At 41.0% G+C, this 72,089-nt stretch overlaps 1 protein-coding gene across 1 annotated transcript; it reads right to left on the minus strand.

The window, feature by feature from the left end:
* Positions 1 to 249: 249 nt before the first annotated feature.
* COL1A2 (collagen type I alpha 2 chain) lies at positions 250 to 40,490 on the minus strand. The gene is made up of 52 exons (XM_005228784.4): positions 40,240 to 40,490; positions 38,238 to 38,248; positions 37,596 to 37,613; positions 36,880 to 36,915; positions 35,144 to 35,227; positions 33,726 to 33,782; positions 31,569 to 31,613; positions 31,411 to 31,464; positions 31,060 to 31,113; positions 30,619 to 30,672; positions 30,042 to 30,095; positions 29,710 to 29,763; positions 28,321 to 28,365; positions 28,028 to 28,081; positions 27,877 to 27,921; positions 25,882 to 25,935; positions 24,481 to 24,579; positions 24,353 to 24,397; positions 24,147 to 24,245; positions 23,545 to 23,598; positions 23,337 to 23,444; positions 22,419 to 22,472; positions 22,159 to 22,257; positions 21,236 to 21,289; positions 20,750 to 20,848; positions 19,905 to 19,958; positions 19,206 to 19,259; positions 19,030 to 19,083; positions 18,876 to 18,929; positions 18,016 to 18,060; positions 15,980 to 16,078; positions 15,182 to 15,289; positions 13,783 to 13,836; positions 13,166 to 13,219; positions 12,541 to 12,594; positions 12,378 to 12,431; positions 12,167 to 12,274; positions 11,126 to 11,179; positions 10,980 to 11,033; positions 9,171 to 9,332; positions 7,652 to 7,759; positions 7,136 to 7,243; positions 5,690 to 5,743; positions 5,478 to 5,585; positions 5,247 to 5,300; positions 4,792 to 4,899; positions 4,084 to 4,137; positions 3,845 to 3,952; positions 3,183 to 3,429; positions 2,569 to 2,759; positions 1,230 to 1,472; positions 250 to 665 (listed from the first exon to the last, which is right to left on the minus strand). The coding sequence occupies exons 1-52, from the start codon at positions 40,307 to 40,309 to the stop codon at positions 519 to 521; spliced, it is 4,092 nt and encodes a 1,363-aa protein (XP_005228841.1). The 5' UTR covers positions 40,310 to 40,490; the 3' UTR covers positions 250 to 518.
* Positions 40,491 to 72,089: the final 31,599 nt, after the last annotated feature.

The following is a 72,089-nucleotide window of genomic DNA, read 5'->3' on the forward strand; positions in this document are numbered from 1 at the left end:
TCAAAGAAACAGAGAAGTGATTTAAATGCTACTAGCACCATCGAAGTTCAAGTATTGGAGATATACTCTGTAATAAAGCAATTAGCACCACTGTATTTTGAGTGGAACTGAAAGTACCTCAGATCACATGGCAAAGTACCTACAAAAGATGTGGATCACACTTGATTTAGTGTATGAGGTAGTTTAAACCTTTGGAAGTTGTGGTTTTAAACTTCCTCTGTGGAAGATATTCAAAGACCACAAGTGGTGCAAACTTTCATGATTTTTTATTTTGTTTTTTTTTCTTTACAAAGGTTGACATTTCCCAAAGCAAGGTGTTAAATCTTGAAAGACTTCCAAGTCCTTTTGGGGCTGTATTAAATTTCATTGCACAATGCTCCAATCAATTCTTCTCCTTCTCTTTCGCCCAGAGTTTAAGCAAGTAGATGAACAGAAGAAATGGAAGGAGTCAGCTTTCATTATAAAAAGAAATGACAAGAGAATAATTTGGGAGAGGCTTTAAGTTAATTTTAGTTCATTCATTTGAAACAGACTGGGCCAATGTCCAAAGCGAATTCTTGGTTAGCGCCGCCAATATCCAAAGGTGCAATGTCAAGGATGGGCAAGCGAGATGGCTTATTTGTTCTGTATTCAATGATCGTTTTGCCCCATTCATTGTTCTTTCTCTGCAAGAAAAGATTCATTACAATTATCGCATTGTTCATAGTATTGAGAATTGTTTCACCTGAACAAATAATTTCTGAAGGAATTTCATACTAATTTTGCTGCCATTGTTTGCAAATCAGATACACATATCCAGCTATTTAGATTCCTGATACAGAGAAAATATTTACTTTAATCTTCTGAAGTCTTATGTGTGATGCTCTACATAAACCATCATATTATTCACACTGATGTTAAATCCTCAGTTTTTCAGGACTTAAAGATCCTGGCCTTCCTACAGCTTTGTAATATTTTCTCATCAACCTTCAGCTTACATGGAATTTGGATTTGGTCCCTCTGAAAAGCTTTTCCTTTTTTGCAACACTGCAGGGTACAAGGTAGAATTTGTTTGTAAACTAGTCCTTCCCACTTGCTAAAGATCTGGTATAGCTGGTTTTGTAGGCTATTTATCTTCACTGGGTGAAATTTTGCTGGTCTAAATAATTCTGAATCAAAGCACAACTCTGTCCCTAATCATGTGCCTAAGCATGGGTAATCATGGTGTCCATGGTTTCTGCGTTACTTACAGAGCATCCATCCTCAAGAACACTGAAAGTGAATCTGCTGTTGCCTTCAGCTCGTAGTTCAACATCGTTGGATCCCTGCAGTATAACAGCCTTTTTAAGGTTGCCGGTTTCCTCATCCAAATAGGCAATGCTGTTCTTGCAGTGGTAGGTGATGTTCTGGGAGGCATGGTTGGCCAGCAGACGCATGAAGGCAAGCTGGGTGGCCATATCCTTTGAGGTCACTCCTTCATGATTGTATTCAAACTGAAAAACAGAAAGGAACCCACTCAGTTGTATTGCTGGGGAAAGGTGGATGCTTGTAATGGAAGTATGTGATACTTGCTCTAGGAACATTAAAGAAAAATAATCACACAAGTCTGCGATCACTTGTCTTGCAACTCCAGAGCTAAAGAGCATCAAATAAAACTAGTAGGGGGTAGATTGAAAACCAGACATGAGTGGATATAGTTAAATTGTAAAACTCTGTTCCAAGATAGGGTGTTAACAGTTTAGGTGGATTCAAAGACAAGATCACACAAGTTCAAGATAGAGAAAACTATTGTTTCCGTAGATGAATTGAAACAATACCTGTCTCAAGAAAACCCTGAACTTTTTTTGAGTGTGACAGAATAGTGTCTGTGGATATTACAAATGCTTACTTCATTCTTACGCTCTTTTACAGCATCTACTTTTAGCCACTGTATGTGGCTAAGAAACAGGACCCTAGACTGTTCTGACCCAGTGTGATCAATCTTATCTTCTTTTATTAAAGATCTTGGACACTGTAATTTCATTGTAAGATCAATTCAATTTCATTTAAGAATTATGTAACTAGATCTCCTTAGCTGTACAAAACTTCATTTATTTACAGTTGGCTGGTACAGTGTCTAATGTGCAAGGAGACATAGTTCTTGTTTTTACTTACACTGGCAATTCTGAACATTACATCTGTGATGGGTAACAAATATCTTTCTGGGAACAGTGTTACATGTAAAAAAATCTCAATTAAAAGAATAAGCAAAGATGTTTTTCTTAACTTTTTCAGACAGTTTCTAGATTGTCTTTATGCTAACGTACCATATTCTAGCCCATGCTTCCCTTAGCAATAGCGTTTAGTCGTGCTGAATTGATCACTTGCAGACACCAAGAAAAGTTAGAACACTAAGAAATCCTTTTAGCAAACTGTGATCCAAACCAGAACTGCAGCATTGTTCTCTTGAGATAAAAAGTAGTTCCCTTTTTCATACTTATTCTCTAAAAGAGTTTAATTTCTGTGTTTGTGTGCTGAGAGCTGGTGAAGTGGGAATTCTTCATACAGTACTGTAGGAAACAATCATCCTCCCATACATCACTTACTTACCTGGGTGCCACCATTGATAGTTTCACCAAACCATACGTGCTTCTTGTCCTTGGGATTCTTGTTCACATACCAGTTCTTGGCAGGAATATTGTCAGGGTTGGCACTGATGCAAGTCTCACCAGTGGCAAAGTCACAGTATACTCTAATGGCATCTGCAGAGCAGCCTTGGTTAGGATCAATCCAGTAGAAGCCTGCCATTGAGGAAAGAAATGCAAACAATAGTTCACTCAGCCTAACATTTGCATTCAGTTTATATTCACTTGTTTAATATAAAAACTCAGAGAGAGTTCGTAAGTATCACAACTAGGTACAATATTAAGGTGATAACAGGATAAATACATATTTTAGATTGTTAACATATAAGAAAGTGTATTTGAAAGCTAGGGTTAAATATTTTTGTATTATTTTGAAAAATTATTGCAATAATTGTTCAACAATAGCTATTAAAGAGCTTTTCAGAATGTCCATGTATCTACTTTCAGTGGAGGCAGAGAGAACATCTTCATTGGTCATTTAGTGTTTTCACTGGGTGGCCAAAGATACCATTCAAAGAAAGCTCATACGCTGGAAGTACTCCCTGAGCCAGAAATGACAAATGTCTCACACTAACATACCGCTGCTCCATTCTGGGTGGCTGAGTCTTAGGTCACGGCAGGTGCGAGCTGGGTTCTTTTTGGAGCCTTCTGGGGTCAGCAGGGTCTCAATTTGGTTGTTCAATGTTTTCAAAGTGGCATCAACTTCATAATCCTTGGGTCTGAGAGAAGGCTGATCAGCCCGGTAGTATTCTGCATCATAGCCAACTTCATATCCACCACCATTGGGACCAGGGGGACCAGGGGGACCAGGAGGACCAGGAGGACCCTTAAGGTTTTCGAAAGTAAAAGACAAGAAGCATTTGTTAGACATATGATTCTCTCGGTTAAATGCTTCCACACATGCATAGTCTGCTTAAGTCCTAGTACCCTTAGCTTGAATCTGTGGCTGCACATACGGACTTGTCCTGTGGTGACTACTATGGGCTCAAGCAGAAGATGCACAGTGTAGGACTACCACATCTTCTTTGTGTGTTTGCTGTCTGGCTATAGGGAATGAACAAGGACTTCAAGTTTAGGCCTACTGGGCAAATGTTTAATGTTAAGTAACAACAGACATTTGGAAGTCTCTATGTTTTTTAATAAATAAACCCTCATCTTTTCACAAACTGCTAGGCTTTTGAAGTTACTTTCTTGTAACTATAAAATATATGTGTTAAATCAACAGAAAATGTTATACTCACAGCAGGGCCTTGGCTACCGTGAGAGCCACGCACACCAGCAGGGCCAATAGGTCCAGGGAGACCATTTCGACCATCTTTACCAGGAGGACCAGAAGGACCAGGTGGACCCTAAAAAGAAATTCAAACTGTTTAATGACAGTAGAAAATACTAGAAATAGTTTCATGTAAATGGGAGTGTACATATATATTGCACAAAGGGAATGCGAGAGTTACTTGAATATGCTATTAAATTCACATACCCTTGGGCCAGCAGGGCCATTGTTACCAGGAGGACCTTGATCACCATGTTGGCCCTGTTGGGAAAGATACACACATAGTCATTTAAAACATGCAGTGGCACACATTTGTATTTGCATAGTTCAAGAGGGAACTATAGTCATGGGCTCAGAGAATGGGAACCTAGCGCTAATGGCATTTATTAGTGCAGCTGGGGTATAAAATGCCTGTTCTGGGGGTGAAGAGAGAGAGCATAAAGAGGTATTTAAGGGCATAACCTATAAAAATCTGTATTATTTCTTCAGATGTTCGGAGAAGGCTTTAAAATAAAGTCATAGTTCCTAAAGGGCATAGAATTTAAGGGGGAGAAAAATCTATAAATTACTTCTGCTTCTCTATAATACAAAGGATTTAACATTTCTGGCCAGAATAAGAAATAATATCATAACAAAGGCAGAGCTTTTTGAATCTATTCCAGCCAAATGACGTCAAAGTTTCAGGGCAACCAATGGTACTCACAGTTCTAAAGCCAATTTATCAATGGCAATATCAAAACTTGCCAATTTATGTGAAAAGCGTTGACTGTTAGAGAATCTTATGGACTTTGAAAGATGATGCAGAGTGGAGTAAGTAGTATCAACCTGCTGAGTTATGCATATGTAATTCCACACTAGGGTGACCTTATTTCCTTTTTCTCTTCACAGTTAAAATCCTGGAAATCATTTACTTACAGCAAGACCAGGAAGACCCTGCAATCCATTGTGTCCCTTCAAGCCAGGCAGACCTCTATGCCCCTTATCACCAGGTTCACCCTTCTCACCACGTGGACCTTGTGGGCCCTAGGAAGGGATATAGGTGTCAGAGGAATAAAAGAGAAGGTTACCAGTATGTACAACCATCAAAGCAAAAATTAGGCACGAACACATTCTGCATTGTGCCATAGATTTCCCCTGATACATATATGTACATCCTGTTAACACACCCAGGAAGTGTGTCAATCCCAAAAGCTTCAGGATCAGCCCATTAAGAGAGAATGCTGATTGAGATTCTAGGTCTACAAATGTTTACGGCTCCCTGAGTGCTACTTTTTGGGCTCATATCTTGAGCATAGCCATGAGTCCTTATTAATAAAGCACGTTTTCTCTTCTTGCATCAGTGCAGTAATGTATTTAGAAGTGAGACTTACAGCAAGACCTCTTGGACCAAAAGCACCAGCAGGACCGACAGCACCAACAGGACCCTGAAATAGGAACAGAAGCAGCATGTCACTGCTGTATACTATACTGAATAAAGGTTCCGTGCTCAACACATTTCAGCAGAAAGCAAAATAATTATCCAGTGCACATACTGTAGAGGTTTGATGCATACAAATGTTAGTCCTGTGTCAATCAGAACACCTGAGGTCTTGTCAACTTACAGGATCACCACGGTTTCCAGGCTTTCCAGAGGGACCAACTTGGCCGTGAGGACCAGGAGCACCCAGGGCACCACTGGGACCAGGGCTACCAGGAGCACCACGCTCACCCTGGCAACAAAGGAAGGCAAAAGAAGAGACAGTGTGTTACTTCTGTCTTACACATACTGGAATATTTCTTCCATGACTATGAAATAAAAGAAAAGAACAGTTACCTTGAAACCAGGAGCACCATCACGGCCTGGAGGACCATCGTTTCCAGGATTGCCCTGTTAAAATACCATGACAAAATGTTAAATTCCATCAACCTTCATCTCCCATGGAACTGTTAGTCTAATTGCTCCCAATGAGAATAAGAAGATGCTAGGATGGGATAGCATGAAGGTAACAAATTGTTCCTTATAGATGCCACTCTCAAATCCCTTAAATATATTAATGTTCTCAGAAAAAGAGGATGGTCTTCAAATATTTTAGATTTTCCAAGTTCAGTATAGAAAATAACTACCGAGTTCTGCTATATTTCTCACAACGGTGGTCTTCATCTAGCTTGCACTCTCGTAAAACTGAGATCTACTTTTTAGATGAAAAATGCTAGGGGTGAGAAAAGAACTTGGAACAGTAGTCACAGCTAAATTACTTTGTTGTGGTACTTCAAGATTAAATGGCTTCCTTTGTGAATGTATAGCCACTGTATGGACAACCTTCTTCAAGATAAACTACTAACTTGGATGGTTAAATTTGATGGGTAAGTTTATTTGCTGCTCTGTGAAGAGCTGCGCACAGTGCCCTGGCCTCCAAGTAATCACCCATGAGGCAGGGCATTAGAGGGAGCAATTTGTTCCACTGGAGTGTTCCCACATTCCCCCTTCTGCACAGGACTCAGGTCCTGCATTGTGTCTTAACCTATGTCAATCTCTCCAGCAGTACCTGCCAACACAGGCCAGAGTTTGTTCTGTCATGCTTTTTGCCTACAAACCTTAGGTTTTGTGGTGAGGGAATGCACATTGGGAAACATTAGGTAGCTCAGCCACAATGTTGAAGTGTATCTGTTCTGTTAGGACTCCAAAACAGCGTTGAGTGTTGCACAAGTCCAATAACTGAATTCCAGTATTTTATGTAATGTGCTTCATATGCCTTCTGAGTGGACCTTAAGTTAAAAAACACTTTTATCTTTAATATCATGAATCATTAGATCCTTTAAATAAAAGGGACTGCACAATTTTTATCCTTCCCTGAAAGACATGTATATTGCATCTCACACGATTAAGAAAATTTGCTGATAACAAGCTTTCCTGATAGCTCTTCTATAGCCAAAACCTTATCCCCTGGGATGTACTACTTTTCACAGCTCCAACAATGAAGTAATCTTTTCCCTACTCTGTCTTTCTTGGCAATTAAGTAAAAAGTCAAAAGATTCTGTCAGTGACTCCAGAATCTAATTGCCAGATACAATCTGTGCCCTGAAGAATTTGTCACCTAGTTGGGGATGGGGAGGGAAATCCATGTCTATTAGAATCCTCCTGTAATTTTTCTTGAAGACACCAGAAGTTACAGGTTTGCTAGCAGAACAGTCTCCAGTTGCATCCATTTTTTCTGTGTATTTGTCTTTGGCTCAGAATAAAAGAAAAGCAATCTTCAAGAGGAAATAAGACATAGCTTACATCACGACCAGCTTCACCAGGAGCACCATTTGGACCAGGAGAACCCACAGGACCAGAGGGACCACGGGCACCAGGAGGACCAGAAACACCCAGGGGACCAGGTTCACCCTAATACAGGAACAGTGGTAACAAAATGTGACATTATAATACAACACAAACCAGTCTTGCAGAACTTCTGACATACAACTAAGAGAAACATTTCTGTGCAATCAATTCTGGAAATGAAAAAGAACCAGGACACAAGAAACATATCTAACTATACCATATATTATCTTAATTCTGTATTTTCTACCTCTTCTACCAGAAAACTCTGATGCCATTCTAAAATATGCTCATCTGCAGACAGAAGTTTGTCTGCAGCAAACAATAATTTCTTCTGCTGCTCTGTTAGGTCCAGATCCTCTGCAGCAGCAACAGCAGAATCTACTTCTCCTTTTCCCTGTTTCCTGTAAGAGGAGACCTCAACTCTTTTTTTACATGTACCTGTTAAAAGCAGTTAACTAGTCATATACTCACTGTTGCTCCAGAGATGCCTGGAAGACCACGTTCTCCCCGAGAGCCAGGCAGACCAAGGATACCAGGGGCACCAAGAATACCCTGAGGACCTGGGCTACCAGGTGGACCCTATGATATGAAAGGAATATTATTTATATTAATAGAGAAAAATCAGTAAATATGGCCCTCCATATTTCTCATTTGTTTTGCTCTGTAACAGTATGAACTGCTTTCCAAGGATCTCAATGTGTGTCAGTGCTAGCTCCTGCATAGAAGAAGGCACAACCAAGCCACAAGGCTTTAAACTCCAAAGCTATAGGTCTGTGAGAATGTAATGCTCATTATAGTCCCCTCACTACTGTTTTCCAGTGAAAATGCTGTTTCTGACAACACCAGACACATGCTTTTTCCTTTCCCATTCACTAACAGTCAGTGATGCACGAAAACTGGAGAGTATCCGGTAAGAGAAGACGACTAGGTGAGGGGATTCCATAGTGAAGAGAGTGATCATCTGAGACCGATCATGAGACAGTCTTAGAAGACATCTAGGTGGTATCTGACCTCTCCAAGCAACCCTTAAGAGTTCTCTACTGATCATTTGAAAAGTAAAAAGTTTGTTTAATTAAGTGACTTTTCCATTTTCTTGAAATTTGAGCATATATGGTGCTAAACTTGGCATTAGTAATCAACCTGACAGATTACCCTAAATTATTACCCTAACTTACAGTCACGCCTACTAGTTAAATGTTTTTCATAACTGAAATTAAATGAGAACATAACAATTAGAAAATGTATTGCTTTATACTGGACATTGAAGGGCAAATTTTCAATTATCACCTACAAAATTTTAACATACACGTCTGACAGTGACACTGAAGTTTTCCTTCTTAGCTGCAACTTCTGCAGATCACAGAAGAAATTTCTGTAATTTTTTTATTGAGAAACAATAGGGTGGTAATTCACACAGGTGTACTTCCATAAGACCAAAATGTGTCTGACTTTTAAAAAGTCAGTGATTTTGGATGTGGAAGCTTAAAGATCCTTAAAATTGATTTATTTATTTATGTCATTCTAAGCCAATCTAGGATCAGACAACTTTAACCTTGTGAACCCCGCAAATTAAGAGTTTCTGATGCAGTAAATGAATTGAGCTTGTTCTAAATGGATGTTCATGTGTTCCTCCTTTTTCCACCCATGATGCTCAATTTCAGAGCAGGAGACCCTGATTCCCTTTCTCAGGCTAAGCAGCAATTTCTTCTGTAGTTAGCCTTGTTGCTTTCATTTGATCTACTTGCAGAGACATATGCAACTCACCACAAGAGTAAAGAGAAAAACCTGACCCTGAGATCAGGTTCATTTTTTATGGCATGCTTGTCAAACATGTCTGCAGTTTCTTGGGTGTCAGTGGAGCTTCTACTTAAAAGCTTTACTAAACTTGTGGATAAAAGAGAAAAGCCCTTCACAAATCCCAAAAATATCTTAGAAGCCCTAACATTTACATGAAGAGAAACATTTTTAATGAGATGTGATAGTAACTTACAGCAGCACCAGCCTCTCCAGATGGACCTTTCTCACCAGCAAAACCAGGTGGGCCAGCAATACCTTGTTCACCAGTACGGCCAACTGGACCAACATCACCACGTAGACCTCTAGGACCATCTTTGCCAGCTGGGCCAGGAGGACCAGGGGGACCAGTGATGCCCTAGGATTGAGTATGAATATGATAACGTTACAATATAGACCCATTAACTGGGGAGAACAGAGGTAAGTATAATTTTATGTCCCTGTACTAAAATTGTGCTTTGCAATAAACAGGTTATCAACTATTCTAAAGCAGCGACTTGTACTGGTTTTGTTAGCAATGGATATCAGAAGAATGTTAGCTGGAATCAGAAGACTTACTGAACAGAGAGATTTATTTCTTTTACTCAGTGCAGGTGAAAGTGGCAAAATTTGGCAGGAACATACCAATTTGGAGCTGGAGACACTAATTGCAACTATAGCATCTGTGGTGAAAGTCTATTAAATAGTGATTGGTTACTGCTTATGAAGAAGTTTTTGATCATATATTTAATTCGGAATTGTTTAACTTGGACAGTGAGCTTAAGGAGCTCAAGGACAACTATAAATCGCTTTTAATGAATCCAACAGGTGGTGCTTGTTCTGCGCCCCCTGAACAGGCAGGATGTGAGCAGGACCATCCCGACAATAAAAATTGTGTGCAGCTGTGTCATGACAGTAACTCAACCATGCTCGGATGTCTGGCCAATGTCCCTGGCACGTGTGGACCTTATGGATCATAAGACAGTGCACATCTGCACTTGGCACAACTTCAGAGCTTGCATACACTAGGTATGTAAGCCAGTTTTGTTTTCGCTGCGTATAAAGGTGGGCAAGCTCTGGGACTGGGTCAGAAGCCTCACCTACAGGTGGACCCACTACGCAGGAACTTCCCAGTTACCAAAAGACTCCTGGCACTGGCTGCAGTGGGGCTTCCCAGCCCAAGTATGGGTCTGGATGATATTATTAAGGTGGCAGTTGGTGATGTATCCTTTTCTTAATCACTATAACGCTTTGCAGTAATGATTTTATGCATCGCTCCTATTGCTCTTTTATTGTATTGTGCATAATAACTAGTATTAATCCCTCTTCTCATATTGCATGCTATTTTCCTTTATTATGTTGTAAGATCATGATCTAGATTCATTTTTGTATTTTATTTGGAGTCCATTTTTCTTGGTATCCAGTCAGTCAGCAAAACAACACCTATGAGAAAAAAACCTCCTCCAATTCAACAGGTTTATTTGCTTTGGATACTGGGATTTACAATTTATTTAAATGCAGGGTATTAAGGAAAGAAGTGCCTTTTGGTAAAGGTTGGAAACACCTCTGAATAGAAAAAATGCAAATGTCAATTTGACATGAGAATTTTTGGCTGGAAAATAAAGCAGCAGGGATTCACATTCTTAAACACAATGAGAGGTTGCCCTGCTTGAGACAGGAGGTTGAACTGCCAATACTTTAGAGGACACAAGATAACCTTAGTATTCTTTTTCAGATAGGACATGACCTTATTCCACTCAAACAAAAGCAAAATAATGGTTTGGCATCTCAAGATGGAGAGGGATACTTGATGGATTGTAAAAAATCCCACAAATTAAATGCCTAAATCCCACTCCGGGAGTTTAAACATTTAAGAGTCTTTTTCTTATCTCATCCAGTCCTATAAGGATCTGAGGTGATTGCAGTGCAATTAGAATTTGTGTCAATGTAACAAAAATGAGGATTATCCCTAACCAATGCAATTTCTGACTTATCTCCCATTACAATTTCTTCATTAGTTACTTACAGCAGGGCCAGGAGGACCAACTCTTCCAGCAGCACCAGGGAAACCAGTCATGCCCTAAAAACAAAAGTGAAAAGGAAGACTCGTTTAAAGGAAACAATGACTTAATGAAAAGCAACGATATTAGTGCCAAAAGCCTGAAGACTTACAGGAGGACCAGCATCACCACGAGGGCCAGCAGGACCAGCAGCACCAGCAGGACCCTATGTATAAAGAATTGAAAAAGACAGATGAATCAAGCAAAAACTGTTAATGTTCCCTAGTTAAAGTAAGGGCTCTGTCTCACTCATGAAAGCTGAGGGCAATTTTGCTTTTCACTTTAACAGGAGGAGGACTGGGCACAAAATCACAATTCCTGTCTTGGTACTAGGGTAGTAAACACTCACAGAAATTTTAAATCAGTATCATAAGGACTGGTAAGAGCTGCATAAGGCATTTATGATTCAAAAGAATTTGCCTTGCAAACATTAAGTGCATTTAGGCAAATCTGTAAGTCAAAACGTGAAAGACATAGGAAGGCAAAGAACAGCATGTCCTCTGTTAGCACTGTATGACTAATACAACCACATAGTGCAAGGGCCTGGTATTTCTCTATTAGAATCATACAGTAAGAACCCCAAGCCATGTCATCCTGCAACACTTTACAGTACTTGAAACAGCAGGGCCTGACTTTCTGCATCATTTCAGCCAGCTCCCCAATAACAGGCTACACACATGAAGTAATATACACCTTTGGGCTATAAAGGTGTTAGCACATGAAAAGCCTGTGTGCAAGTGGGTGGACAGACAAATTTGCACATAAGCTTCTGGATGACTGGGTCTGAAATCAGACTGTGACAGCACATCCTGTCTTAGAGAGGAAGATATCAACATCCTCAGCTCAGAACTTACCCATAATCACCCCCTAAATGGTCCAAGATAGACTGACTTTGCTGATCTTCAGAGCAAGTTGAAAATTAATTTTTTTTCTCTTCCTTTCAGTTCCAGACTCATGATCTGAGCCCATACAAATAGATTGATAAAGTGTATAAAATGTGTGAAAATCAGTATGGTGACTCTCCTCACAGCCTAGTTTGAAATTATGTTTCTTTTTTTAATTACCTTTTCAAAATTCAAGGCTTTCAGGCTAGCATATTGCTTGCATAGTACAGTTAAGAACCATGTATTTTACAAAGACACAGTTCACTTACTGGTGGTCCAGAAGCACCAATTGGGCCGATAGCACCTGTTGGTCCAACTTCACCCTTAGGTCCTTTAGGCCCACGCTCGCCTTTAGCACCAGGCTGACCAGCTGCACCCTACAGGCAGAAAAACACAGAGAATGAGGAGTTGGAAAAGCATGTAAAGGAAATAAGAGGAATGGCATGGCATCAGTAACAGGAAAGCGCAAACAATACTCACAGGAGGTCCAGCAAATCCACTAGGACCTACGGGACCAGGCTCACCACGTTCACCCTAAAGAGAGGACAAAGAAGAGAAAACTGGTTGGAATGGGCTTTAAAAAGAACCTTTTTTTGAACATCCCATCTTTAGCACAGGAACAGTGGTAGGAATTGCTACTTACAGGGATGCCACGGGCACCAGCAGGACCAGCAGGACCAGCAGGACCTCCTTCACCCTAAAACAGATGGTAGAAAACATTATGACACTGAGGGAAAGGCCTCACAGAACTGGGGTGATCATGTGGTACAGATGCATGTAGTAGGTCTCCCCAAGCCTCTGATGGAGAGGGTGTTACTGAAAACGCTTCTGTTCTGACCTGCCCTGTATCAATAACTTCTAATGATACTCAGACAGGATAAAGAATCATTCTGAGCTAATGTGTGGTATGTTAATCACGGTATCAAAACCTCTTCTCATAGTGTGAGGAGGATTGTGGCATTTAGCCTCAGCTGGGAAGAATTCAGACAAAGCCTAAATCAGAATCTTCTCCCCATATAACCCACTGCCATGCAGATGTGCATCCCCTCCTTGCCCTTTTACTAAAAGGTTTGGGGTGCTATGGCAAACTTCACTGAACAGTTCTACAGTCCCAATAACCCTTGCCTCTCAAATCTGAAACACTTGCAGAACTCATGCACACTAGAAAGATGGAATTGCTTTTTATGGAACTCCTTATCTTACATATTCGTGTGTGGGTAAACTGTATAAACAAGCAAGACAATTTTTCATTCAAAGAGTAGACTTACCCGATCACCAGCACCACCAGCAGGGCCAGGAGCACCAATAGCACCAGGGAGACCCTACAGGTCAAGAGACAGGACACCATTTCTAACAAAATGTAAGCAGGAGTGACTACTTTTAGTATTTTTTCTTTCCTTCTGAAGACAGGTGTGTGACTTTCTTCTGGCTGTTTTCAATATAAAGGACACGTGATTTTATAAAATAAAATCAGCTATTTTTCTTCCAAAGTATGAATACAAGGATGGGCAGACAAAATCTCAAATTAATGATAACTTTGTGTGGCTTTGCAGGCTGAATTTAGAATTAGAATCAGCTGTCTGGGATGAGCTGGTGAAATTAGAGGATAATGTCACAATGAACAACTGTCTATCAAATACAAGGTTCTCTGCTGATGTCATTGCTCTGCTTGCGTGTATGAGAAGTCATCACTTTACTCTCTCCCCCCAGAAATTCAAAGATCCCTGGACAGGAGGTAACAGAATCACATTGATTTGTATCAAAAGCGAGCAGATATAAGCCGAAATGCCATGCAGTGGGAAACGTGAGTCCTGAACATCCTTTTTAGTCACTTAAGTTTGGAGGTGTTGCAAGATAGACTCAAGTAGAACCAAAAGATACTTACACGAGCACCATCTCTTCCAGTTGCACCAGTATCACCTCTCAGACCTGGGGCACCCTAGAATACACAGAGGGGAAAAAAGCATTATATTGGTAATGAGCACAATAGTTTGTATGAAAGAAGTCTTGAACAGTTCACTGAGTATCCATCTATCCATCTATACAAGATGCTTATGCTAGTTTTTGGGGGGAATGGACTTTGATTATTTTTTCATCCTTGTTGCTATGCATGTACTGATTTGCAAAGCAAGAATTTGCAGACAAAGGGGACTGACATGCTTTTCAGAATTATGAGCCTGCCTCTTTCATGGGAAACCTACTTAGTTTCCCCCAGGTGGCAAGAATTTTGAATGGAATTAAATATTCAAAACCAAGTTAATGCATATTCCAAATAATGAATGTAAATTCCCCCTCAAAATCCCTTCTCTTTTAGTGAAGAAATAAACATATGTAAAAATTCTTTTGGGTATTCATGTTATGCTTTCTATTTGAAGTGGGAAAACAACTGTTAAAAACATTAATGTGATATGAGTGGTCACATAAAATACCTTATGTTTCGTGTAACAAAAAGTTGTACACAAATAATCAATAGTGTCAAGAAATCAAACCAGCACTCTGTTCTACCTCTTTTTTAAACACATGCTGCTTTGCTGCTCCTCTGCATTAATCCACATGTCAGTACATAGTGTTTTATAAAACTTGCCAGCAATTTTCATCTTAATTTCCTTACAACTCCATTTATGCTAAATGACTATGGATTTTTTCAGTCAAAACAAATAAAGCAGTTCTAGAAATGGCAGTTGAGAGTTTATTAAATAATGAACAGAAGGGAATATGAAATGAGATGTACATAACAAGATAAAAATAAATGCTACAGGTAATGATAAGGATAAAGCAGAGCTAGCAACAGGACCAGCAACCAGACTTCACAGCTCTATATAAGGACATGCACTGGCCAAAATGTTCTCTGATTTTATAGAAAACTGATATAAACACAAAATTTTTTTAACTGATTTACATATATCATAGTCACGGCACTCTGAGCAGTCAAGAATTTGATCAGAGACTCAGTCTTTTGAGATCAGTAGGCCCATTCCTGCTATGAAGCCTGTACTCAAGGACAGATTTAGTATTTCTTCAGTAAAGATAAGCTCATCATTAACCAATCCTGTGAAGAACTAACTGTCCCTTAAACCAATTCCAAATGCTGAGCAAAAATCAAAATACAACCTTAGAGAAAACTGTCAGTCTGTTAGACCAACAAAATCTCTACGTATTAAGTAATACAGTTTTACTGTAAATAAGAGTCACATTGGGGTAACCTGCAGGTTTATTTAAGTAAATGAAATTCAAGCATCTCCCAAACCTGTGCATGCACTAACAAAGTAGGTTGCCCAGCTTACCTTTTCACCCTTGCCTCCCGGAACACCAGCAACACCTCTCTCTCCTGGAATTCCACCAGGGCCAGCAGGACCAGGACCACCAGCAGCACCAACATTGCCAGGCTCACCCTAGCAGCAACAGCATATCATTTAAGAGAAAGTCAAATCATTCACAGAATTTGGAACAAAATTCTGTCGTCACTACTTTGTCCACCATTCTGCTTGCTTGTAAACAGCATGAGTTGTAGCATTTTGTCTTAAATTATTGTTCTTATTTTACTTTTACAGCTAGTGAAGATGCCAGACATCAACACTTTCTCTGATTGTGTGGGCTCCTGAGGTTTTAGAGTGTCCCATATTCCAAGCTAAACTTCTGTAGAAAGACTACTCATGAAAATCTTGAAAAGTGTGACCGCTTATTCCTGCGCCGATGTTTTGGGGAAAATATTGCTTACTAGACACAAGAACTTCATGTGTATAAGTAGAGGTGAGTACAAATAGAAGTCAGCATTAATTCTGGCCGAAATCTTGGACCCTATCTCAAAACTGAATAATAGTACGCCCAGCTGACAAGCTGCATTCAAACTGAGTCCAAACGGGAGTTTCCCTCCTATCATCTATAGTGCTAAACATAAATGCCTTTAATATTAGTGTGGACTAGCTAGGATGGAGCTTTACCACTTGAAAAAATGACCCAAGGCTATGGTGTATAGGTAACTACCTATTACCTGTAATCACTTATGCTCTTAGGAACGAAGGTTTTGAATTGCCTTCATCAGGAATTCAACAGCAAGGCAATGGCAGCTGAAAAAGGCATACCTTGTTACCATCAGGGCCCGGTGGACCAGATGGACCACGGCTTCCAATGGGACCAGCAGGACCAACAGCACCACTTTCACCAGGAGGACCACGTTCACCCTGCAGGAGACAGTCCAATTTGAGTTTTTCCTTGAATTGTTCTGTAGCTTAGAGGTTTAAAAGCACTGACTAGTAGCAACAACAATGTGATGCATTTTTATCTGAACAAACCATTAAGAGCTGCACTAGAACTGCGCAGATATTAACTAAACTGGCCACATGAATTGGCTCTAGCTTTTGATACAAATGTAGCAAAATTAAGTACTGAAGTCTTGCATCATGGTAACAGCTGACAGTACAGGTACTTCTTGAACACAGATTTGGCTACTGTGCTCATTCTGGTAACAGTCTTGCATTCTACTGTCAAAAGGAGCTTCTGATAGAAATTTGAGGACAGAGAATGGATTCTAGTGAAATTTGAGCCGTACTAACTTGCAAAGAATTATTTTTGCAGTGGCAAGTGCCTGGTGAATACTGGACAATAAAAGTGACAGCTAAAGCACAGTAACGTGACCTGTACATTGTAACAGGTATACAGATAAATTCTGAAACAGAAGTCATCTGGAAACATGGAATTAGAAACATAGAAACTGGGCTTAAATGCACAGTAGATCTATCAAAGATGGAAATACTAGTTTTACTAAATTGCAGTGTGATCAAGCTGGAACCTCAGTGAATAATCTGAGGCAGAGGAGGAAGAAAGGTATTTATGAAATATGCAGATATCACAAAGGTGGAAGCTCTTGTCAACAGGAAGAAGAGTTGGCATACTACACAGGAAGAAGAGAATAACCTGCTGGATAGCTGTCACAGTAGAAGTGCAACAAAATTCAAGAATGCAAAGGACCATGCCATTTATTTAGGCAACAAAAATGAGCATTTGTGCTGTAAATGGGAGTTTCACCTGGTGAAAGTGACAGAAAGGGAAAGGTGATAGCCAATAGTCACAAAATGATGTGAACATGAAAAAGGCAAATGTGGTCTGGCATAAGCAGTGAGGTATTTTTAGGAAACATTAATTTTGTAGTACAAAGCATCAGCAAGACCCAGTTTGGAATACTGAATGAAATACACTCTGACTGGGTACAAGATGCTGAAGGCAAACTAGAGCAGAGACAGGTAACTGCTACTACAATGACACAGGGAACTCAGCTTGGATATATTGGCAAAACGAAAGTTTAAAGAGGACATGGTTACTAATACAGCCTCAGGTAACTAAATATAGGGAGGAAAAGCACTGTTTAAACTGATTGATATGACTGCTAAGAGTGAATGGGAATATTTGTCATGAATACATTTAGCCTGGAAGTCAGAAGAAAAGAGGAAGCAACAGAAGCAGTTTAAATATCAACCTCTTTATAGGTCAATTTGGAAAGCAAATAATTAACCGAGCATTTCATAAACTACTCACTGCTCTGCATAAATGGGACCTTCCTGCCATGCAGGAAGGCCTCCACACAAAGCTCTTTACAGACGTTTATTCACAGTGCAGGAATAAAGGGAAGCGGGGGGCAGTATCTTCCAATGACTATTCCAGGCTCTGGATTCAGCCCACCATTTGTTCCAAGACATTACATGGGAGGCAGGAGCTGGCTAGCAAGGGATACTATCACTGAAATGGTCAGGCTAAGAAGGTCTGTGCACAGGCACTGGAGGTGAAAATTCTCATATGCCCGAAGCCTCAGTGTAATGCTGCAGGACCAGTCTTCTGCCACCCGCAATCTCATTGTGAGGTTCATTAATACAGGAAATCGTTACCTGGGTAATATTCATATTGCTTATCTAGAAGTTTACTAACACTGACAACTATTGTGTTCTATAATCATACAACCTGACACCTGCATAGAGCAGAGAAAATTCTCCCTCCTTCCTGGGAGTCTACTGCAATACACTATTCTGTAACTGAGAAGGGCCGCTTGTCTTCAGAAACATAGCTACTATTATTACTGAACACATTATTAAAACAATCTGTGTTAGATGTCAAATGAGTTACTCACTCTTGGGCCAGCAGGACCAGGGACGCCAAACTCGCCATGAAGACCCTAGAATAGAGTAGATGCATTGGTAAAGTTTATTTCTGAAGCAAAATTATTAGCTTAAGTTTTGTTTCTTAGCAGTAAATAGAAAGGCTTCTCGAACTGCAGCAGCATATTGAAAAATCTTCAGACTAAAACCAGTCTTTAAAATACACAGAAATAAACCCTTTTCATATAGCTGCACAGTATCTCAAAGCACACCTGAGAGAATTTCTCATCTGAAGAAAGAGTTAGCTATTAAATTCCAAGCTCATTTTTCAGGTACATACAACGTAAACTCTTTTACAGAGACACAGAGAAATGTAAATATACATGTTAAAGGTGGTTTTGACACACAGGATGCACAATTGGCAGATTACATCACACGCTGTAACTGAGCAGAACCTAGAGCCCGAATTACCACTGAGCTACCTCAGTTGTACGCCCTTGTAAATTCACTGAAAGCAACTGAGGTGCAGCAAAAGCATATAATTGGAGTAATGCAGGTTAGATTGAACCTTGAAGATTTCAAAAGAAATTCAAAGTAAAATATTTTTCATGTACTGTCTTGTCTTTTGGGTGAGGGGGCATGCATTATTGCTGCTTAAGGCCTGAAAAGCAAAAGGACTGGCTTTGCTCAGTTTCAAACCAAAACTTTGAAACAAGAACTATGTTGCAAGTTCCAATGGACCTTCTTAATTTGTGGCTAGCTTTAACAAAAGGAACTATTAAAATTTGCATATAACACAGATTGCTTTGTTTTGTCACCACATGTGCAATTGTAAACATAATGCTTATGCAATGCCTGCCCCTACTTGTGGAGTACTGTATCTGTCACTCACCCTTTCGCCTGGTTTACCAGCTTCACCAGCTGGACCCGAGGGACCTGGCAGACCCTAAGGGTAAAGAAACAAGAATACAAATAACGTTAGGTCAGAAGCACTTCCTGCTTTTGTAAACCATAGATAAAATCGAGCAGATCACGTAGTTACTTACCTGGAAGCCAGGAGGGCCAGCAGGACCTTGTTCACCCTTTCCACCTTGGTTACCCTAGATGGAATGAAAAACAGGTGATTAACTTGGAAGAAGAAATAAAGGAAAATGGATTTTAAAAAGGGAAATCCCATTAATGAAAAGTCACAAATTGGATTTGTATGGAAGCTGTTACTTACAGTGACTCCAGGAGGACCTTGAGCACCGTTGTTTCCCTCTGGACCAGGAGCACCCTAAATGTGTTCAAGTAGAAATCTGCTATCAAAGTTTTGATTTGTTATGAACAACAGGTCTCTAAAGTGATTCTGTGCCAAAACAAAGGTCTCCAGCTATGTATTTTGAAATTAACTACTTGTAGGAGCTTCACTGACAAAGGGTACTAAAGACATTTACAATTTTAAATCCTGGTGATTGTTTTAGTTATTGCAGCACGTTCATCTTTAAGGGAACTTCTTTTGGAAATACAGATTACAGGAACCTTGTGGATAGCATTTTTCCCATAACAGACCAATTACTTGGTCCCTTAAATGGAAGAATTAGTAAGTTCCAACTATCAATAAGAAGCTGGAAATTTACAGCATAAATTAGAAACTATACACTGTCCTCAAAAATTTTCATGAGGAGTGCTATTTTTTCCTCTTCATAGGAGGCTAATAACCCATAATTAATTACCCAATTAATACTCAAGAAGGGTAGTTTTAATTTATTCCTTAAGCAATTGTCACCACTGACATGAGGCTAGATGAATGCACTCCCAAGTGCTTTTCTATTTCTTCATCTATTCACGCTTGCACAAGATTCATGCTATCTTCTTACAGAGGTTTTGAAAATCTACATTTTTCTTTCTGGAGGCTGATAAAGAAAACATATCCACATACCCGTGGGCCAGCAAGACCAACATTGCCTTTTTCACCAGGTTTGCCAGGTTCACCCTGAAGTTGAAAGAAAAAGATACAAAAGTTAACCAAGACTTCAGAATAGATTCAGTTTAAACTACTGAACAGAGACTGATAGTCTCCTTGCCAGAAGATTTATTGTAATATTTCTTTAATCCTGATTAAAACACCCACAAGCTCCATCTGCCCTGTTGAACCACTTTGCAATAATAGCTCAAAAAGAGATGTTCTTCTTTTCAGAATTCTATTCCTTTATTTTTTGAGATTATAATTCATGACACTCTGCATAGCAGCCTATGCAATACACTATATATATATGTATCTGCATGTGTATGTACAGCCATGCCACAAATTCAGGAGATGATTATCGTTATTTCTGGCCTCTGTGTGACAAGTCAAGAGCGCCACTGATCACTGGTAGCTCTTCTTCTAAATTGAATGAGCTTTGGAATATGCTCCATAAATAACAATACTATGGAAATAAAACTTAGGCTTGCTTGGTAACCATCCTTAACAGAACTTTTACTGAACTGTACATACAGAAATGTTAAAATGAACATGCAGAAATTATAATACAAACATATATTATCATAATCACTTCAATGTCCAAATATTCCTAAACTAATTAAATTGTTTTGCATTTGTTTAATCATACTTTATATAACTGGAAATGATTTAAAACTGAACTCTTGGAAGTAAGTGGATGACATCCAATAAGCAGTACTGGAGAATACAGGGAAATGTGTTTGATTGTTAGTTAGTTGGGTACCTACAGATTAGTCTCAAAGTATCTTCATAGTAATAGAAAGTTCCTGTAGTGTACTTACAGTGGGACCTTTTGGTCCAGGGAATCCAATGTTGCCAGGCTCACCTCTATTACCAGCTGGACCGATTGGCCCAACCCTACCATCTGCTCCAGGGAAACCCTAGAAAAAGAAATCATACTATTAGATGGCTGGGGTAATTTATAACTAGAGTTCAGTTTTAGGAGAAGTGTGTACTGAGAGGAAGAAAATGCCATTTAACTTTTAAACGTTGTTTATACATTGTGTGCTCATGCATTCCTCCATTTTTCTCCTTTTTGTACAAGTGTATTTATTCTTCCCCTTTGAGAACACAGACCTGATCTGAGACCCACAGAAATGTGTGGGAAGTTTCTCATTGATCTTCTGAGTAACATGGTAGTAAAATTTTGCTGGTTTTACACTGAGTTGTGATAGAGCTCAGTAGAGAGATGTCTCCTTTTTAAAATCTCATTTTATGTCTATGTTTCACGTGCAATGGGGAAACAGAATGAAAAGCAAGGTACTTACAACAGGACCTTCCTTGCCAGCAGGGCCTGGGCTTCCAGGCTGACCTGGGAGACCCTGAGAAAGGAAAGGATTCATGTTTTTGGAAGGAAATCGAGTCACCCAAGAGTTAACCAAAATGTTTTTTCTACATATGCGCATACACACACAGAGATGCCAAATTATCAATACACACTGTGGAAACAGGACTGTATGTCCTATCAAGTTTACATCTAAAACACACTAAAGTTTAATTTGGTGGTGCATGCCCCCATGCCAGTTGAAAATCAGTATAGGTAAGTACCTGTTCCAATCAGATAAACTCATTTAGCTCTAATTTAGCAGAGAAGGTGCTCAAATGGTTGCAGATGCTTAACAGTTCACATGTGCATTGAAAACTTTCACTTCATGGGGTGGGGTAGGAAGAGAAAATGTAGATTAAAGAGGATAAACGACAATGACATGGACATAAGCTGGCTGCAGCCAGTACCACTAAAAGTGGATGGCTGTTCTCAGTGAAATACTTTGCAAAATAAAATTGAAATAACTGAGATCAGCCATCTCACATCATTTTAGTAGGGTTTGCTTTTCTTTTAGTTAAAGGGGACACACACATTTCAACTGTGACGTTAATGATCACATTCTATAAATTTTTGCAAGTGGAACCCTCTTTCAGAAGTCAATGCAGCACCCAGTACAAGGGGGAACTGCTCCATGACAAGGCAATCAAATGCTACCACATACAAAGAAACTGATTTCAATAAACATTTTGATGCTTCTTAATCATTTCCTCATGGATGTTTTTTCAACAGAACGGTGGAAGTACCCTAATTGTGGTTAGCACAGGCTGAATTTTTGCAGTTGGATTTCTGAGTAACTTTGTCCCTAAATTTTAAATAATTTTCTTTTTGCATAGTTCAAACTTACACCACAGAATTCAAACTTACTCTTGGACCCATAAGACCAGGCTCACCAGGACGGCCACCATCACCACTAGGACCTTTAGCACCAACAGGACCACTAGGACCACGGTTACCAGCAGGTCCCTACCAAAATAAATAAATAAGTTTATTTAAAATATTTAAATATAAAATATATTTTTAATTTAAATATTTAAATTAAAATGTAAACAATGTATTTAAAAAAAGCATCACACATCCTTATATAAAAGATGTTTTAGAGATAGTGACCCAGACAAAAGTCTTACCATGACACCAGCTCTGCCATCAGCTCCAGGGAGACCACGAGATCCAGGCACACCCTGCAAGTGACCACAACATAAATCAAGAAAAGGAAAGAAATAAATCTGTTCCTGTAAGGTGTATAGTGCTTGCTAAATTTCAGCCTTCCAAGCAGGCTTGCTGAATTCGAGGTAAGTGCAGCTCTACACACACCTCTGTGCAAACACATGTTGTGAAAGAAATCTCTCTCATTTCCTTTAGATTTCTTTAAGTTCCACTCTGCTTGTATCAGAGCATTTTCAGTGTTCACTGAAATCTAATAGTGGGCTCTAGCCAGCAGCTAGGATCCCACAGCCTGGTCCACACAGTTTCACCTTCACTTCTCTGTAGAGAGTTACTGGCTTCTCTATGACTCTGTACACCCTTCCCAAGGTGCAATACTGAATCTTTACCTCTACCAAAAAAATCTAGTGGAAGCATTTCTCTTTTCCCTATTATTTTCCTGTGAATTATCTTCCTGCATGAAGCCACATGTCTCCTGAAGTTTAGAGTGGTTTCCTCCCCCAGTGAAAAGGGTACTAGGCACCCTTGAAGACACTGAATTAAAACCTTTTGCCTCACATTATGTGTGAGCCAATTATCTGTTTTAAGCAGTTAAATCCCATCACAAAGCTTTAAGAGTAATCAAAGATAATTCACTAAGTATTACACAATGGATAAATCAAAGCAACCTGTAATTACTTCAGGGATAAGATAGTAAACAGCATTAATACAAAGCAAATGTAGGTGTGCTCATCAAAAGGCTCAGAATTGCAAATGATCTTTGCTTAGCAGAATTAATGTAAATTTAATTACTCATAATTACTTAATTTGCCTTTGTGACTGTAGCTTTATTTCCTCTTTCCTTTTTGCTTCTACTTCTGGAACATGAAAAGAAAACCTACTCTTAGACCAGCAGGGCCCGGGGGACCAGCAGAGCCAGGTTCACCAGTGCTGCCTCTCTTGCCTTCCTCACCACTAGGACCAGGAGGGCCAGCGGGTCCAGCAGCACCCTATTTCAGGAAAACAGAGAACATGAAGAAATAAGATACTGCGTTGCAGATACTACCAGACTTTTTCATTGAAGAAACCTTCACATGTTGTCATACTTACAGGCTCACCCTTGTTACCACTTTCTCCCTTGGCACCAGCTGGGCCTGGTTCACCCTAGAGTCCAAAACAAAAAGACACCATAGAATTAAGCATCATTTAAAAAAAAGTCTCTCTTCTACCTGGACAACTTTTTCATGAATAAAAAACCTTTTTAATCATGCAATGCCATGCCTGCCTCTGTTGCAATAAATGGTCAATTAACATAACTGTATTTTTGACTTAACAGGCATGAAAACAAAGATGCTTATTAAAGATGCTTAAGAATGACAGTAATTGAACTATGACACATTCAGGGTTGGTTCCTCTACTGAGGATACACACTGATGGCCAGATCGTGAGACTGCTGCCACATCTCTCCACACTATCAACATGGACAGAGCTTAACAGTCCTTGCACTCAAAGGGAGCGCAAAGTAAACCTCTTCAGTCTCAGCATCTGAAGCAAGCAGTGAGACACAGAAATTAACTACAATGTTAAAATATAGTGGAGCAAGAAAAAGTGGCTGCATTAAATACAAAAACATATCCAGAGGAAACCTTTTACAACTGTGCACACTGTGTCCAATTTTCAAATGAATACACGCAATATAAAGGGACACTTACAACAAGACCTCTAGCACCACTAGGACCAGCAGGGCCAGGAGGACCAGGAATACCACGGGGACCGGGCAGACCAGGAGCACCAGCAACACCAGGAAGACCCTGTCCAACAGAGGGGAAAAAAGGTATTATGAGCCCATTATCTTCTCTGTTGCATTAATTGAATTGGTATTTTTAGAGCAAACAAGTGTGAGTATGGCTGTACTTACAGCTGCACCTTTAGCCCCTGGAAGACCATTGGCACCAGGATTGCCCTGTTAAGAAAGAGAACAATACTGGTTAATTCAGTCTCACATTCACTCATCTGACAACAGATAAAGTCTGGCAAGTTACTCACTGGAGGGCCAACAGGACCACTAGAACCGGGAAGTCCAATCTCTCCTCTTGGACCAGCAGGACCACTGGGACCAACATTACCAGCAGGTCCAATTTCACCCTGTTTGAGAGAAAGACAAATCCCTCTATCAGTGTACACAGCATTAGGGCAATAGCAGAGCAATCCTCTATCAGCCTGACATTAAGACAATCTGAGATAGATATATATTCCCACTTCAGAGGCCAAAAGATCAAGGAGCTGAGAGTTTTATTGGATTTTAAAGGCACTGAAAAAAATCACGTCTAGCAAGGCTCCATTGAAGCTGATGGCTAGCACGGGTGCAACAGATGCTTAGTATATCTAAGAAGCTACATTACCGCTGAGGATTACACAGAACGTTGATCGAGAAAAATCAGAATTACAACTCCCGTCTTATCTGCAGCCATGTGCCTCCAGCACTGGCCTGAGATGCCTCGCTGTATGAATCCTAACTGACTATTATCTTGCAACTTAAGACGACATTTGCACTGATGCAAAATGATGCCTGAACAGAGCGCTGTAGGATAGTGTTCACAGCGAAGTAAATGACAGGAATAAGGTTCTTGGTTTTACTCTCAGAAGCTTGTATTCACTAAGACTACTACAAAAAACTTAATATAATGACAACTTCAGCAATTCTCTAAGTACTCAGAGTTCACCCTGGACACACAGGCAGTCTTCTTGTGAAATTACATGCTGTAACATTCTCATCTGCATCAGAGAAGACTTCATGGTTTCCAAATGTCTTGCGTTTTGATAAGACTAACCAGAATGGGATATCAATTTTTTCCCATCCTCCCTGCAGTTAATATTAAGAGGGCTAGCAAGCAATGCTCTATTTTCTTCTAAAGGTGGATCAAGGTAAGACCAGGTAAAAATGCTAAGATCTGAGCAATAAACTGAATCATCTAAGTTATAGTCTGAAAGAGCAAAATGGTACTGCCCTAAACCTGAAAAGTTACCATTTCTCCATTGTAGTTTCAAGAACATAGGTTGGAAGGATCCTGATACTCAACTGCAGCTTCTTGGTCCTCTACTACTTCTGTAGTGATATAACCTGCTACTTTGCTTATTTACCATGATTCATGTCACTCTTTGAAGGTGTATACCACTGTACCACATAGGAAGCAGTAAAAAAAAAAAAGTTATGTGTCTTCCTGAACCTGACTAACATCAATCTTCAGCTGTGAAATAACTGCTGTATTTTAATTTAGCATTCATATATGATGTTTTCCAAATACTGTAGGCATTAATCTTCATCCTATCTGTAACTGGTAAGAAAGCACTTCCATTTCAGAGAGGGTTTTTTTTGCTGCTTAGCAATACTAGTTACTATATTTCATTTTCACTGTCAAATGTACCAGTAGAAACAGATGTTCGTACCTTAGCACCAGGAGCACCTGGGAAGCCTGGAGGACCAGCAGCACCAATAGGGCCCTAGGAAATGAAAGGGAAGCAGATGTCTAAAGGTATTCAGTGATGACACAAACATCTTGCTTACTGAAAAGAACAGATTAAAAAAAATAATGCACATTTACTTAGATGCTTCTGCACATTACTATCTCAGAATATTGGTTGCCTTTTGCAACTCCAAACTGACAGAGCTGGTTCACTACAAATAGTTAAAAGCAAGGTCAATGCTGAAAAACATGTGCAGAGCAGCTACAAAATTGTGAATTTACCAGCAACAACTGGTAAAACCTTGCCTTGAGGTCAAACACCTGAGAAAGAATAAACAAGAGGATGGGCAGAGGCAGGGATCTGCAAAGCAAGATGTCTTGCTGTACAGTCCCACAATGAATGAAGGGGAGCACTACATCCTGCAAATGCAAGTCTTGGGTGGCTATTTCCGACACATTTACTGTGTAGGTGTAACTGCATATGCTTTCACACCAGTAGTCCTTCTGAACTACTACCACACACAAAAATCCTGTGTTAATGATAGCATTTGTCCTTTACACATGGGAAGGTGGTTAGTAAGATACCTGCAACCACCTATTGTTATAAACTGGGTACCTGGAATTCTCACTGGTTTTGCATAAGCTAAGAAAAAAAAGACCAAATGTCCTTTGAGATATGTATGAAAATATAAACTTCAGAATTTCCATTGCAGTGACTCTTTTTATGCTTTAAATTCTCAGTGGCAAGGAGAATAAAGTATTTATTTCTGGTTTAGTTTTAAAAAAGTACATTAGTAAGTGCTATGCAGAATGCTTGCAGCATCATAACCTAAGTATGTCTAAAATAATTTTAGCCTGGCATAGACACTCAGACTCAATGCAACTCCCTGCTGCTGACCATTCAGAGTAACACCTTCGCAAGCTCCAGCTCCAGAATAATTTTGTTACAGCAAGTCAGTTTCCTTTAGGATAGCTAAAATGTTTTGGTTCTATTATGAAGTATGACATCAGATCTCAGCTATAAGGTCTTTATTTACCTGCAATTTAAATGCCCAATCACATATATTTTTAAATATCCCATATGGAAGAGCTGAAGTGAAATTCACACCTATGCTAATGTTCTACTCTGTTGAAGTATGACAGATGTTTGAAGTGACAAGGAGTATTAAAATCAAACCTAACAAATTTAACAAACCCAAATATGACTTCACCACTGACTCAAATTCTGAAGGCAGGAAGGAAAAACTATTCTGGGCTATGGCTGATTTTTTTACAGCTTCAAAACTATACCCTTGTACACACGTTTATTTCACTGAAATAAATGGGGTTTATTGAAGTCAGTGGTATGCTATAGCAACGCTTAACTCCTTTTAAACTGACAGATCTGCACTGGATCAGCACTTATTAGAGCAGTTGTTGTTTACCAGCCTGATCAGGACAGTTGGATCTTTATTGGCCTTTCATGCTAGATCACGTAACTCAGGTATCAGTGGTGAATGAAAAAGGTTAGCCTCTCAGTCAGACAGGACAATGTTGCAGGTGCAAAGCTGTGTCCTGGAGTGCATATAACAGTTTCAGGATGTATATAATTACAGTAATCTGCAATGTGTGCATGGTATGTATCTGTTAAAAAGTGTAAAGTCTCTTTTGTTTTGGTATGGGAACTGTTCTGTTACTGCTGGAAATGAGAATTCTGTTCACTGGGTGTTTTCCTATGAACTAACCAGTGCAAATGAGAGAATATTTGGTTCCTTTGATACAGGTGTGTTTAATACAAATTCTGAGACTCAGAATATTGTCTACAAAGGGTTTATGTTTTGTTAATTCTTTTTTTTGATGGTATGATAAGCAACAAAGAACTGTTTTAAAAATGCCTACACAATGAACTTCTTGGAAACCCAAGAAATCCTCTATAAACAGAAAGAGGGACATAAAGCCTAACTGAACCACATTGTCAAAGATCAAGACTGAAACTTACAGCAGGTCCAGTGGGGCCAGCACTGCCATCACTTCCACGAGCACCCTGTGAGGAGAGAACACGATAAATAAGTTTGAAAAGAAATGTGAAGGTCAGAGAAAGCCACAGTAAGTGGCTGGTCATGGTGACAGATAGATGGGAAGCTACTTACAGCTGGTCCAGGGGCACCTACTCTTCCTCTCTCACCAGGGAGACCACGAGCACCCTGAAAGAAAAATTAAATTAACTTGTTTATATCTATTCACTGAACAAAGACACGCAGGGTTTTTTTTTTCTTCTACTAAGTCCCCATAGGAAGTGTGTTGCAGCCAGGCAAATATTCATATACTATTACATTAGAGTATCTAGCTATCTTGAGCGTTACTGATGACAAAAATTGACCAAACCGCTGGCTGAACCATATCTATCAGATTATCATTCTTCACAGCAGCAGTAAATACTTACAGGTTGTCCTGGGGTACCATTTTCACCAGGGGCGCCAGGTTCTCCCTATGAAAAAGAAAGTTTGCAAGCTTTAATTACTGAGAGGATGCTTTGGACAGGTAGCAAAACTGCTGGATCCTACTGTCTTTTGTCTTCTGTAGCACGTGCACCACAGTAACAGCACATCAGGTCCTGAGGGTGTAGAGACTGTGACTGTCCCTGTATATACTGGAACGCAGCCAGTTGGAATCCTCTTAGAAGAGGAGGGCCAGAGCAGGTAGCTTCACTTACCCATCTCAGATTTCTTGACTCTTTCTTTATTCTGATACTAACTTTGTAGCACACACTTAAGAGATAGGGCCTAAATAGTCAGCTCCCCATTCAGATCAATCAGCAGCTGTTTTTCAGTTTGAGCAGAAGCAGAATGATGCTTTCTTTTGCCTCAGGTTAAGGTAACAAAGTTTCTGACAAATGGCTGGAAATAAAGATCTGCCTCAGGTATTGTTAATTTGAGACCAATAAGACTGATACGAGTGACAGCCATTAAAACATGACTCCTCTCCCTTAGGTATTAAGTGTTCTCAGCAAGCCTATAGTTGGTCTAGGCTGGTTTATAGTGACAGGATTTGTCCTAGAGCACTTGTATGCTGAATGTGTCTGAATGTACCTAGTCTCAGGTGCTGCAAACAGCACAGATGTTTGCCTTCATCACTGCTTTCAGCACAGTTATATCATGAGTAACCTTAGATTATTATGCTTGTGTTTTTCAGTCAGATTAGCACTCTTACCAATAATTGTTCTTTCCTTTACTTAATTGCTTTGTCTGCTCCTAATTGCCAATGACTGGACAGACTGAGCGGTTGCTATCTTTTTCCCAAACTTTTTCTGAAGGTTAACAACTTGCAGTGATAATGGAGAATGCAGTGTTACAACTAGTAACTCTGTAAGGAAATAATGCTAAGCTCTTAGAAACAAGCAAGAGGGAGAATTAGTATTTGAGCTTTTCATTATTATAGTAAAAGTTCTTGAATACAAATCTCCTGTGAATAAGCCAGCAGCATTAAAATTTCCTACAACCATATATTGCAGTAGTGTAATTTTAAGAACACTCCTGTTAGGCACTGAGGTGGAATGGGAGAAGAAACTAAGACAGGAAGAGTTTGCTTGAGATGTTTCTAGACCGTATTTTAAAACATTTTTTAAGGATAGTGTTCAAAAGTGCACTAATCTGAAGGTAAAAAGGAAAAAGACTGTGAAGATCAAATAGCCTTAAGTCAGAAGAGTACTGCATCCATGCAAATTTTTAGCAGAAAGCCTTACACTATAGCATGTCTCACACAGTAGAATAATGAGAGAACTTTGCTAGAAAGAGCTACAAATGCATCCTACATTTTCAGATTTCATCTTTACCTTGTTGCCAGGAGTACCGGGTTGTCCCTTTTGACCATCCAGACCATTGTGCCCCTATATTGAGTAGGAAAACAAATATTTTTATATATATATGTTCCCACAATGGCTATACACAAACTCTTAGTCTTGTAAGGTAAATCCTTCTTTCCATACAAAATTATTTCCTAATACAATCTTAAAATTAAAAATATTTCTTTTACAAAATGTCTTTCAGATCAGGAGATACTAAAAACTTCATGTACTCCTAACTTTGAGGGGATTTCCAGGGGTTTCCAGTATGCTGAAGTGTTGACAGTCTTAACTATTTAGGGAAAAAGCATGTATATACTCACCCTAATTCCCTTAAAGCCAGGCAGACCAGGAGTTCCAGGGAAACCACGAGCACCCTAAAAACACACAGTGCATGAATGATTGTTTCTCGTATTATATACTGTAGTTAAAAAGAATGAAAAAGAGTAAGTCTTTCAATAAAATTAATGAGTAGATTTGGGCCGTGAATTCAAGTGATGAACACAGTCCATTCCCTAACCTCCCAGGACCAGACCTGCTCAAAGACTAAATGTAATCAACCTGATCTTCCAGTTCTGAATCTCAGAAATGTCATGCATTAACATGGGATAGCACAGCCATTTTAGCTTTCTGTGCCAAGGTGCCTGCTCACCTGCTCCTGTGTATCTCCCCACTATGTCACTTCTGTTAATAATTACAGTAGGTTTACTGCAGGGGGGAGCAGGACAGAGTGGACACAATAAACATAACTATATGATAACTCTGAAGGGCAAAACTGAAATTGGATTAATCCATAGAGGGGCTAGTAATAGACTGCTAATGTGTCGCAATTCAGAAATGTTGTTAGGTTTCATTGATAAGAGAACTGTTTTGTATTATATACAGTAGATCACTACATACCTGAGGGCCAGCAACACCCCTCTCACCAGGTCTTCCAGGTTTGCCAGGGTGACCCTAAAAAACGCAGTAAAAATGCACTAAGAAGGAAAGCTAATTTTATAAAATAACAAGATAAACCATTCAAAAAAAGAAAAGACATTGGCAAAGTTTCTATTTTTCAATAAATACAGAGAGTTTGTTAGCTTTTGTGTTTTCTTCTCCCTGTATTCAGGAAGCTGTATAATGTATTTGGAGAAGTTTTGAAGTTATCCATTTTTCTGTACATTTCCAACACAGCAACTCCTGTATAGTAAAATAATTATTTTAGGGGTTTATTTATGATATCCAGCATTATAGAAAAATGTAAAAATTACAACCGATAGAACACTTAGCTTAATAATAACTTAATATTAGAGTTGAATTGCAGCCTTAAGAGATGAGAAGCATTTAATAATCACTTACGTCTTCACCAGCCTTTCCTGGAGGACCAGGGGGACCACGAGGACCCTGGGGACCCTGTTGAAAATAGATTGAGGATTACTTAAAGCATCATTTCCCAGATAAGTCTTTTCACTGGTTTCTGACTTGAGTTGGGGCACAGCTGGAGCCCAATTGACTTTGCACTTTATGATTTCAATCTGAAGGAGTCTGAATCTGAGCGTTCAGCTGTTTCTGTAACAGGATCAAGCAGGAATATCCAATTAAACATTCAGGGATGTGCATACGGGTAGGAGAAATCGGTGAAGCATTACAAGCCTATTTTGGGTCCTATTTCTAATGGTAACAGTGTCTGGATGTGAAACCTGTACTTACTGTTTGACCAGGTTCACCAGGTTCACCAGGAACACCTTGAAAACCAGGAGGTCCCTAGAAGATGAGGGAGATTTTGTTAGTGTTTGAACAAGGTATTTTGTAATTTTACAGGTATGTCAATGTTAATTAGTCACTAGGAGAGGTGAGACTGTACTTACAGGGGGTCCAGATGCTCCAGGTGGTCCTCTGGGTCCCATTAAACCCTAGGGGAGAAAAAGTACAATATCTTTTAAGAAAAATACCACTATATAAACTTGTCTGTAACAGCAGTTCCTGGGATTCCTAAAATATTGGTAAGTATTACAGTTTCCAGTGTGCAACGTCCAAATGCAGGAGGAGGAAGTTAGGAGATCTGCACAAATTTGCACAGGCTGTCCAAGTGCAAACTGATCTTCTAATGGCAACGACCCAGCACAGAACTCAGTGAGATGATTAGGAATGTACCATTATGACTGGGAACTTTGTGATTAGGCTTCTTAATCTATTCTGGCTTGTTAGCAAGTGCACTGGTTCGTTCTTCTATGTACTCTCTCCCTTCCTGTGTGTGAACTTCCAGAGTTTAAAGACAAGGGCCATAACATCACATTAAGAAAGGTGGTATTTTGGGGCCTGTCAATTTTATCATGATTTTCCAGAAGAAATGTTGGAGGAAAAGATCATTAAAACGGTAAAAGGGAAAATAAAGGTATATAAATGGCAGTATTGCCATGAACTGGGAGGTTCACACATAATTTTGGAAAGAAATCAAACAGCTATTGCACAGATTGTATATACATCTATTTCTAATAATGATCAACTTCTATTTGAATATTTCATTGGTTTTTGTTTTTGATTAAATTCTCTTCATTTCACCTTCAAATTAGGTCATTAACATACTCTCCTTGAGTGAATTTAGAATTTACACACATCTTGGAAAAAAAGGGTCAAAAATCACTTTTAAGAAGGAAATTTCCATAGATTACTGCACTTTCTTAACAGCTGTCTTAAGTTTTACTAAGCAAGCAAACAACCTTGAACTGAAATTTAATTTAGGCTTCTATTGTCTAAATGAATGTTTTATGAGATGTTTCAATAGAAATCATTATAGTTTTAATTGGTTTTAAAACTTCCTTGGGAACTCTTTTAGATTTTCTCTTTACAAGATTAAAATCATATGCCAACTTTTCAATGGCTTCTGTAGCTTTCCCATAAGACTGAATACTTTTTATTAAGGGAAATAAATGCGTGTTAAATACAGGCATTTACTTATGGAAGCTAAAGCAACCTCATGGCTATAAAAATATGCAATAATTCTAGGAAAAATGTTTCTGGACAGTCTGAATCATACGTGCTGCATAAGCCCTGTGAATCTCTTCACAAATTATATTCCAGAATTGTTCTTCCCTCCTTTTGTATCTTTCCAATGTCTCACATTTTCTTTATGAAACTTAAAAATTCCTCACAGTTGGCAGATTCTACTGCTGCTGCTGTCAGATAAACTCCAAGTGAGTCAAAAATTGAAACACAGAAGTTGTGACACCCCAAATCAATCCCCCTCTCCATTTTATGATTTCTTGTCAGACAGAGGGCAGAACTTGACTGAAGATACTCCTAATTTTCATATTGTGCTATCTATGTACACTGAAAATATCTGCTAACATCAGGAAGGGTTAGAAATTAATGTGGAGAAGCAATAGACTGTTTAAATGTCCATTTGGACATAGTATACAGTAACTGATAAAGATTCCTCCTCAGAATAGCCTTGTAGTAGCAAATACTAACATTCAGTTGTTGAGAACCAAGTGTGGTGGCCAATTTCCTACCAAACCTGTGCATTCTAAGGATATCAAAAGGGTTATACAGCCATGGGAGAAAAATGGTCACCAACTGGAGCTGAGATACTGAGTTACTTTCTAGACCTATGTCTGCTTTAGAAAGCAGCTTTATAATTGATCTTATTCCTGAAACACAATCTTCTGTCTCAATATGGGTAAAGTAATACTACATCAAAGTACATGTGTTATCTGACATCAGATGATGAGATTCTTTGATTCATAAAACTATGGAAAACAGAATTCAGGCACAGGACCCAGCAGTGCTATATCCAAATTAAATATATAGTCAGTCCCAAGACCACATCTCAAGTCCTAAGACCGTGTTCCAAACACTTCACGTTGTCCTACATCAAAGGATCAATTTAATAGTCTGACTCAAAATATGATCAGAACACTTAATTTTAACACTATACTTTGCATTAATACAGCTGGATTAGACTCAAAGGAAAATACTGAACACATTATCTATGCAAGTTATCAAGTGCTAAATTATATACCTACCATAGGTCCTGGGCCAAAATCAGCTGCTTTAGATGGATCATATTGAGCAGCGAAGTTCTGTAGGTGATAAAAAGTTGGAAATTAAAATACTAAAAACATTATTTTAGAAAGCATTGATAATTACCATTCTACATCTGTCCTCTGACTTGTGATATGGTATGTTAAGGCAGCATATGTAGAACTCAGTAAACATGGCCCTATACATTTCCATTCACTTGTTTCCAGAAAGACTTGATTTTACTAGCAAGGCCCTTTCACACAATGGCCTCAAACAGCTATGCTGTAAAGGTAATAGAGACATAGCAGCAGTGTGAACTGAAAATTAAGAAAGTCAACTCAGTGTTCATTTAAAATTGAAAACTTTCTGAAAACCCTCAAATTGTTCTAATTTCCAATGAGGGAAGTTATGCATGTTTTTTCACTGCATTGCTTAAGTAAAATTAATGTACCAGCCCTGACTATCTGATGAGGTGGGCCCTTCACCTTCAAAAAGATCTGAGGAGCATACAGCCTCAAACACTGCATTGGATTTTTTATCTTTTATCAATATAAGTTTTGTAGGCAAATATACATCTGGTTTTGTTGAGTATATTTTCCCTCTTCACTAAAATGGGAAAAAATTCTACACAACACAATCAAAAATCCTTTTCTTGCTTATTTTGTTTTATTAGCACATTAAAATAATAGAAATGAATGAAAGCAGTTTGGAGCTCGCTAATAAGAAAATTAATTACTGCTATTCATATTGAAGGCAAAAGAGTATTCTTCCATGCAGGAGGATTTGCTGAAGTTGATCAATACAACACGGTTTCTGTCTTCAGGCTCCCTGTGCAAGCTAATGTCAAGCAAAGAGTTAAAGCCAGAATTCTGCAGAGAACACATGATGGACACTTCTGCAGAAAGTGTGCATGCGACACAGTCTACTTATGTTCTGCTGCATGAACACAGATAGAAATGAAAAATTCTAAAGGAAGATATTCTAAAATTCTAAAGGACTTTTAAAGTATGGACTTTTAGCTTAAGGATAGCCTTCTTCAGTTTATTCCAATACAGTTGCTGTCTCTTGAGCCCAACCACAAAGTGCTGCTTCTTTTCCCCATCTGCATAACAACACAGGTTTCATTTAGTTGATTACTAATCCATATACATTATGGCTGTATAATTTAATGGTAATTAACAGGGTTGATTTGCTCCTGTGCATAAATCCCTGTTGAATACAGAATCCAAATTTGCCACAGAAAACACATATCCCAAGGACAGTTTCAATGGAACTGAGATCATCAGTTTCTTGCAGATCACAAGAGAATGTTTCCTCTACTCTATAATGCCACATCAGTGTTTTCGAGCAGGTATGCATTTAGTCTTAGTCACAAAGCACAGATTATCATTTTCAGTAATATAAAGTGAGGATGCCTTACTCCGCCAAGACCTGGAGGACCAGGAGGGCCTGGAGGACCTGGTAGACCATCTTCACCATCTCTGCCTGGTGGACCTGGTGGACCCTAGAGTCAAAAAGAGGATTATAAAGTGAACATTGGAAGTGGCTAAAGAAATCTCTGAAGTGTTAAATTCATTAACAACCCAGCACACGCTACAGCAGTGCTATATATGCAGTTTCAATGAATTGCTAACTTTAGAAAATGAGCATAGCCTGAATTTACATTGCCTTGCCACACCTTGTATCAGATATTTACTGTACTTTTCTATTTGAGAAGATCTATGAAAGAAATATTGGATCTATGCTACCAAAGCGTAATCTCCAAATTGGGAAGTTTCATTTCAAGCGACCAAATTTTGCATCCGTGAACCCCAAGTGACCCATGTGGACCCACACAGCCTGTCAGATTCTGTTAGTGAAAGCCTAAAGTTTGACCAGCTGAGGACTGGTAGGGGTCAGCCCTACTGGTATGAACTAATGTAGATTCAGAGTAAGTCAAAGGGCAGTTTTTAATTAGTCTAGACTATTTGCTGGTATAATTGCAAATTCAATGACAATAAAGCAGTGCTCTTCTACAGATTTTTGATACCGTCACTCAGCTACCACCACCAGAACTTCTTTTACAACAGCTTGAAATTACATGTGTTCAGTCCTGTAACAGTGCTTATATTCTTTCACCCTCAACGCACAAAGCTGGTCAAGTTTTGCCATGTGGCAACTGAGGTGAGGTATTTCATTTGGAGTGCATTTTGGACCCAGTTTAGTGCTAAATGAAATCCATAATAAAAGTATTACGGATTTCCAAAGGAGAAGGATTAGGCTTGCTGCCTTCAGGACAAAGCGTGTCTCTCACTTCATCAAACAAATTTAGTTAGTGGTAGCCTAAAGCAAATACCCAGTTAACCACACTGTTACACTCTTCCTAATAGTTCCCTTTACATTTCTCAGCATACTACGATCTAACAGATCTTCAAGAGCTACCTATCAGTACTACGGCATTTTCATTTTCAGAAGATACAAGGAAGATACATGATAGCTACACGCTGCCCAGATAAGGATGTGAATTTCAGAATACCACTTTACAAAAAGCAGCGATGCAAAAGCAAATCAGAAAAGCAGGTATCAGCAATATGAATTAACATTACAATTAAATTATTCAGATGTCCTTATTGATAGTTACTTTTACAGCAGCCTTTAACAGTACAATATCTGCTTTTACTAATTGAAGGTAGATGACAAATGCCTAGCTGTCAAGAAGAGAGCTTTTTCAAGCCATCTTCGGAGGCACAGATAATGAATGATCCTCAAAGCTAGCTTTGCCTATTCAGGTTTGATGTAGAGAGCCTACCCATACACCATACTGTTCACAGACTACATCTTCATGTGTCAACTTTCCCTTCTGCATTTTCATGCACTATTTCCACTGCGAGCAGTTAAAAAAAAGTTTTTCAAACAATCACTTGGAGTGCCAGGCTGTCATCTGAACTCAGCCGCATCTGCTCAGGCACAATGGCTATAATTAGGTTGGTAAGGTATCGCTGGAGCAGAATTTGGTACACAGATAGCTTGGTTTCTTTTTAATGGGATTGTGCATGTAAGCTTCTACAGGTACATTCATTTAATCTCACACCAATGCTTAAATTTATTTTTTTCCTGCTGGTCTTCCAACAGCTGTTCAAAGATCTCAAACAAATGAACGTCAGTCTAATTCCTTACCCTTTCTCCCTGTGGCCCTTTGTCTCCTCTAGGGCCCTGCCAGAAGAAAATAAAACTTAATGAGGTACCATGGAAATTTTCCAGGATGATGCAAGGAAACATATACATTAAAAATAATTAGTGTACATGAAAAAGGGAGAGAAGACTGCACATACAGGTCCGATAGCTATTTTCCACAGACAGCATATTCTTTTTTTGCAATAAGCTACTGGAAACAGATCAGTCACTGTCATTACTACGTCAGTTAAAATATCACTACACAGTCCACAGAAGTATTTGCAAAGTTGATTCTAATCTCTACTGAATAACTGGGTCTAATTTAGCAGTAGTGACTCTTAGAAACAAAATAGAATCTATTTAGCCTTTTAGACCTGTATGGATATTGTTATACTGTTCAACTTATGTAAATCTTTCCAAAGGAACTCTGGTTGAACAAGAATGCTTTAACGCAGTTTAGTTCTTGGAAGGGTTAGTTCTGCTCTTGGGTAAAGCAGCTTAAATCCAATATCTGAATTTACCATGATGTTAAGATGCTGCACCCACTGTTCCCTCATTTTTACTTCCTACTCATCGCAGGCTACTGCTATTCTCAGGGAACACTGGAAATAATGGATGTAGTCTGTTTTCCTTTCATCCAATTTCCAACAAAATATTAATCTGCCTAAGATTATCTGATATCATCTCCATTACCACACAAAAGAAATAAAACCGCTTACCTTCCGCCCTGCAGGTGCCTGGAAAAAATAAAGAAGAGAATTTAAAAAGATATAATTTCTCCCAATATTTCCAACTAAAATAATGTACAAACTTAGACTCATATTCTTACATAACTATAATTTTTCTCAGTACAATATGTTTAAGTATGGTGTATGGTTTTAAATTACTATGAATGCTAAGAGTTTATTATATAAGCAAAGATACATTTAACTACATTAGAGCATTCTGTGGAACACTCTGAATTTTATACCTATTACAGCCTATAAAACTGGCATAAAAATGTCACACCTGAGTTCTTTCATAATCCTTCTGTGCAATGAAATTTAGACCGTAAGACTGGCTTTAAAGCAGAGTCATCTCCAATCCAAACTGGCAGGTATAACATCCAAACACCACTGCTCCGTTACTTTCTCCTCATAGTCTTTACACCTATGAAGGCAGTCTCTCTCTTAAAAAGGCCGTCCCACTTGAGAAATTGGGGTGGGTACCTTTCCAGGCAGTCCCTTCAGGATTTAGTCGGTATCTTTCCATGACCATCTTGGAAATCAACATTAGTAAATAATACTGCCACAAAAAAGAAGTCTAGCCTGTTAATTGAAGTTGCGTGTTATGTATTAGAAAAAAAAAATCATTATACTGACCTCACTTACATCTGGAAAAAAAAGGGAAAGAAAAAAAAAAGAAATAATTAGAGTGCGGATTCAGTTATTTTACAAGTTCTACATTTCAATGCTTTTAAATCAAAATGCAATTTTGTTTATTTTCTTAACCCCAAAAAAACATTTTCTGAATGTAATTTCTTACTTTTAAGGTGATTATCTTAAACTGTGAAGACTCACAGGTGAGATTGCTATGTATTTCAAATTCCAAAGGCTTGCTAATGAAATTAAAACAACAGAGTTGATACAGTAAGAAGGCAGGTACCTTCTATATGCCTGCTCTAAATATGCTTAAACATATCTCCATGGAAAAATGCATGTATGTGTTTTCACATATGTGTGCACACAACAGATGAATAAACCCAGACAGGCTGACACATGTGAAGATTTTTTATGCAGAAGGGTCCTACCCAAACTTGCCTATTTCCACAATTTCCTGTACAATGTCATAGTACCTAACAGAGAACTGTCTGAAGCTATTAACACCAAAGAGCAAATAACGTTCTCTCTGCGTGTTACTTACTACTAAGTGTGCTCTCGTTAATTAGCTGGGGATACTAATTTTCAAAAATCTGTTTTCTGAGTTTCAAGCAATTAAAAAAATCTATCTTGGCTGAAACTTACCGTGGTGAAAACGTCTCCCATCACACTCTAATGCCAGCAATTACACATTATTACTAACTAACAGGTTGTTGGGTGCTTTTTCCACGAAGTGTCACCTCGGCAGTGCGTGGTCACACCGAACGCAGCCGGCTCAGCCAGCCCAGCCAAAAGGGAGCGGTACTGAAGTGCCGAACACTGGATCACCCCGGCACGGCACCGCCTGCCTGCGCCGGAACGCCACACGGCATGAAAACCGTTACCGTTACCGCCCCCAGGTGACGGGGACACTGGCCACCACACCCCCTACCTGCGGCAAGGCCACGGCCACAGTGCCGCCCACCGCCACCGCCGGCTGCCCCAGCGCCCCGCGCAGGCGGGGGGGGCGCGGGGGACACCGCAGCGCACGGCTGCTGCCGCCCTCCGCCGCCTCGGAACGCGGCCAAACCCCAGGGCAGAGCCGGTGCCGCAGAGGCACGGCCGGGGGGCCCTCCCCGGGATGCCGCCCAGCAGGGAGGCGGGGGGAAGGCTCCGCTTCTCCCGCAGCGCAGTGCGTGGGGCGCCTTTCCCTCCCGCCGCGGGGGGCCCGCGCTTCTCCGCCCGCGACGGGGGACACTAAACCCTCTTCCCAGCGAGTGGCGGGAGCCGCGCCGCACCCTCGGGGAGCCCCATCCCCTTTCCGCACCGGAGCTAAGCAATAGTCCCTCCCTGCCTCCCTCCTCCTGCCTCGTACGGGCTCCCCCCGGAGACCCCCCGGGGGGCGGGCTCACTGTGCGGGGCGCCGCGAACAGCTTTGCCCGCCGGGCAGGCTCGGGGGGCGCCGTAGCGGTCCCGCTCCGCCTCCAGGGGGCGCCGCTGTGCGCGGCGGAGCGGCGGGCCCCGCACCGAGCTGCCCGGTCGCCCCCCTCGCAGGGAAGCGGTGAGCCGCCGCTCCCGCACCTCCCCCGGCTCCCCGCTGCGGGAAGCGCGCCTCAAGTCTCCCAGAAGTACGGTCTCGGTGCAGCCTGGATTCTCCCGCTCGCCGTAGACAGTCTCCTCCTAGCCTTTAAGCATCTGCGCTTGAATCAGGGCTTTGCATTCTCCTTTGGATACGAGCCCGTCTTTTTCCTTTTTCTTTTTTTTTTTTTTTTTTTTTTTTTTTTTTTGAGGGGGGGTGTCTCGTTGGCCTTTTGCCATCCTTTCCTATTTCTGAAGGGGGAAAAAAAAGAAGCCAGATTCTGATCGGAGACGGAGGTGGCAGTTTTGCGAGATGGTCTCTATAGCTTGGGAAGCTGCAGCTCCCGGCAGACGACCGTCCGTTGGGAAAACGCCTGGATAGAGCGCAGCGAGTCGGACAGCCACCCCCTGACACCACCCATGCCACAAACAAGCTAAAATCACTTACGTTGGCCTGTTGCTAGGTATGAAGTTACTGCAAGCAGCAACAAAATCCGTGTATCCACAAAGCTGAGCATGTCTAGTTGCAAGACATGCAGACTCCTTGTGGTGCAGAGTCCCTGGTCGGTGGTTAGCTATTACCTATGGGACGCAGGCATACAGTCTTGCGGAGTAACTCCAACCTTAGCAGAAACCTGCTGCCCGGGATGCTAAATTAATCAAGCCCCGGTCCGCCCTATTTATACCGCAGGAGGGTCCCGGGCCCGCGAGTCACCGGCGGTGGCGCAGCCAATGGGCGCGCGGCGGCCGCGGGGCCCGCGCGGCTCCCAGGCCGTCACGTGCCCGCTGTCTCCGGCCGCCGCGGCAGCCTCGGCCGTGGGGCGGAGGGGGCGCGGGGTCGGAGGGGGAGGGGGCGGCGGGGGGAGCGAGGGAGGCGGCGACGTTAAATTGGTTCCATGCTTTGAGGACGTGGACACTTTGAGGCTTTCGGAAGGAAAATCTGACTCGTCGTCCGATTTTTTTTTTTTTTTTTTTTTTTTTGTCAGACGTCCCCCACCCCTCGCTCCGCTTCCATGCGCTGCGCGGCCGGGAGCCCCGCCGGGGAGCGGCTGGCAGCGGCCGGGAGGGCGCTCCGACGGCTTTCAAAGCAGGAGCTGTCCAGGGCCTGCGGAGCCTCCCGCGCCGCTCGCGTCGCGGCGGGGCAGCGGCCAGGGGAGCCGGGAGGAGGCTGGATCCTCTGCTTAAGCCGTCCCTGCCGTCCCACCGCAACCGAAGGCAAAATGCGACGCTCCCCCTCACCAGAGGTCCCGGGTCGCCCGGCCCCTCCAGCACGGGGTGCGGGCAGCCTGTCACTCCCGTACCTCGCCCCTCGCATTGCCCCCTTTACCCGCCCCAAGCCAGCCGGCGTGGGTGCGTGCCGGCGGTTTGCTCTCCCCAGGGAGGTGTCTCTCCGGCCAGGGCGCGGGCCGGCGGCCGCCAGTTTCTGCTCCCGGCTCCGCTCGGGCAGTGTGCTTGTGTGAGGGGGGAGCCTGGGGTGCCCCGCAGCCGGCCGTCCCGAGCACTCCCCGCCTGCCGGCCCGTTAAACGGAGCCCCACGGCGGCTCGCCGGCGCAGGAGGGAGGGTGGGCGCTCGCGGCAGCTGCCCTTCCCGCCGGCCACCCGCGCACCCAGCTGAGGGGACAGCTGGCGGGGTCGCTTGCCACGTCTGTCAAGCAGCCGGTTTGTACCTTCTCGGGGGGGGGGGGGGGCGCCGGCCGCCCCACGGCGCTCAGGGAGGCCGAGGGGGGTGCGCGGAGCTGCCTGCGTCCTGCTGGGGCGCCCTGCCCCAGGGACTGGGGTCGGGGGCTGCAGTCACTTGGGGTCGCCCATGCCGGCCTCTGGCCCGCGGCGGCTGAGGGGAGCTGACGTGTGCCCGCCGGCCGGGCCAAGCGGCGGCCGCAGCCAGCCCGCCTCCCCGCCCAGGGGCGCCTCCAAGGCAGGCAGCCGGCCCCCTCCCGGGCCCCCTCTGCTCGCTGAAGGGAGTCCCGGGCAGAGGTAACGGCGAAGGCGCAAGGCAGCCCCGCCTCGGAACGGGGCCCGCTCTCCGGCGCGGAAGGGCGAGGGGGGCGCCGCGGGACGCGGTGCTCGCTCCCCTTCCCTCCCCCGGCGCCTCGGCGCGAGTCGCCGAGCGGGCGGGTCCCGCTCAGGCACCGGCGAGCCGCAGCGAGCCTCCGCGCTGGCGGGGGAGCCGCACCGCCTCCTGCCCACCCCTGAGCGAAGGGGGTCGTCTCTCCCGCAGCGTGTCTTCGGGGAGACGCAGGGGGTGTAGCCAGTCCTTACTTAGAAGCTGCCTGCGGGGTACGGGTGTGGAAAGCGTGGGAAAGATGGGACGGGGGTGCCCACCTGAGGGGGGAACCCACCGAGGTTGTGCCCTAGGGGCACCGGCGGCAGCGGGCACCGCCGAGGGCAGCAGCCCTGTGCCACGCTTGCAGGCGTGTCAGGCGGGGCCAGCCGTCCCCAGGCTGAGCAGCCCGCCCGGAGCCGCCCCACGGAGCGGGGTGCCGATGGAGCGGGTAACCGGCGTGACACACGCACGGCGTTACACCGCCCGTGGAATTAAACCTGCAGTCTGGATTTAAAAAAAAAAAAAGCAAACAAAAAACAACAGCGTGAGGAAAAGGTGGTCCGACAGGGTATGCCTGGCCACAACATAGGAGCCCAACAGATGATGTCAGATTGAAACATTGTAATAAAAGTATATGGCCTGAACAGTACATAACTATTCTTTCAGATTCTCTTTCATGTGAACGGTATCAATTTAAATCAAGTAGGATTTAAAATTAATCTGGGCAGCAAAGTTAACTACTTCAAAGTTTATTCCGCTGTAAGCCTAAAACAGCTTGATGAGCTTCAAACAAGTTGAAATAACAATACAAATGAGATCCAAGGCACTGAGGCTCAAATCCGAGTATTTCCTGACACCTCCACTTCCAGGGAATAGTGTGGGGGTTTTTTTTAACTTGTCCCTTGAAATTAATCATTTGGCTCTATAGCCAGAGATTTTCTTCATTTCATCAAATGATTTTTAACTCTGCTGCATCAGCAGAACATTTATTATTGATTACAATAATAATTACACCTTTTTGACACAAAATCTATTCTAATTGCATATATATAATGTCAGACAACTGTTGCTTGCCTACTTCTGTGCACATTTTCAAGAAATGATAGCCCTTTTCTTCTAATGGAATACTCTGATGGTGCAAAAATGTGGACATGTGTATGAGGAACACCTTTTTTACTTCGAGGGTGTCAGAGCACTGGGACAGGCTGCCCGGAGAGGCTGTGGAGTCTCCTTCTCTGGAGACACTCAGAACCCAGCTGGATGCGAACCTGTGCAACCTGCTCTGGGTGCACCTGCGTTAGCAGGGGGTTGGGCTAGATGATCTCCATAGGTCCCTTCCAATGCCAACCGTTCTGTGATTCTGTAATTCTGTGATCCTGGCCAAACTTTATTAAGCCACCATTCCCTTCTATCCTACCCATGAAGTTTCATACTCGAAAATCAAGCCCTTACCCCAAAGAAGGGAAACCTCTCTTCAAAGATGTGGATTTTGAACTATCTCTACCATAGCTGAGGGAGACACATAGCCAGAAGCTTAGCAACACACAAAAGCTGTTGAGATCATATGAAATGACAGTTCCTAGGTTTCAAAAGAGATATATTATTGGTATGCGCCAGCCATTTCAGGGTTGGTGCATATGGGTAGAAAAAAAGAGAAGAGATACATCATCATCATCATCATCATCATCATCATCATTCATTGGTATGGCTCTTCCCATGTCTACTGGTCTCTTTTCAACAAACCACCATGCTAAAAACCACATAACTGAAGTTGTCTGAGACTGGCAGCTTTGACATACCAGTCTCAGATGTCTATCTGACCTTTGGAACCTGTGGAGCCCTTGACCATTTTCTTCACTAACACTCATCTGGTAGTCTTTATATTTTGAGGAAAGATGAGGAAGAAAAAAGAAGAATCTCTTTACCTTCTAACCTCAGCACTAACTGAAGCAACACCAAATGATTTTAGGGTAAGTGGCAAAGGCCTATTAAGTTGATCTTCCTGCAAAGGTACCTTTATCATAGAGATACTGTCACACCTTCTGTTGTGAAGGTAGGCTACATTGCTCCTCTACTCTACCTAAGCATGTAAGAGTAATCTTAGAAACCGTGTGTGTGTGTGTATTTCCAAAAAAGAGAGGGCTCAGTGAATTTGGTTCTATAGTGTGAACTCAGAAAATATTTTTTTACTTAGAACACAGTTATTGCAAATAATTTTTATTACACAAATACCCTTAACTAGTACAGGGACTCCTAAATTAACAGAAGTAACATGACAACTTTTGAAGCCAATAGCATACCAGAAGTTATTTGATCAGCCAGCTTTAACAAGGAAACATCGAAGAACCCATTTTCCCTTTGGATCATATCTGTTTAAAGGAACTATTTCACACCGAAGCCAGTAATGCTTATGGCCCAATTTAAACTGAAACTGATGATAATAAAAAATAAGTTCTGGAAAATTTACTGTTAGGGCAAGCTTTGAAAGAGATGAGTTTCCAGGTGATGTCAAAGCAGATTTATTTCTTGTTGCTTTAAAGAATTCATTAGAATGCAGACTTAGAATTCTGAAAACTATAACTGTTTTTAATACATACATTGGAAAGCATTTGTCCTGCCTACTCCTTCAGAACTTAGCAGCCAACCATTCAGCCATTATCCAGCCAAACAATTTAATACTGTCTGGTCAGTACCATATTACAAGAAACCACAGAACAAAGCCAGGGTTTGGATAAAGATTTGCATCCTTTTAGGCTGTCCCGAAACCTCATACCCCACAGTGGATAACTGGGTTTGGTGTGCTCTCAGATCCTCGTTTCCCTCAGGCTGATATGAATGGGAGAGCCACAGTATTTGTGGTTGGTGCAAACAGTTATTAATTTCTTTACATGTATTCCAACACAAAGCTTCACACATTTGTTCAGATAATGGATGCATGCCCAACCATATAGCAGTAAAGGATAAGCAATGAAGCTGCATAAGGGAGGTAGTGGGACTCCTTCAAGGGCCTATTTAAGTGACATGAATCTGGCTTTAGTCTTTCTTTTGTAGGACACAGATATATGAGGGTCTATACAATTTAATGCAGCGCTAAGCTGAACCTTGATAGATTTTTTATTTGATGTCTCCTGTGTAGACATACCAGCTTGACTAGAGTTAGCTTTACTTGACTAGAGTTAGCTTTAATTAAACTGCTTATGATTCTGCACTTCAGGCCTTAGCTTGGCTGTAGTTAGTATCTTGCTCTGAATAGTAAGGAGACTAGTACATTGTCAGTGGAGAAGATATAGAAACAGTATGGCATATCACCCTCACTGCAATTCATTGTTTCATGTTTGCTGTTTTCTTCCTGACTGCTTAGGTTAAAAAAACTAACAAAAAAGTTGTTCTATACTCTTATAGGAAAATCCTGAGGAAAGACGAGATAGTGCAAGGAACTTCCACCAGTTCTCTGCACCCTGTGTTGAAGGGACAGGTATGCTAAGCTTCTGTGGCCAGGACACTGTTCCCATGTAGGCCTAAAGGTATACAGAGATCTAATGACATGGCACAGGTACATAAAGAGAGTCATGACTTGGCTGATTCATGGATCATCATTTAGAGGGAGTCTGTAAAGCACCAGTAAATAATATGGAAACCGGAACACTGATTTCTAATACTTATTTGATATTTTAAGCCAGTTCTTTCAGAATCATGTAAAGTGGCCTTTGGCAAGTAGTCCAGCAAATTGACTTTTAACGACAAACAAACAGGTTCTATGTGAATCCGTTATGACAGCTGCTTCCTTTAGTTCCTGTTCCCCGGTGGCTGTCTACACTTGAAATAAATCATCATTTGTTATTCTCGGCAGGACTAATGGTCATGGATTCTCAAAAAAGAACAACTGATAGGCAGAGAGAAGCTCAGAAACCCATGGGGGAGTGCTGTTGAAGGGGTCAGTATTAAAAATTAATGGAAAATTGTCCTTGATTGTACTTAAGTAAAGAAAAAAAAGAGGATGGCTTCAAGGCTGCTTCACTGAAACTGAAGTATCTAGTTTTCCTCAAAAGTGGTAAACTTCTGCAGTCAGTGAACTTTGTAGGTGGTGTTTACTTATTTAAAGTATATACTGTTTTTCCTCTTTTCTTTTCTTTTTTTTTTTTCCTTTTTTGTTCCTCTAAGGTTACATATTTAGGAGCTGAGGAGGTCAAAACAAAGGTTTAGTCCACACACTGATAGAAGGCTCTGTTGGTTGTTACTGGATCCAAACCAATTTATCAAGCTTAAGTAAATTCAGGACACGTAGACTACTTTTCAGGTCGTTATCAGCTCAAATCTATTTCTCTATGACACTGAAAGTCATCCAATAATGCAATTATTATGGTAGCTTACTTTACATCTGAAAGCTAATCTTAAAACTCATTTTTTAAGACCATTCGGACTTCACCTCCATTTAATTTAATACTGTTATAAACAGCCCTTTACCCTGACTCTGATCCTGTTCTTAGAAAACAGAATGGAAACTCAGACTGACTTCAGTAATAGCAAAGCCAGACCAGTATTCACTATAGTTGTATATCTGGCAAGTATTTAAGCCATATCACAGATTTTTTAAAGCTTTTTCAACTTTAACTATCTAATTAGTTTTTCTGGCCTGTCCTATTCGCCAGCCTTAGAATTTTAATTTAAGGCATACAAGATTCTCAACACAAACAGAAGGGAAGATAAAATTAAGGCAGTTGGTCCTTTTACAATGATTGCAGTCTCATTAAATTCTAGTAAAAGCATATTAAAGTAATGGTGGTGAGAATACATTATATGAACACACATATTGATATGCGTAGACAGACTCTAAATAAGTTGGTAAGTCTCTGATGTGGCAGTGAGTTCCGGTATACCAAGCTTGTACCACTGTTTGTTAGCATATTGCTGAAATAGAGAAAATAATAACAGTATTAAAAAGGTTACATTGCACCTTTATGGCGTAGCACTGCGAAGCAACAGCTACAGAGCCTCAGCCTCTGGGTACTTTCAGAATTTTCTTTATGAGAAAACAAAAAATAAAAAATACAGTGAACATCACTTGTAGTGGATCTGTATAGATCTATTCCTTCATTCTCAACAGTCTTGGGAGTGATAAGGTCAGGGACTCAGAAGCACATGAATCAAATAAGCACTGGAAAATGTAAGAGGTAGAGATCAGTGGAGTAATTGAAAATAAGCAAACATGATCACAGTTGTATTTGCTTTGTGTGAAAACGTATTTGCACAGAAAGTTGTGGAGGGTACCATATAAAGCTCTAGTTATTACTTTATTACAACTATTATAGCAATCAAGATCACAGAGGAAACTGCCAAATGCCTTGAAATTAACTACTGAAAAGGTTTGCTGCACAGTTAGAATAATAAAAATCCAAAACCAAACCACCAAAAGAACACACAACTGGAATTATTTATAGCAGGTAGGAAAACAATTAGTCTTTTTGTTATCTGCAGGCACTGATTTTCAATGAGTGTAACAATAAATGGTAGGTTTCCATATTAAGCAGTAATTTCCAGCTACAACAAAGAGTACATAACTGATTATTTAATGGAAAGAAATATGTCTTAAGGAAGGAAGCACCTTCAACCTGATCCTCGATTGTATGGATACCACTTGGTATGCACACTGACAGTTGAAAATGAGCAGGAGTGCAAGTAAAGGCTTGTTTCAGACAGTGCACACCACTGAAGTTATCTTCTGAAGCAGCTAAATTCCCACAGGCAGTGGGTGTAGTTTTCAAATGTGTTTAAATCCTACTTTGAAAAATGAGGCAGCATGCAGATATAAGTAAGATTAAGAAACAACATTGCCCTGTCAGTTCAGGCTTTAAAACTTTTCACCCCTTGTCATCCCGCAGAGAAAAAACCCCTTCTGCACAGGCCTGAAATGCTTTCATCTCCTACAGCAGCTATGGACAGATGTCTGGTCTGCTTCATGTGTAGTTAGAACCCCTCATTCTGGAGGGAGGATGCAGAGGAAATCATCTACGTACTGATTACTTTCGGATGTCCTTCCCACAACTTTCCACTCCCTATTCACTGAAAAGACAAACAACATCTCCTGCTGCAAACTAGGCAAAAATCTTAGAGCGTCTGAGTACAAGGCCTCATGGCACACGCTCGTGTCACACAGAGGCAAATGTGAAATCTCCATGGATGCAATCACTCATGTAAGGCTTGGCTGAGTGCAACGCCTTGCTGTGTCCCAGAATTACTTGTATACCACAGTGTTACCATTTCTAAATGGTAAAATCAAAGAATGGCATACAGTATGGTGTTGTTTCTCCCTGCACGCATTTTTAAAGCTGATTGTGCTTTGCTGAAAGCATTTACTACAGTTTAATAGGTCATTGTTCATTGTAATAGCATGTAGTTTTGTAAAAAAAGGCCAGGTGATTACATGAGTGGTGGAACCAATAGACCTTACAGATAGACGTGGCATACATCCTAAAGACTTCAGCTCTTCGCTTCTCCCAGATTACCCTCTCACATCTTCTATACCTGCTTCCTCTCACTAGGCTCAGCTCCCTCCTGTCGACTATCAGCTGGGCAAAAAGCAGCCCATGCTGCAGCTAGCCCCAAGCAGGCCAGCATATTTATACTGATTAGCCAGCTGGTAAGCCAAACTGGACAGGCTCTGACTCACACTGCGGCCTTTCTTTCTTGGAGTTGCTGATTTTAGACTTTTCCCTCTACCTGCCCATCACTTTCATTAAATGTGCAGATTCTTAGTACCTTTGTGGGTTCTTCCATCCGTTCCACTGAAGTGGGCTACGAGGTTAGGAGTTACAAGGGGTGCAATGGGCAGGCAAATAGAGAGAATGCAAGTGTCCCCTTACTGAGGTCTGTTGTGCCTTCAGACCAAAAATATGTTTTGCTAAATGTTATTGGCACTCTTCAACACAAAATACCTTCTTAGTATCCCCTTTCCTTGTTAGTAAATACCACTAATGGATAAAGAACGGTAACTCTCCATCCTCTTTCCTACAGTTTTCCATTCTTTGAAAATTGTTGCTAATCCTTGACTTGGCATGTTCCTACATAGTCTTTTGAGATGATAAGCACCCTTTGATGTAATGGTGTGCTCCACTTTTTTCACAGGATGATGTTTTCACACATCAAATTTTGATAAGGTATTTGAAGTATCAAGCAATAAATCAGTGGACTCCTTGAAACTCTGCAAAGGGCAATTGGCAGGTGAGAGTGGAGGCTTGTAGCTGCAGAAGCTAAAGGCAGTGAGAATATTTTAATGGAATATCACCTCATATTTGTTTGTTCCTACATGTCTGTTATTGGTCACTGTCAGCAACAAAACACTGCATGACATGTACTTTGATCTGACCTGATAGGGCAACTGTTAGGTTCCAAAGAACTTGTGAAAGAAAAACCCACAACACTGGAAGAATGCTGTGTTCTTTAAACATGTAAGTCAATCATATCCATTTATTTTCTGTAACTGGTATCAGTACTGAGCCTGTGTATTTAAAATTGCTTTTATTTCCTATACAGTTTGCAGATTCAAAAAGTTTATTTTTTCCTTCCGGATCTTCCTTAGGAAAAGTCTGTAGTTTAGAGTATGCCTTGAACTGCCATTGAAAAATTTAGTGGAAAACTAATGTACTTGACAGGTACTACCCATGGGACTCTGAGAAAGGTACAGAAACTTTATTACTGAGGAGGTGATAACATGGAGTAGTTAAACTATATGAGCTTAATCTGATTTTGCTGAAGAGACATGGGGCAGAAGATTTTCACTTGTAAATTGCTTTTTATTTTGTGACATGGAACAAGATAGTCAGTAGGGTGTATAGGTAAAATTTGGACAGAAGGCCTCCAGATGCAAAGTGCATGTGCAAATTCCTGCTGTCTTACAAATTATACTATATTTTTATAGCTACTCCATTTTTTATCATTTTAGAAAAAATATTGAAAGAATGAACAAGAAGTAGGATGTACTGGTGAAATTTCTGTGTGTATGCAGGCCCCAGTCCTGAAATACTGGGGTATCTCAGTGGATTCATCACAGGAAACCAACAGGTTTTGTCTGAGGAATGGTGTTGGGAATTTAACATCTTTGACAGTGGAGCTGATGTTATGCTGCACTGTAAGAAAGCTAGTGATGTAGAGTGGACCTATGTTATGAGTGAACAGGTTGCCCTGCTCTGAAGTGATCACAGCTAGTGTACATTAAAAGGAAATGCTATGGTGCAAGGCTCAAGGGCATGAGCTGCGCAGATTCTGCGGAGTGCAATGACCTCTCAGGATAATTTGGAGCTGCAACCTAAGTAGCCTGGATGGCCTCAGGAGGTGTGATTCAGCAGCTGCTCAGTCTCTCCTGCAGCAGCCACAGGACTGGGACCACAGGCTGCAATCACCTCGGAGATCATCCAAGCTGAAACCAATAATGTTTTCTTAAATTATTTGTACCAAAAAAAGTCTCATAGAATGGAAAAGGAGCAAGCCAACAAGGGGTTAAAGTGCTTCCAAACCAAACCAGACTGGCTAATTAAGGGAGTAATTACAATTTAACAGGTCTTTGGCTTCTGGAAGGCTACTCTGAATGGTTTTAAACCAGGGAGGCTGGTGCCCCTGTGTTACAGAATTGCTATAGAAAAGAGGAGTTTTCCTGCCTACTATGGTCCCCTCAAAGGCATGAGAGCAAAGCAACCTACCTACAAGCCTGATTCAAGCTGCCCTTCCACTTGGCTAAAATGAGAAGATCACCCTTTATGAGAGAACACATAGCAATAGCCACTCCTCTGCCAGATCCCTAGCAGATTTAGACTGTGGATTATACAGCCCGCTGAAGCCAAACTCTCGCTTAGCCACCAGATAACACTATTTTCATGAAATGAAGCAAATATTTTTGCTGCAAGTGAAATGTGCTTCCCTCCATATCCTTGTCATGAAACTGAAACATTCAAATGGAGGCAGCTTTCAGCTGCTTTGTACTTGTGCTACAGTCTGTGTGTGTCTGTCCTCCAGAATTGGTTTATAAACTTCATCTCAGTCTAAATGCTCTTAGGAATTATTGCTTGAAGCTATTTGCATTCAAATAGAGAATGTGCAAGAGTTACATGAGCCTTAGTTCATTATTTTCTGTAGTAAATACTCATGCTTTTATCTCTTAGTTTTACCTGTTGAGACATTTTGTGTTCTCATTGGTGCTCAAACTCTACTTCTCCATTGGCAGCATCAGCTGTGTCCAAGCTCCCAAGACCTTTGCCATCTTTGTGCTTATACAGACATGTCAGTGTACTCAGTCTTGCAATTTCTAATTGTCTAATTTTCTAAACCCTTAATATTCCAAGAATTTAGTGCATTTTAGCTTAGGTAGATGTGTGGTTCAAAATCCAAGCCTCACTGTATATTCTCCATCATTGGCTCAGGACAAGATTTGCTTGTTCATCCCACGCAAACTCCAACCTTACTGTACAGATACAGAGAAGCCTGACTGGTAACAAATAGAAAAGCAAACTGCAGCAGATAATGCTTATCTTGGCTTGTACATGACTACTCTTTTTTTTCTTTGCTTTGGGTTAATTTCATTTTCCTTAGCTTCTTCCAAATCCATAACTTACCCTGCAACTCAGTGTTGCCACATTCCAGATGATTTCTGACTGGAGTTGCCCAGCTTTTATTGCTTTCTTTCCAGACTCATATTTCTCAGCTTTTCCCAAGTTGCTGGAACTGCTGCCCCTATTGCAGGGGAAAGCTCTACTGAAGGGAAACACAAAAGCTTGCTGTCCCTTTGTCCTGCACAAACACAAGTTTGGGATAAGAGGAATGACATTCTTGATGTTTGTGCAGCATTAACTGCAAAGGCTGTGTTCGAACAGTGAGTTTTGTCATACAACTCACAGTATCCTAGGATTTCCTTAAACAGCAGTAGGGAAACAGTGGGCTTGCTTCTGTTTTACATCAACAGGAAAACTGTGTGGAAACTGAACTATTCTGCCTCATGAGCAAGGGTTAATTTGCTCATGGGTTAACTTCACTTATGAGAAATTCTCATGATTCACAAATTTAACTTAAAAAAATCAGATAACCTAAGAACAGCGTAGAGTTTCCTTTCATCCCCATTTGAGGAAATACAGAAGGAAAGGGATCAACAGAAATAGAAGACACCTCACAATTAGAAAAAAAAATTTAGCCAGAAGAAATATGATTATTTTACCCTAGGAGATGGATCTTGATTAGTGTTTGCTGATCATATCGCAACAATAGTATTTCTCATCTGCTATAGGAGATATGCTGAATTATAGAAAGACTTTATGTAATACATAGATAACAAATCCATCACACATCAGGTATCCGATCTGCTGCTGCATTTATGGGAATCAGGGCTAGAAAAGACAAGTTTGAGTCTCTGCAGCCTTGGTACATTGGATCGACTTCTGCCAAGAACAACTAGGGAAGTGAAGAGACAAAAGAATCAGAGGGGTTTGAGGGCAATGCTTCAGGCCTTCACAAGGAAACCTTACTCAGTAACTAGCATGGAAGAGCTGACATCATAATTTAAGCAGCTAGATTTTCTCATTCTAACCCAAAATGCAAGGGGAATTCCTGGGAAGTATTAAGACTTTAGGGTTTCATTTGGTAAGGAAGAAAACCTGTTGTAAATTCATTCCTACACTCTTACGCTTCAGTCCTGAGAATTTAAGTTTGCTCTCTTTCTTTCAGCTAAGGTTTTTATCAAGACCAGTATCTAAAGAATAGGGGAAAAAATATACTTTGACTTCAAACATTCCAGGTTCCCATGAGTTCACCATCAAAAACTTCAAAGCAAACTTCTCATCATTGAAAGGCTGCCAAAAAGTAGAGCACCTTTCAAGGGATGTCCCATATTCAACGGGTGCAATTCTGTCTTGTAATTGCTGGCCTTTGTTCCTGGACTGACTGATGGGGATATCTGAAGGATGGTGAGGTGGGAAACCCTTTCTTCCAGGACTAGCAGTGAAGATGCCAGACAGGCATCTGCCTGCCTATGAAAACTGTCAGGACACTAAAAGGAGGTAGCAAGTATCTGTGGTAAAAACAGGAATACGTGAAAACAAACCACCATCTCCAACTACATCCTAGTCTAATTTCCTTCTCTAAACTGATGACTGAAAATTATATTTACTTAAAAATACTTACCCCTAATATCTTCATGGTTTCCCCACAATTAGACTCTTTTCCTACACCTACAATCCTCCAATCCTCTTTCTACCAATATTATTTTCTCAGTTCTTCTTTCTCTAAGTAAAAAAAAAAAAAAAAATAAAATTTCTAGCTTCTACATTGCTTGCATACAGAACTGCATTTGACAGTTGCAAAGTTGTTCATTAAAAATAAAACCATACAAATTTTTACATGGATTTCAGGTTGTCAGTTCTTATTCCACCAAAATAATGATTGCTCCTAAAGTAAGGTTAAAGCAGGAGCTCACTTATTAGAGACCCAGAACCAAATAATGATCACATTTACACCTGGGGGAATCTATCACAGTATGCTAGAAAATTTAAATGGTGCAAGAATGACACTACTAAAAATGACAGCACTTTGGCTCTCATTCTCAATATCCTTGCTAAAATTAGACTGAGAAAAGCAAAGAATACCTTTACCTCCACTCCTGCAGTAAAAGATCCATAGTTTTCTTCACCTGGTTTTTAACTTATTTTGCTGTTTTCCCTCCCATGCCCTGGCTTGCCAGTTAAAGCACATTTAATTCAGAAATGTAACTAATGAGTTACATGATAAACATGTTGTATACACCAATATTCAGTTTTCAGGTCATTAATATAGTCAACAGACTCAAACAGGTTAATTAGAGCCCCTATTTGCCAATTTAACAGAGCTGACAATCTCACAATATCAAGGGGTCATTAAGCTTCCAGATAATTTCTTAACTTCCTGCAACAAGTGGACCATTTGCATACAAGTTATATAAAAAGGCTGAATGATGGTATTTGCCATAAGGCCAGCAGTCAAGCATTTATCGTCACCTGAAGCCACTGATTTACCAGTTAACCTTTGACGATTTACCTCCTGGGTCCTTGTTTCTCCCCCAGCATAATGTGTGTAAGACCCTTCATTTACATGATTTACAAATGTGTGATGCATGATAATAGTTTCATGCTGGCACAGGTCTTTGAAGACAGAAGCTTGACCATGGTGCTAAATATTTTGCTTTTACTCAGCCCTGCCTTAATTTCAGCTGACATGGATATGTTAATGTTTTGGCACAAGCAGACCCTGTGGCTGAGCTCTCCTGCCAGTCTGAACCTTTCATGTTGTGCCTGTGCACTCAGCTCTACTACACCTGGTCATTATGTCTCTCCAAGCAATTAGTACTTCAAGAGCTATCTCCCAGTCATCACCTGTACACTTCTGTTAGACTGCTTACTGCTGATTTATGTGATCCTTGAATATTCATACTTCCACCAGGCAGAATGTCAGGCCTTGTTTATTACTGAGTTGGCATAATGATAAGTAAGGTTGGGACATGCCACTACCTGAATTCAATAGCAGATGTAATTCAGATTTTTCAGTCTTCTTCACGTTAGAAAGCTGTCTGCAGAGGCTGTCTGGCCATTAAAATGGTACTTGGAAGAAGCTGTCTTGATGACCAGCTCTATGTTAGTCAGTCCTAAAGGAATTTTGAAGGGAAATTTGTGGCTGATTATGGTTCTGGGGGCCTCAGACACTAGCTTTGAACCACTGCAAGGTGGCTGTGCTCTAGCTATTCTTTTTATTTCATATATATATTTCTTAACGAGTTTACCAGAAATCGATTATATTGCCACTTGCAGAGACTTTACCCATCAAGTAAGGCTGTAAAAGAATCAGAGCAAACAGGAAGCCTGTGTCTTCAAGTCCTAATTCGAACAATATGTGTGTTTACAGGGAGCCAGCTAACAGCTATTTCACTATGTGACCACACTGATCAGAGATTAACAGAAGTCTCTTGGGTAGGCAGAATGTAAACACATCTTGCATTTCAATGCAGGGATAGAAGACAAAGCATGGGAGAAAGATGCAGAAAGGGACCTAGAGAGGTTGAGGCCGAGGTCAGGAGATGGCTTAAGGCAACATTTCTGACTTCCAATTATGCCTCTATGTATTTATATGTCTTATAATATATTCTTGAAGTTCAGCCCTACTCACATTACCACCTTTCAAATTAAGTAGCACTTTAGAAGTGCTCATAGTGTCTGTATTTGCCCCATAATAAATAAATGTTCCAGAACTTGTCCCATGATTAGCTGACCTGGGTTCTTGCCTGCTTTCTGCATTGCACGTGAACATCTAATAAGCTAAGTGCTGTGTGGTAGCTAGGTTTACTCAGGTAGTGCTCAAGTAGCAGGGAGAAGACAGAGAGGAAGGTGAGGTGCTTTGTGAAGTGGCTGCTGTTCACCTGGCACTGAACATCTGCTTCACTCCTGATGGGCTGGCAGTATGTGCCAGCTGTGAGAGAAGCAGGAGCAATGTGCTGTGTGGGAAAGGCTGCAGCAGGGCATGAGAGGAGCTGTGCTAGCAGGCAGAGCTGGCTTTGCAGGGAGTGGGTGCAAACATGGTACTGAAACGGACATCACTTTCCACTTGATTTCTGGATTGTTCTCTATAAGCTACTAAAAGCAACTGGGTTTAAACAGCTAATAATGGGGAGCTACAGGTCCTGGACGTGAAGTGGGTTGACTTGCTCGAACCTGTACAGAAGATTCTTTACTCTGTTTTCTCTAAACTCTTGTGTCTCACTGCTATGAGGTATTAGAATAATTTCTTTACCATACTGTGTGCCCTTTGATGGCAGATGAAGCATACACCATTTCTTGGAATAAAATACTCCAGTCATGTTAATTAGTAAAAGAAACAAAGTCATATCAGTCTCCACAAGTCTCTGTATACAATGTAAGCACAAAGATGCGAACTACTGTGTACAGGTGGTTTTACAGATGATCTGGCACTAGCTGAGCTGTGATTCAGTGTCGCTGAACATGATAAAGAGATCTGTGACAAACATGAGAAAACGAGATTACTTAATATCTGTTTCCTTAAGGGTTAAGGCAAATTGTATTAGCTTGCAATTTAGGTGAACTGAGTGAGTACACATAGGCAATAACACAAACAGTTGATATGTGAACATACCTTAAACCACTAATTCAACTGTGTGTATGGGTCTATACCTGTTTCCGTCTAGAACTGTGTAACTGTGGGAGTTCTCTGTGCTCTTTATGAGAGGGAGGACCTGAATCTGTAGTTCATGGAACTGTTTGGTAGGTAAACCTAAGTTAATCTTAATGAAAATATGTTTTTGCTGTGGTATCAATACCAGGAAAACTCTTCCTGTTACACCGTAAGTTTTCTGTTGGTGTTTATATGGAGTGGTCAGCCTTTTTTTTGGAACTGATTGAAGGCTACTTTTTGATGGATTGGTCCCAAAATCTGTTTTAAAAATAGGAAAAAAACCCCTGGAATGCAGAAGTAGGAGTTCTTCATAGCCAGTACTGCATCAGCCCATGTCCCTCTGAGAGTGTAATTAGGAAATCTAGGAAAGAGCCCATGTTCCTTCCTCATGTGTCATGCAACAGCCATCACCCAAAGTGGTGACTTTGGACTGAGCTGCTTGTGCTCAAGGAACTGAGGAGCTGCCTTTTTTCCCCCAGCAGATTAGATAGATTAAAACCTTTGACAAGCTGCCTGGTGTTTTAAAGATTCTAAAGCAAGAGAGAAATCATGAGTCAGAATAGACCTAAGGAATGTTTTCCAACCCAAATAGTTTATTTAAGTGCAGCCTGAAGAATGGGGGCAGGGAGGGAGACAGGACTTCAGCTCAGACATTCTTCCGATTTCAGCTGAAGCTTTTTAGGTCCTGGGGAGGAGTTATTTTTTTTAACCCTCTCATTAGAAGTTAAGGATCTGAATAGACACAGGCAGTGCCACAGACAATCAATGCATCTTTTTCTTACTACAACAAGAAAGTCTGAATTTTTGTGAAGAGTTGGAGGAGCAGAATAACTGTCAGTTTTCTGAAAGGGAACAGAAAAATTTCTCTCATTTATACTACTTTTAATCTGATGTAACTCATAAATTAAATGAAATTTCTTCAGAATACCACTAGTTTGAGGATCAAAATTGTCTATATCTTTAGATATTCCTTTACATTTGCAGCTGTATTAGTAGATTAATACTGTAACTGACTACTCCACGAATTATATCCTAAAAACTCCACAAGTAAATGGGTAACATCTGATGATGTGCACTACTGTCAGCTACCTATGGTACATTGGCATGGGGGGGAGGCGGGGGGGAAACTTGGGCAGCAGTGGGTTTGGATTTCTGTCCCCTTCTCTCTCCTATCCTCCACCATTAAAAAGAAACCAAACCAAACACCCAAAACAGCCATGTCTGGCTTTTGTTTCCACTGTGCTCTAGGGAGCTGCTGCAAAACTATTTTGTGGTTTGCCTTGATGCAGTGCAGCTGTTGGGAAGTACAGTATCTCTCCAGCCCTCTGAATGCTCTTTATAGCTGCAGCAGCCACTTCCCTCTCTTTCCTCTTACTAAAACTGCTTGCAACTGCTTGATTTCAGTATCCAGGCAGAGAAAGTTCATGCTGAGTATTCTTATTCTGAAGTGCAGTAAGAGAGGAGGGGAAGAGAAGCTACTATGAACCTCATCGCTGACTGCAGATAATTGTATTTAAACCACTCTTTTCTCTTATGCAGCCCTTCAGAAGAAGAGAAGGGGTGGTAGTCTCAGGGGAATTCTGAGCAGAAATGGTCAGCGGTATGCTTGGGCTTATGTGAAAAGTTACCTGCTTGGTTAGAACCCACTTTTGAGAATAAAACCTCTTAGTTTTCCTGCTCCTCTAATTCTCATCACTGCTGTGCAGCATTTCACAGGCAGTTAGCTCGCAGCATATGAGCATGGACCCCAAAGCTGAAAGCTCAGGGAAGGGCACACCCTTTGGTCAGTATAATAACCATTTATATTTCAGCAAAATCCACATGACTCATAGTTTTTTAACCAGACACATTAAAGAACTAAATATATCTGTTACTCTAAGATATGTATGAAGGGCAGCTGGGAAGGACTGGTTCAACCATAGTCTCTATCTGGCTCTGGCATCTAGCAGTCCTCTTATTTAAACACAATGTCCAGTGAAAGTCTTGTTTTAGCCTTCAGTGGCAATTTATTGAAATTGCATTGTGTGCACTGCACTTCTTGGTTTTTTAATCACCTGACTCCAGGACCTGCAACTAAAGAAAAACACAACATTTAAAAAAAATATAATTAAATTATGTAATTGTGAAGTGCCTTGGTGTATGTGTACTGACAGCAATCAGCCTGACTGAAACTCACTGGCGGTTCATGCTGCTTTGTTAGATTGGGGTAGGGTCACTCCTAGAGAGGTTGTGTTTCAAGACTTTAAGCCTTTTAACTTCCCTGCCTTGCTGTTCTCAGAAAGCTCTTACCTCTGTGTGCCAGTCAGCCATAGCCCAAATGACCTTCATTGATAACAAAGTCTTAAAAGCATATATACCATTTTTGACCACCTCGATTGTCTTGTGCATGTGAAGAAAACCCCATCTATTTTATACACTAAAATTTCAGAAACAATTCTCCAGAATATTGGGTTCAGCACTTTGATAAGACTGGGTATAGCTGTATTTCATGAAGACTGCCTTTTAATACAGCTGAGGGTTTATTGCTGAGATGTGAATTGTTGGAAATTGCTTTGGAAAACTGCTTGAATGGGCCTCCGCTTCCAAGTGCATTGCATATCAACCAATGCTGGTTCCTCTTCACTCCTTATTAGTCTGGAGTAAATACAGTTACATCATAACTACCACCAAACAGGCTGAAAAACTTACTAAGAGTGCTTAAATTTCTAAAGAAGAGCATGGTCAGAAACACCTATCTGTGGCCCATGGACCTGGTGGTACAGATGCTGAAGAGAAATAAGCCTTGAAAAGATTGTTCTGATTCCTGTCAGTATGATCTTGGAGTGCTTTGGCAGGCAGCCCCTCAGAAAAGGGACCTGGAAGTATAAAAATGGGGGAGAAAAGAAGACGAGGAAATACTTGCATAAGAAAGCCTAGCAATCCTAAAACGACTGTGGCAAAGTTTCCTTGAAATTCCTCCATCTGAGAACTGGAGCCCTGGTTTGGAGAACTTAGTGCTGAGCCACGTTTGCTTGTGTCTTAAGGAGGGGGCTGGAAAGCAATAGCGTGATTTGTTCCAGCTAGTTAGCCATGTGGCAGTGCTGCTGTTGCTGCAACAGGATTCCTTCATCATTACGTTTCTTCTCTTGGGCTCCACGGGCAGTTCAGCTCTCAGAATCTATGCTTAAAATTATGAGGTCTCAGAAAAAAAGCTTCATTCTGCCCCGCCTGCCCCCCCGCCCCCCATCCCCCGTAGTCTGAATATGAAATACTTGCAGTAGCTACACAGTTCCCATTGAGCAGGCAGGAGACTGTTGCATTAAATTAAGCACAAAGCAGTCTCTGCCTACCCCCACAACGGGCTGCAAGCACTGTGATGCTGTGTATGTAATACCTAAAAGGCACATAGCCAGCTCTGTGGGTTGGTTTGACCTGGGAAGTGGTGTTCCCTCAGGGCCTGGGAAGAGCTGGCTTCTGGGGAAGATTCACAGTTCACAACATGATGAATGGGGGTATCCTGCTCTGGCTAATGGGTGAAAAGCTTGCCTGATTTTTTTTTTTTTTTTTCCTCGTCCATGTGGTAGTAGGATCAATGGACTTCAATCACATGCTGGACTTAGCCTCCTGTGGCTGTCTCCTTGGGACTGAGTAGCTGACTTGTCCTTTTCTTTTCTGACATGGGAGTTGCTGATGGATGTGCAGACTGACCCTAGCCACTCCTGCTTATTCCTGGGGCAGTGGTAATCCCTGAGAAGGGTCAGCTTATGTTTTATCACGTGTCATACATGTGTACAAGCAAGACTGTGTTTTAATCAGTGTAGGAAATAAACACAAAAAATAAATATGTGAAAAATGTATTGTTTCTCTTTATAATATAGTTTGTTAAAAAGCTTTAAATGAACATATACTGAGCTAGCTATACCATAAATGTGCAGGAGCAGAATTGTGACATACTTCTAGAGAAATCATCAAGATTTTTTTTCAAAAGGGAGGAAGAAAATTTTTTTTTCTCTGCAAATCCTGTTGTCTGGCAGGACTGAATGAAAGAGCAGTGTATTATTCCTCTCAGCCTACTGAATATTTAAAATTTAATTCATTAATGACTCATGGTAATGTGCTTGCTTTGTACTTAGCTGCTTCCACACAATTGTAGGATTCTGAGAAAACATAAAAATACACTGCAGAAAGTCTTTACAGATGACCAAATGAAAAATTTTAAGTTATGAAACCAACTAAGATCTAAAGTTTATTCACTTAATTAAAAAAAAAAAAAGAAAAGGATTTTTTGTCATTTTTTCAAAATGTCTTGTTTGATTTACAGATGATACCAGGAATAACTGATACAACATGTTACTACTTTCATCTGTAGGTGCCCATATGAGCTATCTGGGTAAGTGGTATGAGCTTTACTGCTTTTAGCGAGCCAGCTTTTACAGAGTTTCTCTGTTATGAGGAATGGATGAAACAGTTCAAATAAATGACAATCTTGGGCTAAAACCCAAGTGCCTTACTGTTTTTGTAGTACCTATATATTCTTCTCTTTATGTGATCCGGCTCCTTTTCATGTTGTATCTGTATCTGTGTATTTACAGTGTGAAGTATGGTAGGTTTAGTGGATTTTAAAGACAAACTATTTTAAGTACTCGGTGCTGTTCCTATTTATGGTACAGTTGCATCAGGTGGACTAAGCTGGTCTAACATCTCAACAGGTGCCAAAAAAGATAGCTCCATTCCCAGGTGGTCCTGCCTGTGCAGTCCCTCTTTTGCCAGGTTGAATTCTCATCTAACTCTTCGCTGAACCAGCTCTGTTCACTAAACCAGCTGAAAACTACTGATTTTTATTTTTGTACTTGTTTTCTGGCAGTTTAGTAAGCTGAATTGCCTCACAAAGTAGTAAGTCAAACTTTGGACTGCAAAGCTGCCCCTTTAAAGGTGTAAGCTCTCAACTTCAATCACTTCACCATGTAAATGTTCATCCTTTTCCTCTTGCCTAATCTGCATTTACTAAAACTGGACTAATAAATTATTAAATCATAGTCTGGGATTTCTTACTGGAATCCTTACTTACAAACTTGCCCCATTTAATTTTACATATCCAAAATTTACTACTGAATGTGTTACCTTCCTATCGCTTTCTACCTCTGTTATATTAATTAATCAAGGCTAACCTATATTAAAGTCTTCTTTTTTTAAGAAAAATTGTTATTGAGGGCTTTTCTTTTGTATTCTCTCCATAGCATCTCTCCTCCGTTCTTTCTAGGTTATCTGAAAATTTCTTTTTCTCAGCGTTCACTAGTTTTCAGTCTTCTTTTGACTTCTTCCTAGACACCCAGAAAGCCAGTTGCAAACCAAGAAACAAAACCCAAAGAGAAGGTCCTGAATCAGTCAATGAAATACATTATGCTGTGTTGGACTTAAAATGAAACTTGTCCAAGTTTCCTCAAGGAGGTTGCCATAATTCTGATTTTTACTGTTTGAAACTTCAACTTAGTTGACAGTGAACGTAAAAATGGAAGCACAGAAGTAAGCCAAAACACCCTTTTGTGCCTGGGCTCCTATTGTTCAGGGATTAGGCAGTCCCTGAACTCATTCGCTGCAGCTGGCTTGTCCATTATTTGCTGCAAAATTACATGACTACCAAACAGCAAATTAACGAGTGCTGGAACAGAGAATTACTGATGTTATTGCAGGTATGAATCCTCATCAATGATTTTCTTCATAGTATATCTGTTCTACTCTTTGGCCTGTTACTCTTCAGTGGTCGTACTATAAGATACATATGATGCCAGATTAAGCAGGGATGTTGGCAAACAGACCCAGAGAGCCTTCAGACTATGCTGACCAAATAGAACTCTGTGCATCTACAGTCTAGCTCAACTTTTGTTTCAAAACTTACCTGAACTCCTTATGCAATTAGGTATCTATGTAAATTGCATCATCATAGAACACACACTCTACTACACAGGACTATACTTTGCATAGTTGCAGGTATCCATCCTGCTGAGAATATGAGGCAAGCACTAAGTCTGAGCTTCACACTGCCCAGCTTTAGAAATCTGCAATATAGATACCTACGTTACAAGTAGTCCTACAAGCTCCCTTTAGACAGAGAAACAGGTGATGTAAGGATGCAACTCATCTGACCTACTTTAGACTCTTACTTTTGGATGCAATAAAAAGTATGAAAGTATGTATTTTTGGTCCTGTCTGTAAAGGGAACATGGTAGTGGGGGTCACTGTGGGAGTAAGCTCAGCTACGTTAGGTCTTCATTTGCTCAGATAAATCCCACCCTATCTGGGTTAGAGAAAATGGTCCTGTTGCGCATTTGTCTAGATGAGCTGCAAAAGCTGGCAGAATTCCAGCAGAAACAATTGCTGTTACATTTTTCTGTATAGCCCCCAATCTGCTTTGATTAGTCATTTAGGTTACAAATACAAGAAGAGGAAGGATTGTCCTATAGTTAGTGAACTAGTGAGATGTGGGTCATATTCCTGGATTGTGGCAGGCTTCTTGACTAGGTGTACAGCCCCAAACACCTGAGCTCCTGTGACCTATGCTTACTTCTTTAGTAGTGCTGGCTGTACTTCTCCCAGAAGCTACAGTTCTTTTAAGTCAGTGCCAGCTGCTGCTGGGCAGTGTGTTTTCACTTCACCCCATACTGTCTCTCCCAATTCCAGTTCAGGTGCACAGAGCTCAGCCATATAGGAACGAGCTATGCGTGCTGTGTCTCTTGCCCACAGGCCCAGACAACAGACCTTGCTCATTGTATCTACTAGTATAGATGTTACTACAGACAACTAGTAGGAAACATAGGATGTAGGAATATGACCCAAATCTTGCCTCTCTTCTAAAAGTAAGCACATCCCATTCTGCTTTAACTAGGAGCCTCTGGGATTTCCAGGCCAAAGCTGCTCCCTATATGATAGCACTTTAGTCATCTTTAGTATCATTTCATCATTCTTACCTGCAAAATATGTGAGTAATTGCTGAAGGAGATACCAAAACCCAGGATCTGGCTGATGATCCCATATCACAGCTTGAGTTCTGTACTCACACATTTTTAAGTGAAGACTGTGACTGCTTATCTTGAACTAAGCTAGTAGTAGTTCAGGTAGTAGAGGCAAGGTGATCTTAGTGTAATCTCTTTAATTTAGGCCCATCTGGTACTTAGGCACAGGTGTGCATGTGTGTGAAACCCTACAAGAATGTGGGTACTAAGACTCTTACATTAGCTGAGTGTGTAAGAACTCTAGTAGCTGGTTCCTAAATGACTTTTCTCTGGAGAAAACCTGGCAACATAAGGATGCTCATGTGCTTATTCACCTGGGCAAGTTTCTCCTGGGTCTCTAGGGTAACAGTGCTTAGTCTGAATTTTAAAGTTTTAGTGGATCTCACGTTTCATTTCTCTGTGCCTCAGTTCTTCAAGGATTAATTGCAAACAGCAGCACGTCCTTGTCCTACAACCGTACCATGAGAATAAATTCAATAAAACTTTGAAGCACTGAGAAGCTTTGAAAAGTTGAGAACATTTTTGCCAGCAAAAATTACTTTATGCAAGTTAGGCAGAAGGCTACATTTTGCGTATTTCAGGCTGTATAAAACATGTAAATATGCAAAAGTGAGGCTATAGAAGAATAATTGTGTTGGCCTTCTTTCCATGAACTCTTACTGTTTAAGAAATTCTTCTCACAGGAAGTCCTAGGTCCCTCAGAAAAAACTTCAAAATAAAAAAAAATCTAGTTAAATTCTGAATAAAATTATGTGAAATGGAGGCAATGCACTACTAAAACCCAAGCAATGGAGGTAAAAAAGCCGCAGAAACACTTCAGTCTTGTGAGATAAAATGCTAAAGCAACCCAAGAGATTATTTTCTCCACCTTTCAGTTTATTCATGATGCAACATGAGAAGTTACCTACTTAACTGGGAAAGTGTAGTTTTTTCTGGTACAGTAATTTTTTTACTAGTGAATTTGCTGCTTATTAAGTTTGGTTTTTTTTTTTTAAATGAAACGCTTTTCTCACATACACATCACAGGCTGTCCTCAGCTTATCTACTTATAAATATACGAATAACCCTCTTAAATGCAAAATTCAAAGCAATCTGATAGGAACACTAACTGTTTTCTGAATATAGTAATATTTAAGCTTTCTTGTTTGCCATTACAAAGACTTTCACATACAGTTATAGGACTGAAGCCTATAGCTAAGTTATGCACTCTACTTTTCCAGTGCAGAAGAGCTGATCGGGCACAGAGGGAATGAATGAGAGGAAAACTCTAGAAATACATGTATCTAGAAATGTAGCACCACATTATTAGCTGATTTAGCTGCAGTTCTCTCAGTGGAGCTGCATCCATTTACCCCAGTCAAGTCCCAGACCCAGACTCACTTCCACAGCTGCTCTTTGAATCCATGCCAGAGCGAGGTATAACTTATACCAGAAACAGATGTGGATGACTGTAGCTGAGCTGCAGGATAAATATAGGCTCCATACGTGTTAATTTTCCATGTATTTGTAACAGAGTTGCTGAAATAACTTTAAAGTCTTGCAAATAATGGACCCTGAATGGTGAGAAAGGCTTCTGCTTTGTTTGCTGCAAATTATGTTTCATTTCTGTCTTCTCTGTTTAGATCGCACTGCATTTATTTTGAATTGTTTTCAGCCTTTTCTGCTAAGCATCATGGGAGCCCACACTTAAGTGATTGCAAATGTTTCTGTGGTAATCATTTCCATTAGAGATGCCAGCTGGATTGTCCCCCGTTAACTAGCTGATATTTCTGTCCTTTGCTTTTCAGAAAATAAAACCACAGTGGGATCAATATTTTTCATTGGTATAAATATGGTCCTGAAAACGTAGGGTGCAGGTATATAGGAATGTGTAAACTGAGCATTCCTTGAAGCAGAGACGCGCCATAGTGAAAATTCTTTTTCAATGCATTGTGGTTTTGGAAGGCAGAGCAAAAGAAAAATGAGAGGTTTCCAGAAAAAACAGAGTAATGGGCCAAACTAAGCAAAATACTTAAAGTGAGCAAAGCAAAACAAGAGTCCGTTAACAGTCTGTAGCAAGAGACTATATTTTCTTTTCCAACCTCCTACCCCAGGAACTTTGTCTTAACATCAAACAAAAAACACAAAAGGAATAAACAGATTTCTGGGGATGCATTAGCTGTGCAAACCCCAGGCTACTCCAAAGCTAAAATAATGGCTGCCTTTGGATGCAATTTAATTTTTCTTTATGGAAGGTTCTCTCCTGTTGTTCACTTACAAATCAAGACTAGATCACTGTACATTGTCTTGCCTTAACTCTGCAACCCGATTAGGTATTTAGCCTGTTTATTAAAGTACCATCAGATTTCCGTGTTTTTTCAAAAGAAAGAACCTTTCTTTAATAAGAGGGAGTGCAGTTGCATTTACCCCTTGAACTGCAGGAATGAGAAGGGTGTTTAGGAAGATTCAGAGGTTCTAATTTTTTTTTTTCCTGTGGTGTTTGTGCAGTCTGAATTAAAGGTGGAGAAAAAGAGTCCAAGTCCAGTTTTCCCACTGCAAGAATTTCCATGGCTGCATTTCCTGCTGAGTAAGTCCTCACAGTCCACAGTGGCTTCTGCAGCTTTAATACTAAAATCTTGAGCAGCATATCTATCAACTTGTTCAATATTCCATTTCTCCTCATCATTACAGAACAGTTTTGCAGGGGATGTCAAATGGACTGAGCTTGTGACCAAGATTTCCAGCCTCTGAAGTTACCAACTGATCTTTTAAGTTGAAATTCACTTCCTCGGCAGGGTACCAGCACTGGGCCCATCTTGCCACGTATGTCCCATCTCTGTGTGGATCGTAGGAATGTGAAGAACTTGTGTTGGCTCCCTGTGCTTGTGGGAGTGCAACAGTGTCATTGGTTTTGCATCAGAAAAGAGCATTCATTTCTCCATGTTTATAGCAAAAGGAAAAGGGAATGCCTCCAAGCTTCAGGAAAATCACCTGGAGAATGTACCATTCTGCAAAGGTGACATGTAGAGCATGTGTTGTGGGAAGGCTGAGATATTTCTGCATTGTTGGACTGTTCAAAGCAATAGGTAATATGACAGAGACTGGATATCTTCCCAACAAAAATGCCCTACCGCACTTCAAAAGTAGGAGTGTCTAATTCAAAAAAATGATGAAAATTCTTCATCAGTGGACCTTTGCAGATAAATTGAGGAGAAGCACTCTATAATGTTATGCATCTGGAGGTGTCTAGAACATGGCTTTTAAATGGAAAAAGTATTGACTAGTGGCATTCTCCATGTTGTTTCCCAATTCAAAAGATACTGAATTCTGAATTCCCCAGTTCATAAGACAGCACCTGTAAAGAAGGTCTCTACCCCACTCTTGAGAGACCCCACCTAAAGTACTGAATTCAGATCTGGGGCCCCCAACATAAGAAAGACATGGACCTGTTGGAGTGAGCCCAGAGGAGGGCCATGAAGATGACCAGAGGGCTGGAGCAGCTCTCCTATGAAGACAAGCTGGGAGGGTTGGGGTTGCTCAGCCTGGAGAGGAATCAGCTCCAAGGAGACCTTCTAGCAGCCTTCCAGTACCTAAAGGGGACCTACAAGAAATCTGGAGAGGGACTTTTTACAAGGCCATGTAGTGACAGGACAAGGGGTAATGGCTTCAAGCTGAAAGAGGGTGGATCTAGGTTAGATAGTCAGAAGAAATTCTTTACTGTGAGGGTGGTGAAGCACTGGAGCAGGTTGCCCAGAGAAGGTGTGGATCCCCCATCCCTGGAAATGTTCCAGGACAGGTTGGATGGAGCTCTGAGCAACGTGGTCTAGCAGAGGGTGTCCCTGCTGATGGCAGGGAGGTTGGAACTAGATGGTCTTTAAGGTCTTTTCCAACCCAAACCATTAAATGATTCTATGATTCTATTTGTCAGGACTCTGAGGCTACTAACAGGCCTTACTGGTGACCAACCTCACCACGGGGCCTCTACCCTGAGCCATGGGTCCAAGAGCCCCATTTCAGCTCAGCCTGGGGCCATCAGTGCCCCCCTGAGTTACACTGTAGGTGTGCTGTCTCCAGCCCTGTTTCTGGCCCTGGGTGGACTTGGGCCCTGTGTCTTGTCTGGATCACAAGAGGAAGTGTGCATGAAAAGTTGTTAAGTGTATGCTACCAGAATTGAAGTGAGAAGCCCTCAGGTAGTGCAATATCAGCTGAGCCCTTCACAACCTCCAAGGCACTCCACCTTCGGAGCAAAACTAAAGACTTTGGAATGATGAATCCTCTGCACTGGTGAGGGCTTGCTCCAGGCAATTTTCCATCCATACAGAAATAAAAATTCATGATGCTTCACAGTACACTTGGCTCCCCACTCTCAAGCAGCTTCATCTTATAAATTAATGGCATTGTACAGCCTCCAGCTGAGAAAAGTAAATATATATGTGGGACCCCTTCACCTCCATTTCATAGCCATGAAAGCATCAGTCACGTTAGAGCTGGAATTTGTTCAAGGCCTTTCCTGTTAACCTAGAAATCGTAGCCAACTGAATGCCACAGCCTGAGAGATATACTTCAATGTATAAACAAAACCGTATGGAAAGAATATCCATGTTGCAGTTAGCCTTAGTTTAGCTTGCTTTCTGAAAGTTTTTTTTTTAAAAACAAAAAGATTTCATTCTCTTTTGCTAGTTCTCATGCTGCTATTAATTTCTCTACCTTAGAGGAAGAGAAAGAAAAATATTTAAGCTGCTTTTATTGTTGTTGTTACTAGTTTGCACTAGAGGGGAAAAAGACCAAGCTAGGAACCATAAGAAAACATTTTAGCCTGGCAACTTAAGGGTGAACTATGGTATCAGCAGTAGCCAAGTTCAGGCCTCCTTTGACAAACCTAAGGAAAGCAGAGCAAGGGTGACCTCTCTGCCACCCTTCGAGGGCTCTGAGCATATTTTGTCTCCAGTCTAGGGCCTGCTTTTTTGGCAAAGGCGAAAATCAGTGAGTCCTAGCCCTGCAGCTCCTGCTCCAGTAATGACACTGGTACCAGCAATGCAAGAAGCGTGCGGGGACCTCTCCCCTCGTCTGACTGGGACTGTGCCCAGAGGAGGAGGCACTGAGAGGACAACTGGGCTCTTGACCCTATGGCCAGACAGTTCTGAATTAATAGGGACTGAAGCAGATTTTACACTTTAAAAGGCAGGCCTATACCGATAGGTCTTATTCAGATAGAGTAAGAGCTTTCAGGGGCTGGCCCACCGTGAATTTTTGCCGAAATCTGCCTGTGTGTCTTTTTTTGCATGAAGGGGTTGCAGTATACTGGATTCTGTAATAGACAGCTCTGGTTCAGATGGCAAGCACAGAAGCTGGGGGTGTCCCAGGCTTTTCTCAGCTGCACACTTCCAAAAGGTGGATGCTTATTGAAATGGTATTTCATATCTAGAAGGCTTTTACAGCTGGCTCCAGCCCTTTGTTTGGAAAATGCCTTCCTCTTCTTCTGCAGACAGGCTGCAGCACAGGTTTTGCATATGGCAGAGAAATTAAACCCTATGAATCTCACAGAAGAATTTGTGGGCCTTTGTTTTAGAATACATTTGCTGAAGTCACTAGGTGATAAACCCACTGTAAACGCCTTTATCCAAAAAGCAATATGAATTGTGTTAGGACGTATTAGGACTTCCATGGGGTCCATTACATGCCCATGGTAAAGCTTCTGGGTTGAAATCCTGGCCCCTACTGAAGCCAGATGTTTACCCTGAATACAGCTGCATATAGCCTCTGCCAGTCTGGCCCCCTCTGTTAACACTGTATGGGGCTGGAGAGTAACTTCCCTGGGCATCAGCAGAAGGGAGAGCAGAAGGCTTTTCTGCTGATGTAAAAATGTCTCCCTACACTAACAAGTCAGGGCACTTAAAAGGCAGATGTGTGCAGAGTGCCTCTTTGACACTTCAATTTTTTGATCCAATTTCTTAAACTAACAAGGCTTAAGCAACTGTAGCGTCTTTCTGTTCCCATCCTAATGATACTTTAACTTTCTGACCATTTTTAACTACATGTGAGAGAGGGTTAGAGGCCTTGGAAATACTACACTCTTAGAAATTTCATGGAAATGGCGGATGCTGAGTGGGAGAGACAGACCTGAGTCAGAGCTTCTGCACCCTGCTCTGGGAAAGCGACACTTGGGAGTATAGTCATGTCACTGGACACCAGGTAATTGAGCAGAGGCAGAGGAAACCAGGCTTCATTTTTTCTGCTGTTCACGAAGCTGCTTGATTTTTCTTCTTAATTCTGTCTTTTGTTTCTTTTTTTTTTTTTTTTTTTAAGCAACCGAACTGCAAGTTAAGCCTGTTCCTAGGAGGCCAGGATCTGGCATAGGTTTGAACCAACTCCATAACTTACACTTCACAGGGGTTCTCTATTGACATTAAATCTCCCTGTAGCTGCTTCTCTGAACTTTTTGACCAATTTGACTGGCCCAAATTGAGCTGGAGATAGAGCAAAAACCTGTCTCTTTAACCTCTGCTGTCTCGGTGTAGTTATTAATGCCCTTCATCTTCCTCACTGCATAGGTAAAAAGCTAGAAAGAAATAAGAATCTAGGATTTTTTCATATCCAAACATTTTTAAATCTCCAGGGGGGAAAACCGGGAAGTGTGAACAAATGCATTTCTAACAATGGCTATTATGAGGAAGCACTGAAAATTATTTGAGGCAATATTGCGTTAGTGAATCAAAATCTCAATTTTCTACACAAAATTGCAGCCATTCTCAAACAATCTGGCTGAAAGCTGTGTTAAGTATCCAAAATAATTTCTGATAAGAAAATAATAAGGTATATTTTTTATCAGTTTGTTTGACTCTGAACATTTTCCTCATAGACAATCTTAATTCTTCTGATTTTTCTGTATTTGGGTGCTTGACTCTGTAGCCTTAAAATTTTATTATTATTTTATTTTTTAAGGTATTTTTAATTCAGGTGTATACTATGTTTTATTTCCTTATTAAGGACAAACATATATAATTTAGATAAACTGTTTCAGAGAGAGTGGTCAGATGGTAGCTTGGCTGTGCTAAACTTTATGCACACAAACATACCACCCCTTTTTCTGGTCTGAACTGTAGATGCTTTTAAGCACCTACTTCAGGAGAGGCTTTAGTGAGGTTATACAGATCCCACAGTATTGCTAAGTCCAACAAAAATAGTTCAGGATGAATGAACCAGTCATTGACACGATGGGCTTTTTAAGCTGTCCACACAGAACTCTAACCACATAAGAGACCAGAAACCACCAACATAGCCACCTGTGGAGTTCATTAAAGAGCCAGATGTTGTTTCAGAAAAATAAATACTTCCTCCAGCCTGGCATCCAAGTCCTGCAGTTCTCTTTCAGAGGAGGGGTATTAATGTAACAGAGTTGGGTGGAAACCAGCTGCTCTCCTGCCATGCCACTTCATCCACTTCATGCCACTTTGATTTTTACCATAAAATAGACATTAGAGGTATAGGTGTTAAGTTTGTATCAGTGTTCAACACATACACAGGGACGTCTGCACAGAGTGATTAGACACCAGAGGAACTTGTGCACACATTTCATTTCAGATTTCACATAATCACAGAATTTATCTAGTAAATAATGTGTGTATTATTCAATCTCTCCATTCTGAAAAAGTGGGATACTGCTCCTATTCCTCACACCAGGAGCTTATGTTCAGGTGATTCAATAGAGCACTGAGGACAGGCAAAAGAGATGACTGAACATCAGTCACCAGCTGAGGAAAGTCCATCATTGCATTTATTTTCTAGATGATCCAGCACTCATCTGTCTGGTTGTCTTTATGATTTCTTTGAACTTTTCCAACATCTTTGGAAAATAGTACTTGGATACCTTAATGTTGATCTTGAAATGTCCATATCAACTTGCTCCTGTCTACATAAAGCATGACTTTCAGGAAAACCTCACTTATTCCTTTCATTTTTCTCTGAATTCTGGTATTTGTTTCTCCTTATTGCTCCCACCATAATCTTTGAAATCTTTGTATGCCCCTGCTCTTTTTTGCATGTTTTGACGTCTCAGATCAAGTATGGATCTTAATAATTTTTAATAATCAGCATATGATGCCAGCTCTGATAACTTAAAGGAGGTTTTTTAAAGCAGGCACTTCAGCGGGCTTTTCTGCTCTCAGACCCGTTGTGTCTGACAGATAGAGCTACGACTGAGTGAGCGAACGTCCGCTCCTTTATCTTCTGAGAGCATCTGCAGCAAAATGCTGTATGGGAGCGCAGAACTGGCATGCTGGGCTCTAAGGAACAACTGACCAATGTTAACTAAACTCTTCCAGAAAGGCTTCTGAGGCAGGCACGCTGCTGCCCTGATATCAGTCTTAATGGTTAGTGTTTGGCCAATCTATGTGCCAAATACAGAGTGTATTAGAAAATATTGTACGGCTTTAACTGTGTATGAAATAATCTAAACCACAAGTGTTTATCAGCACAGTTACCCCACATAAGAGCACTGCAGCAATTTAAATCCAGCTATACAGCTAGACAGATGTGAAAAGGTGCATGAAGAAAAGGTTTTCTCTAATTAATATACTTTACTACATTTAGTGGCTGAGCAAACAGGGTGGGTGCTCATGTTTGTGTTGTTATTCCTGTAGGGAGAGCATCCATACAGGTAGTTGCTGTTTGGCCTTGCTAATCCAGTGATTAATTGTTCCTGGAACAGTTCTTCATAGTTCATAGAATTGCAAATACGCAAAAGTGTTTAGAAATGAAGGATTTTAGACACACTCCATTAAAAAAACACCCAGTGGGCCCAAACCCAGGTAAGGTATCTCATACATGTGTCTCAAAGTCCCTCTCCAAACCTCTAGATTAAAAAAGCTTGTTTTCATATATGGTGGGTATTCAGATTATGAGCATAGTGGTACCAAAGCTAGATAAGAATGACATTTTTGTCTACATGGGAGTTGCAACATCATCCAGACATGCCTGAATTAATTCTAGCACTAGAAGCCATGGAGACCTGAGCTCCACATCGGGACAGGAGCAGCATGGGGTGGCTGTGTCTGTTAGGCTTTGACTCCCAAGTTAGCTCAGGTATTTGTACGTGGA

The sequence above is a fragment of the Falco peregrinus genome, chromosome 5, assembly GCF_023634155.1.
Source record: "Falco peregrinus isolate bFalPer1 chromosome 5, bFalPer1.pri, whole genome shotgun sequence".
Lineage (NCBI taxonomy): Eukaryota > Metazoa > Chordata > Aves > Falconiformes > Falconidae > Falco > Falco peregrinus.

Coding starts and splice junctions, on each gene's coding strand:
- COL1A2 (XM_005228784.4), bottom strand. CDS start 40,309: ATGCTCAGCTTTGTGGATACACGGATTTTGTTGCTGCTTGCAGTAACT. Junction 21,290..22,158: donor CTGGTCTTATGGGTCCAAGA/GTAAGTTTGAAT, acceptor TTCCTTTCTCAG/GGTCTCCCAGGTCAGCCTGG. Junction 7,760..9,170: donor CTGGAGAGGCTGGTGCTGCT/GTAAGTTACTAT, acceptor TTCATATCATAG/GGTCCACCTGGTAGCCCAGG.